This window comes from Dermacentor albipictus, chromosome 6 (assembly GCF_038994185.2).
Source record: "Dermacentor albipictus isolate Rhodes 1998 colony chromosome 6, USDA_Dalb.pri_finalv2, whole genome shotgun sequence".
NCBI classification, from domain to species: domain Eukaryota; kingdom Metazoa; phylum Arthropoda; class Arachnida; order Ixodida; family Ixodidae; genus Dermacentor; species Dermacentor albipictus.
This window is the reverse complement of record NC_091826.1, coordinates 101,302,420-101,374,508: the sequence shown is the minus strand read 5'-3', so window position 1 is coordinate 101,374,508 and position 72,089 is coordinate 101,302,420. Positions and strand designations below refer to the sequence as shown.

At 46.8% G+C, this 72,089-nt stretch overlaps 1 protein-coding gene across 1 annotated transcript; it reads left to right on the top strand.

Moving 5' to 3' along the window:
* Window positions 1-28,652: 28,652 nt before the first annotated feature.
* Window positions 28,653-68,784, top strand: LOC135913680 (2-Hydroxyacid oxidase 1-like). The gene is made up of 6 exons (XM_065446271.1): window positions 28,653-28,885; window positions 32,428-32,591; window positions 39,871-39,962; window positions 54,732-54,890; window positions 61,980-62,049; window positions 68,109-68,784. Exons 1-6 carry the CDS (start codon window positions 28,653-28,655, stop codon window positions 68,189-68,191), a joined length of 801 nt encoding a protein of 266 aa, XP_065302343.1. The 3' UTR covers window positions 68,192-68,784.
* Window positions 68,785-72,089: the final 3,305 nt, after the last annotated feature.

The following is a 72,089-nucleotide window of genomic DNA, read 5'->3' as shown; positions in this document are numbered from 1 at the left end:
ACTGGTAAGACACAGCTATAATACATGTTTCCCTTCTGAGAATGCCTGCCAAATGCACCCCTGCGCATTCTTATTCTTCTGATTATTTCCGTCTCATGATCTGGATCCGCCGTCACTACCTACCCTAAGTAGATGTATTCCCTTACCACTTCCAGTGCCTCGCTACCTATTGTAAATTGCTGTTCTCTTCCGAGACTGTTCAACATTACTTTAGTTTTCTGCAGATTAATGTTTAGACCCACTCTCCTGCTTTGCCTCTCCAGGTCAGTGAGCATGCATTGCAATTGGTCCCCTGAGTTACTAAGCAAGGCAATATCATCAGCGAATCACCAGTTACTAAGGTATTCTCCATTAACTTTTATCCCCAATTCTTCCCAATCCAGGTCTCTGAATACCTCCTGTACACACGCTGTGAATAGCATTGCAGAGATCGTATCTCCCTGCCTGACGCCTTTCTTTATCGGGATTGATTGTTGTGTCCATATAGGAGGTTGCGGCCAAGGACTGCACTAGGGAGGCCAATCCTGCTCTGGTGAGGGAGTGCATTACCGGTTCTGGATGAGGCCTCACTCCAGGCCTGTTTGCGCAATTGCATCAACACGCGGATTTCTTTTTTTCTTTTTTTATCCGGTGGAAAATTTCGCGGCACCGGGATTCGAATCACGGACCTCTTGCACGTGAGGCGGGTGGTCTACCTCTACGCCACCGCCGCACCCCTATGACATATGTTATAACAAGGTAGATCATAGCACACCAGGTTAACCATCGCTGCCAGGTAAGTCGGCAGTAAATAGAAGAGAGGAGAAGACAGGAAAGATTGAAAGGGAGAGAGAAAGACGCAGATTGGAAAGGGGAACAGGAAGAGGCAACTACCGATTTCCCCCCGATGGGTCAGTTCGCGGATGCCGTCTATGTGAAGCAGAGGCCAAAGAGGTGTGTTGCCTCCGCTAGGGGGCCTTAAAGGTGCAAACACCCAGCACCGGCTCAACCTCCAGGATCGCCCTTTCCGCAGACACGGCTAAGCCGCGCACGGCTACACGCCGGAGGGTCCAACCCCCATGCGCTCGGGTACGTGGTGTCGCAACGCACCAAACGCCTGCTGCGGGGATCTTGTATGTGTTTTGCTTGTGTAAAGTTATTGCCATCATGCCATTCATTGCCCACTATTCGCCGTTATACTGGTGTCACACGAGCACACTCGATCGCGGTCAAGACCGATCCGGATGTAACTTCTTGACAGCGATTTACTCCCTCGCCCAGCTCACGCAAAAGAAACAATCGCGGCCGAGAAGCTCAAATCGGATCGGGCTTCATCGCGTATTAAACTGCGCCATGTCACTCCCGTATTACTTGCATTTCGCAGTTTCTTCCCGTTTTCATGTATCTGCCTCTTGGAATCATGGATCAATAAATTGTTGTGTGCTATTTTCGCGTGTGACTGTGCAGCAAGTTGATTTATATTTAAGGAACATGGCACACTTATTTACGATACTCCTTTTGGCGTGAGTTACTACACGTTTAATATCACAAGCGTTAAAGTTCTACTTCAACAGTTGGCATGATTGTTTCGCTAAGTTACAGCTTGAAACAGCAAATATAAATTTAAATAAAACTAACATAAGCTGGAACACCTTTGCGCGCTCGTCGTCGAAACACATGAACAGCGGCACAAGCGCCTGCATGAAACCACTCGATTAAAGCAAAGGTATGAGTCACAAAAAAAGAAATAAAATAAGAGAAACTAAACTGAAGTCATGGCTTCCGAGATTCGGCGGCGCGCGGCGACCATCTTGGAGGCTGATGCGTTTCGCCGAATCCGCTAAGTGCGCTGAGTGCCAAAGTCGGCCGCAGGCGCCTGTGGGAGTGTCCACTCTTTACATTTACTATATTACTCCATGGTCTGAATTGCCACTTCCCCATAGGCCATGTGTGCTCGCATGGTGACGCTAGCTCTCCCGAACGCGGCAGCGCGAAAGCGTCCAGGTAGCGTATACTCCAAGGTCAATGCAAATAGGTTGCGAAGCTTCGGGCAAAAAGGGTTTCATAACATACTGTCACCGACGACAGCAAGGGTGGTTATGGCAGCAGCGATTGAAGCTCCACGATGTCTGGAGGGAACAAACAATGAGACAGAAAAATTCATTTTTTTTTCTAAATAAGAGACACGCAGTTAGGTTGATTCAACAAAACTAACATTCCTAAATAATTATGTATATACGTGACGGGTAAAAAAAGAGAAGTCCATTTTATTTTATTATCATCAATAAATGCTTTTTTCAGGGCACATCGTAAGAGTTGGCGTGGACGCTGCTATCACCATAGAGTAATACAGTAAACGTAAAGAATGGAAACTCAGCGCACCTAGCGGAATCGGCGAAACGAATCAGCTTCCAAGATGGTCGCGACTCGGTGCCGAACCTCGGAGGCCATGACTTCAGTTTCGTTTCTTTTATCTTCTTTTGTGTGTGTGTGACCCATACCATTGTTTTAATCGAGTGATTTCATGCAGGTGCCACTGTTTGTGTGTTTAGACGACGAGCGCGCAAAGGTGTTCCAGTTTATGTTAGTTTTATTTAAATTTATATTTGCTGTTTCGAGTTGTAACTTAGCGCAACAATCATGCCAACTGTTCAAGTAGAACTTTATCGCTTATGATATAGAACGTCTAGTAACTCAGGTCAAAAGGAGTATCGTAAATGAATGTGCCATGTTCCTTAAATATAAATCAACTTGCTGCACAGCCACACACGTAACTGGCAGACAACAATTTATTGCAGCAAGTTTGTAAGAGGCAGGTACGTGAAAACGGGAAGAAACTGCGAAATGCAAGTAATACGGGTGTCACACGGCACAGTTTTATACGCGATCAAGACCGATCCGATTTGAATTTCTCGGTCGCAATTCGTTCTTTTGCGCAAGCTGGGCGAGGGAGCCAATCGCAGTTGAGAATTTACATCCGGATCGGGCTTGATCGCGATCGAGTGTGCTCGTGTGACACTACTATGTCATACCACTCCTTCATTTGTACAGGTGAATAATAGGACTGTGTTTTAAATTGCACAGGTGTAACTGCTTGTGCTCTGTTTAGTCTCCCTCTCTACCACGTAGTAACGTTTTCTCCTTTCATTGTATGTCATTAGCGTCGGATCCCTCCTTGTCCCCTTGTTTTTTATCCTGGCGCCGGAAATGTAACCACATATGTCTGTAAAAACCAGCTGCTACTCGAACCGACCTGCATTTCATCTCGCAGTGAAAATAACTTCAAATTCGTGTTGCAACGTGTCGCTCTAGAAAGTACCTTGATTTGTTGGTACTCCGCACCAGCAGCCAATGGAAGCGTATTCCCCTTTCACTTGCTGCCATGAGTGGTGCTGCGGACTTCGAATCTTGCTCTTTGTGCAAGTTTGTGCAATGTGCAATCAGAGTCCTTTAATGTTGAGCGGCTATGGTATAACTTGCGCGAAAGCATTAAGGTAATGATGATGAAAATGATGATGATGGCTCCCTTCAAAGAATGGCACATGTCTTGTACACGGAATAGGCCAAGGTAATCGGGTGGCATTACAAGAACATTTATTGCAGGTGCACTTTGCATGCAAGATGATAAGATGAAAAATGATATTTCGAAATAATGAATTATCCCAATTCATAAACAGAAAATATTAGAAACAAATGTTTTGAATGCGCCAGCGTGAGTGATGGCAGCGATTGAAGTGGGAAAGCGGTCACGTCTGCTGTTGGTGCCGGTTTTCAAATTATCAAGGTAGCCGTTAGTGCAACGCGTATCAGCACTGACATTGAAATGATGTTCACTGCGAGACCAAATGTCGGACAGTTCACGTATAAGTTCATGTTTAACTGACATACTAGGGGAATGTTGACAGCGCGATGGCGAAACCATCAACATGAGCTTTTCTTGAAGCTATGCTGGCAATACGGCAACAACTAGAACTGCAGAAAAGTCGCAAGGCGATTCAACCTCCAGTTGAAGTCGATTAATGACAAAGTCATTCTCATCAAGTTGGGGATGAGAATGGGGCGGAGTCAATGCACACGACCCTCTATATATGATGTCACCCTTCGCGTGGGGCAAGTAGGAGGAGCATCGGACTGCTTAAATTTATTGGCTGCACTGCGTTCGCGATTGGCGCACAATATGACGTATGATGACGTGTTAATTCTCATTAACTGCTGGGGTTGTAAAGCCCAAAACTACATCTGATTTTGAGGCACGCTGTAAAGGGGGACAAGCGTCGGTGGCGTAATGGTTACAGTATCGGGCTTATTTTCCAATCTGGCTGTCGGACAAGTTTAGTTACTTATTTATTTATTTTCGTATATTGTGTTTCACTTATTTAACTAGACACATATGTATTCATAACATAATGGCCACCAGTGACCATTTCAGCCTATATCAGTCCAAATATTTAGACTGTACTATCACTGGTATGAGCCCGCGAAAGACGCTAGAAACGTACTCGATGCGGAAAAAGCGGGGGTAACAAAAAGCCAGCAAGTACTTTGTCATGCAAACAAACAAAAAAAACTTATTTTGGTTATGGCTTATGGCTTGGTCATTTGAGTGGGTGTAGCAGAGAGCCCACTAAGGAAAAGAAGTTAACCTGTAGAACGGCGGTTATTCCACTGGCGTTGTTCTCTGTCTGCCCATGAACAAAGCGAAACAGCTGTGCTTGAATGCAGCTGTCACCGTCGCGACAGCTCAGCTTTGCGGATGCCGAGTTTTCTTTATAGTTTACATTTAATATTGCCAGACCAGTTATCAGCGAGGACGGAAAGCTTTGACTTATCACAGAGCAACGCGACCTTGTGTGCCACAAACGCACTAAATAGATCAGAACGTGCTATTGACGCGAAACGGCACCGTTGGTAAGTGGATCGACTTGGAGCAGTGGCGTCATTCAGTTGAACAGACAGCGTTAGCAAGCGTTTACATTTTTATTTTGTTTTACAAAGTTTGATCTTTAGTTCTGCTCCTTGTTCTGGCCTTTCTTTAACTATGCCGCATGTCCATTCTGTGGACACTCTCCCAAACTCACATGGAATGATAAAATGACGTTTAGTTCTTGCTTAAAACAACATCATTTTTGGAGCAGAATCAGACGAAGCAAAGGTAACAGAGTAGGCTAACAATTTGCCTAGATAAACATCTTGCGACAAGGAGGAAACATGCCATGATTTAGGGAGCATTCCCGTGTAAATGTCCGCGGGAGGAGAGTTGCAGAGAGAGGATGTTCGGCATAGACAAATTAACACTAAATTGTCGGAGCCTAGCTTCTGCATTCATATTTGTACCGTTTCTACCTTCATTTTTTTCTGTATCATTCTCTTCAGCTGCCTTTAGTGTGATACCTATTTGTAACGACTTTAGTCGAACCGATCTTGGTGTTGCTAGTCCAGTACGATAAAGAAGAGAAGGGGAGGGGGGACATGTCCAGCTTGGCTACAGCGGGAGACATCAGGCTCCTTTCTGAGACAGCTCTTGTTAAACCAGTTATTGTTTAGAAACTTGGTAACACTAAGTGCGCTTACGTAGATTATAAACACGCCGTTTCAAATAAACGAAGGCCGACGCTTTGGCGTATGGTTGTATTGTACCCTGCAATTCAGGTGTGCACGGTACTTAATTCGCCAACAGTGCCTGTCTGCGGAAATTTCGCCGATTTCAAAAGACTAAAGATTGGTCCGAAATACTCGGGCGTTAGCGTAGCAACTTCAGCCAGATCACGAAGCATCGCCACATGCTGTGCGTGTCCTCGTGCGCAGATTGCCTGTTTCGTGCACGAGTATTTGAGTGCTGATTGGTGTTATAGGAATTTTAGAAGGCCTCGACGTCCTCAAGATTTTTGTGCTTATTTTTTTCGCCTGTAATCAATAGTTTTCAGCCTTATTTTTCTAATAATTTACTAACTCTGCACTCATTCTCCAATTTAACTGAACTCCTGTCTAGCAACAGAAGTGAAACGTGTACCGTGAGACTGACTTAATCGTGTGACACCTAAGACGGCCGCAGGCTTGGGCAACATTGCAGTGGTAAACTGCTCTCAATATCAGCAAGACAATGTATCAAGAAATTTCGACGGCAGGTGCAATGGGAGTGACCACAGTAGCAGATATCCAGCGCCTGGCCGTGGCCAAAATGGAGGAAGGCGCGAGGACCTACGTCGCTATCGGGGCAGGTGATGGACAGACCCTCAGGGAGAACATCGAAGCCTTCAAGAGGTAGGTGATTCTCACCTTGTTATGAGGACAGGTGTACAGATGCTTGTTTGCGCATATGCATGAAAGAGTGATAGAGAGAGGGGAAAAGATCCCTGCCCCATCGTACGGGGTCGAGAAAGGATCAGCTCCTCCAGATTCCTTAGGAGCTATTGGCGTATGTGGCGAATGTGTGCCGTGAAGGTAGATGAGATCTCCAGGATGGCATGACACAGCTCTCTTCCCATGTAAACGGAATCAATTTCATTTAAAAAAAAGATGAATATTTATCCACAATTCTCCCAGGCTCCTGGGTTATTAGTAAAGCTGTTATGCAGTGTATATCTACATTGGAAGGGTTACAACGTTTGAAAGTAATGAAGCCTGCACGTCAATAAGAGAGAGAGAGAGAGAGATAAAAGAGAAAGGCTGGGAGGTTAACCAGACGATAGATATCCAGTTTGCTATCCTGCACTGGGAAATAGTAATGGGAGACAGAAAGATCATTAAAAAAATGCACAAACCCGGAAAGAGTGGGGGAGGGGAAAGAAATTAGAAACACACACACACAAAGGAACGCAGGAGTGTCACAGTCGTTCAAGCGGGTCATTTGACCAGATAAACCTCAGTAACGCCTTCACCGCTATCTGGTGTGAAGGTCGCATCAGCCGGCTTTCCAAGATTGTCTGCTCAGAAAGCGGCCAGTGATCGAGGCGTGCCAACGCTGTCGCGAGCGACAGTCTCTAGGATGTGCAGCGAGGACCATGACAGAGAATATGTTCGATTGTTTCCTCGCTGCCACGAGTATCACAGGCAGCACTGTCAGTCATTCCGGTGCGGCAAGGAAATGCAATTGTGAAAGACACTCCTAGCCACATTCCGCAGAGCACATTTGTCTCGAATAGGGATAGTACAGATGGAATGCATAGTCGGAAGGATTGGTGCAGGTGGTGCAGTCGAGTATTTCGGAACCCGCCGTGGTTGCTGAGTGGCTATGGTGTTGGGCTGCTGAGCACGAGGTCGCGGGATCGAATCCCGGCCACGGCGGCCGCGTTTCGATGGGGGCAAAATGTGAAAACAACAGTGTACTTAGATTCAGGTGCATGTTGAAGAACCCCAGGTGGTCGAAATTTCTGGAGTCCTCCACTACGGTGAGTCTCATAACCAGAAAGTGGTTTTGGCACGTAAAACCCCATTATTTACTTTTTTAAGTATATCGGAAAGCTGGCGTGTGCCACATGGATCGTGCGGGATTAGGTGCCAGTATGGGAAGCTTTGCGGCTGCGTCAGTTCTTGATAGGAGGATGGGTTCCTTCACAGCCTGTTAGTATGATTGTTAAGATATATACATAGGGGGGCGTTTTTCTGAGCTGCACCAAATTTTAAAAATTGCCTGCGGAAGATAGCATAATTCTAAGCATTGATCTAATTACTTAATGAGGCGGACATTGCTTCAACTGGAAATCAAAATACTTAATTAAGTAATAAACATGATGCCACTAGTCAACTTTTTCATCAATTACTTTATTGGAGATATTTCACGCTACAAATAGCAGCTTGTGAGTAAGCAAGGCATGTAGAACTTAGAAGGAATTCTGAGGATTGCACTGGTTTCGAGATATACTCCGTAAAGCCTGCTGTTGTTCACTGTTGTTGCACTTCGTTATACAAACGACTGAAACCTTTCAAGAGGGACCCCTGAACACAGCAAAACTATATACCACAGCTTGTTGCTGTACCTATTCAGGAGTGAAACAATTCGCTGAATCGGGGCACCTGACCGGAAAGACCACTGGGGTTGACTTTTAAATCATTTTTTTATTTAAGGGTCCCTAAAACGGATTGTACGAATTTTGCACACGCGTAGGCCACAGCTGCAGTAAATAATAAGCACGACAGTTTGTAAAGCGCGTCTCATATTATGAGAGCTACGGATGATTACGGGTTGGCCTCCTCCATAGCCATGCATTTTCTCCTCAACTCGTTCTTCGAGCGATCGAGGTTAAGGTCCGTCTTCACTGGCTCTGCGTCTCGATGAGACGTCGTGTCGTCTGCTTCCGGTTGTCTTGAAGCCAACACTCAAAGCCTATCCAACCTCTCCGCCAGCTCTTGGCAGTCTATCCCAAGCAAGAGCCATCGAATCAGCGGGCGTTGCGAGGATTCTGACGAAGCGCCGAATGTGCCCGGTATTCTGGTAACCACAGGCGAGCTGGACGTTTCGACGGATGGATGGAGGCTGAAACTAGAACCCCTCCATACTACTATTACAGTGATGAAGGAGCTTTAGCGCAGGGGCCTCATCGGTCGGCGCGGTCCAGCCACCTGGTGGCACAGAGCGTAACGAGTCAAAGAAAAAATATTGCTCTGATCAAGTGTAAAACATGTTAAACATTTGAAAAAACAACGTGTGCACGATTAAACTCATGCAAAACATTTGCGCCAGCAGCGAATGAGAATGCACTTCGTTACTACTATATTTGTTCTGTATTTGGTTGAGCTCTGGGCCACCATGTCACTGCACCGTGTAGACAGTTCACATCTGCGCCTCCGTTCATCCCGCGAAACGTCCAAGCCCAGTCCGATTGCGCTAGCTTTTACTCGAATACCGGACACGCAAAACGCTATTGTGGTAGTAATCCTCCGGCGCCAAGTGACGGCCGCAAACGCGTTAATCCTGGCGCCGATCGGACACCGACAGTCCGATGCGCTGCAGCCACTCCGCTCATCTGCTGCCTTGCAGAGGGATACGATGTCTTAGCTTGACATATTGCCAGGCCCTACGTTTGCAGCCCACAACGTAACAAGGGCGAACCATGGGGCTTGTGGAAAGGAACATCGAGAACAACATAGACCACGGATCTCTCGTCAAAAAAGGGTACGTTGTAACACAAGCAGACGGCACTTGTTTCCCCGAAGTCCTGAATGCAGTGATAAATTCTCCTTGATCATTTTCTCTCTGTTAACTTGACAGCAAATAATATTACAGAACATTCCATCTATTACGAACATTTGTTGACATAAAATTTGAAAGATTATAGACCACGTGCCCTGAGCAGCCAATCGGGTACCTCGCCCTGCTTGCGCCATGTGGTTACCTCGCGTCACCTGGTGAGGAGCGGCTGAAAATTCCGCCGAGTGGCGTGCTGATCTCGGTAATGATGCACATATTTAAAGCTTTATAATAAATAACACGCTTTACTCGAAGCACTTAGATGTGCCAAATAATGATCAGAAGGACCTCCCCTAACGACTGTGTAGTTTGAATAAAATCGTCAAACTCGTTTTACGGTTCCTTTAAAAACGTCTTTCATTCTCTAGCTCAACTTCACTATTTTGGTAAACGCTGTTTAATGCATCGAAACACTAAAATAAACCGAACGCCCAATGCATTTCATCATACACTTTGAAAATGAATATCTCGAAACTGGCTTAATCTTGAGAATTCTGTAAGTCTGTAGAATTTATAAGTCTCTGCAAATCTGTTGCATTGTCCACTAGTAGCACTATGCCCTCCGCATACATTGGTCCAGGGACCTCCTGTTACAGGTTTAGCATTTGCTGATGTAAGATGGTTTAAAACCCAATTCACTGCTTTGCAGTCGTCTACCTATGACCTTAACAAAATGCTTGAATAAAAATGGATATAGAGGACGCCCTTGCTTCAGTCGTTAGAGAACTTCCTTAACTTCATCAAATTTCCGGCCTTCTAATAAAATTTGTACTCGGTTGTCCCTATATATCTCCTTGAACATCTCCACAAAATCGTCGTCTATGCCGTTGTGCTTAAGAGTAACCCACAAAAATTCACTGTCTACGTTGTCGGGCGCTACTTAATATCTTTAAATGAATGGTATCCATAAAGCTGGGCAAATCTTTGTGCACAGCGTTAGTGAATTCCCATTCTGTAGTTACCACATGATATTGTTTTACTCCACCCGCTTTGACAGCTCTAATTCTATGGCTTCTCTGCCGCTGGACATTCATATATATATATATATATATATATATATATATATATATATATATATATATGCGTTTATGTGTGTGTGTGTGTGTGTGTGTCTTCCATCCATGGGTTTCATCTTGTACGGCTGTCTTGTGCCCGTTGTATAAATCTTGTAAATTTATTTTCAAGCGTCTTATTTCCCGGTAACATTTTGATGGGAGGTGCGGGTTTCTCAAGTTACAAGACGCATTTACGCAGCTGACAGTCCTTGGCGGCATCTATAATGCCAGCGAAAGGTGGGGACGACAATGCTTCGAGCAGGTCACCAATCGTGCCTCAGCCATCCGCCGCCAACCGCCCCGTCGTGTTCACACAGCTATGTGGCCCAGGTACCTTTTCAGGCTCTGACAACACCAACATCGAATATTGGGATGAACTGTACGAACTGGTGAGCACTAGCAACAACTAAGATCCTACTTTGATGCTAACGAATGTCATATTTTACCTGGTGGGCACGGCACACGTATGGTTTCTGAACCACGAACAGGAACTTACGAGCGGGGAGGTATGTATAAGCAGAAGCTCATTGATCTGTTCTCGTAGGTAATCAGCTGTCCATTAATTCGGACAACGTACGGTTTCGTTGCCTTGCGCATGAAAGCGACCACAGGGCACTTCTCGGAGGACACCTCCAGACCTCGTGCTCGAAGATAACCTCATGTTAGTGTGGCCGCTTTTTAAAGTGTGGCGCGCACCTGGGGACGCGTCGCTCCTGAAGATCAAATGCATATATCGTCTGCTTAGATTGACACATGGACGGATTGCGCAAGCGTATGAACCAAGTACAACATGGTTGGCTTCCGCGCCGGACTCTCAACGCAGGATGCCATGAAACTAATCAAGCATCAGATTGTGGATGGCTGTTCCAGAGACGTCCAGGCTCTGCTCGGTCTGGACCTCGAGAAGGCCTTCGACAACGTGATCCATACCTTCATTGTCAAGACCATTTAAGACCTGGGTCTCAGTTCCAGATTCCACAGCTACGTCATATCTTTTCTAACTGACAGGAAGGCCAAGCTTCGCATTGGAGACTTCCGCTCCAAAGATGAGCCGCTCGGAGGGCGGGGCACTCCTCAGGGCGCTGTCATCTCCCCAACACTGTTTAGCATTTGTATGATTGGTCGTTCCGAGAGGTCGGCGCGCGTCGAGGACGTCAAGCACACCATCTACGCCGATGAGATCACCATATGGTGCTGCGGCGGCTGCGAGGGCAGAGTCGAAGAAGCCATGCAGGAGGTGACCGACGTGATCGAGGAGTATCTCCGCCCCACCGGACTTCGATGCTTCCTCGCCAAGTCGAAGCTGCTACTTTACAGAAAAGAGAAGAGAGGCAGATCCAAAGAATGGAAGCCAGTCTCCGAAAGCAGCATCAGACTTTGCACTTGTGACGGGGGGGAGGGTTGATACCCAGGGTCGACGTTATTCGGGTCCTGGGAATGTTTGTCGAATTCAACAGCGGGAACGGAACTGCTCTCCGCAAGATCATCGCAAAGACGGACAACGCTTTCCGCCTCGTTCGCCGAATCGCAAACCGGCATCGAGGCATGAAGGAAAACAATCTTCTCAGGCTGATCAATGCCTTCGTACTCTGCCACCTCACGTACACGATTTCTATGCACAACTGGCTCAGAGCGGAGCGAGACAAGCTCGACGTTCGTATCCGCAAAGTAGTCAAGAGCGCTCTTGGGCTACCCATCAGGACCTATACCGAGGATCTCTTGAAGCTGGGTGTACGTAACACCGGCAAGGAGATTGCCGAAGCCCAAGAACGCGCACTACTCAGTCCCCTCACCACCACAGCGGCTGGTAAACGCATTCTCGAAGAGATGGATTACCCCCCTGCGGAATTCCCGATGGTCAGTGCCCCGATTCCCAGCTGCATTCGAGACAAGTTCGTAGTGGACCCTGTGCCCCGAAGCGTCCATCCCGTCCACAACGAGGGCAGACGCAAGGCCAGAGCAGCAGCCATCCTAAAACAGATCAAGCAACACGACATCAGAGCAAGCTTCGTCGACGCCGCGGAGTACAGTGACAGGAAGACCTTTGCCGTCGTTGTAGTCGACTAGAGCGGAAAGATTTCCCATAGCGCCTCAATTCGCACTTCAGACCCCGGGGTCGCCGAGCAAGTCGTCATCGCCCTCGCCCTGCTAGACGATCGTTGGTACGAAATCTATAGTGATTCCAAAACGGCAGTTAGGGCTTTTCAGAAGGGTTGCATCGCCAAGGAAGCTATTCGTCTTCTTAGCGGCTCGAGTCCACATGCTCTCACAGACCATTCAATTCACTGGTTTCCCGCTCACGTAGGATCGGTCGAGGGTGCTCCCCCGAACGTCAATGAGTCTGCTCAAGGGGCTGCGCGTGACCTCACCGAGCGCGCTTCCTCTATAAAGAGCACTGACTCCCCTCTTCTCTACGGTCACAGGGACGCCCACGTTACTCACAATGAGATTATTAAATATTTCTACATATGCAGAAGGGTCTTCCACCCCCTCACCCTAAGTTGAATAGGGCGCAAGCCGTTTCGCTTAGGCTTCTGCAGACCAGCACATATCCATGTCTGTCCGCTCTCCACGAGGCTTACCCCGACGTGTATCACGACGACGCCTGCCCGTCCTGCGGTCAGACCTCCACTCTACCTCACATGCTCTGGGAGTGCGGGTCGACATATCCCAAGTTCATCAAGGAGGAGTGGGACTCGCTTCTGCGTAGCCCCACTCTAGAAAAGCAAATCCTGGCCGTCCGGCCTGCCCGCGACCGGGCCGGTGGGCCAGACCTGTCGGTCCTGACGTGGGACTAGCTGGGTGCGCGACGAGTTCGCGTCCTCGCCGGACCTGCAATAACGTTTATTCACTCACTCACTCACTCACTCATGATCACGAGGTTAAATAGAGTGGGGCACTGCTCAGACGCACCGCTTTCTAGGAGGGATATTAGATCGGGACCTTTCCTGGAGTCCTCATATCTCCTACCTAAAAAGGAAATTAGTCATGGTAACCCACGTGCTCAGATTTCTTGCGGGACATTCATGGGGTACGTCTGTGAGTGCGATGCTCCAACTCTATAACGCACTCTTCCTCGGTCTCCTGCACTATAGCTTACCTGCAGTGGGTGGGACCGGTAAGGCCAACCTCCGTTCCCTCCAGTCTGTAGAAGCTCTGCGAATTTGCCTTGGTCCTCCCAGATATGCATCCACGGCAGCAACAATAGTCATCGCGCATGACCACCTTATCAATACGTATCTTCAAGTCGACGCTTTAAGGATGCATGCCAGGCACCTCGCCCGACTTCCATCGCATCATATCGCTTCCCTTCCTGCCGCTCGACCTCGTTCAGCGTTTAGCAGGATTATTGCCGCCAACCGTGGAACTTTACCGTCAAGCTTCATGCTTGCAGCACAACCATCTCTACCGCTGTCTCTTCATCCATCCATCTCCATCCACTCCAGTCTCTTCTCATTATTCCCGGTATCAAAAAGAAAACTGAGACGTCATCTTTCACCCTCAAACAAACCGTGCTTTCACTCCTACATGACAAGCAAAAGAACGCATCCACGTTTACGCGGACGGTTCTGTCTCTCCTAAACGTTCAGAGTCTGTCACCCTCAAATTCAAGACGTCTCACATTACATCATCGATGGCTGCAGAACTCGCAACTATCGGTGCTGCTCTGGAGTTTATTTGTCACAAATCATCACATTCATGGTCCATCTTATGTGACTCGAAGGCAGCTCTCTAGTGTCTGATGTCCCCTTTGAACCACGGACCTAATGTGCAACTAGTCACAGACACCCGATTACTCCGCCATCACGCAATCGACAAGGGGCACAACGTAATCTACCAGTGGATAACGGGTCACTGCTGAATTTGGAAAATCACAGGGCGGATGACGCTGCCCGATCGGCCCACCATGGTGCCCATGTTATACCAATACTACTGTCACGAACAGATGCAGCCACAAGTATTCACTCTCTCTGCCGCGAGCTTACGCAGAATCTGTGGAACACGAGTGAATTCACGAACGCATGTCTCTCCATATTGGATCAACGTCTGCAACTCCGTCTACCACAAGTGTTACCACAAGCAGTAGCAACGCTTCTGTACCACCTGTGGCTCGGCGTGGCATTCACTAACTCCTATTCATTCCGCATTGGAATGGCCGATAGTCCTACTTGCGACACTTGCGGTGGCGAGGTGACGACTGAGCACCTCCTTTGTGACTATCCCCGTTACAAAGCGCCAAGAAATGTGCTCGGGACCGTGCTCGAAAAGCTGGACAATCGCCCCTTTACAGAGTGAAAAATTTAGGGCACTGGTCCAGACGGGCTTCGGCACTCAAGGCCTTAAGGGCTTTGCTGAAGCTTTTAAGGACATGCGAATTGTGCGACCGTGCTTGAGTGTTGTAGCGCGTAGTATCGTGTTAGTGTGTGAATGTTCCGGTTTCCTTTTTTTTCCTCCTCCTTTTTTTCCTTTCATTCCCTTCACCCCTTTCCCCAGCACAGGGTAGCCAGCCGGTACTTACACTGGCTAACCTCCCTGTCTTTCCTCCCCTTTTGTCTCTCCTCTCATCGATCTGTTCAGCAAGTCCATTGGACGCCGTCGTGCTGCGCAGAAAGAACTTGCATGCCTAGCTCAGACTTGTACTGATTCCTATGTGGCGTACATCCAGGACGTGCTCGCGCTTTTTCGCAAAGCCGATCACACGATGCCGGAAACGGAAAAGGTTGCTCATATCTTCAAAGCTATCGTGGATGATGCGTTTACACTTATGGTGTTCATGAACTCGTCCGCAGTGCAAGACGTCATCAATGAATGCCAGTGCTTTGAAGAAGCAAAAAAAATAGCTGTGGCTTAGCTAAGGTTAAGCCCAGGATGCGAAGCATACTAGCCTTTATTTTAGTTGTTGAACCACTGTTTAGCCTGGTGAACTGCTGTTGCTTGGCTATATTTGGTTAGGCTAGACGAAGAAACAATTCATGCGTTACTCTGCTTCGCATTCAAGAGTGGAAAGCGACAGCGTTCCCGTCGACCCGCCAAGGGGTGTAAGATAATGGGCTACGGCGCAGCGACTACGCGCCCCGCATTGGACGCGATGAGCGTCGAGCAGCGCAGCGTTCGGCGCGGCAACGAAATGTGCGCCTGAGCAAGCGACGGACGTCTGAGCCTTAGAAACAGCTCGTTTCTAAGTCAACACCGCATTCACTAGAGGCGCTTTTGTACCGCTTTGAAGCATCGTACTCGTGGCTCAGTGGTAGCGTCTCCGTTTCACACTCCGGAGACCCTGGTTCGATTCCCAGCCAGCCCATCTTGCAAGAGTTGAGCCAAAGCCACCTAGAAAATCAGTCTCTGTAGCACGCCGCAACCTTCGCTTCTCATTCCAACGAGCAGCTCTGTCTCCAGGAGGCATCTCACCTCGTGAGTTTCTAGCAAGAGGCAAGCGCAGCTTCTTATATACCGCCGCGACGCCGCGAGGGACGGCGCGAGTTGGAGCCCCGATTCTCCTCTGTCGTGACGTCACGGTGTCACGTGGTATTGAAGGCGACACCGCCGCGCCTGAGGAGCTGGGTTGAGCTCTCGTAATATGCTTCGCATAAAAGTCGCATGTTACTCCAAACTTCACACGTCTTCTGAACGCGGCTGTGACGTCTACCTGTGAGGACCTCCGTCTCACACCCGCTCCACCCGCTCCAGGTGCATCCGACAATACTATGCGCATCATCCGCCGCGAGATTGAAGCTGCCTTCGCAATTCCCCTTCAGTTGCGTAACCCCGACGAGTTCCATACAACCATTTTCCTTATCCAAACCGTTGTGCGTCAAGAACTCGCAAACGCAAGATTACAGATGCTTTGCTCAGTCAACGGACATGACTACCACCCACCCGCCACATCTCAGTTATACCAAAGCCCATCAGTTTGTACTCGGTATCACAAATCCGCAGAATGGCGCACTTACGATGACAGGCCCATCTGCTGCTGTTCTGAACGCGGTGGGCACATTTCCTGCCATTGTCACAGCGCTTGGAACTCGCAGCTTTGGCTGAGCTATCGAAGCATCCAACGTCCAGGTTCCCGAATGCCGGCACACAATGGCGACGACAGCGCTCCGCCAGCGTGGTCAGCACGATCAAACCGCTCCACTTCGCCATCCCGATGCCTGCCCCGCTCACCTCCGCGCCTTCGCTCTCCTTCTCCCTCATACTCCCGCCGCTCATTGGAAAACTGACGGGTGCAGCTCTGAAAAGTGAACCTTCCACGCCGACCGGACCCAAAATTCCTCTACTCACACTACCTGGACATCGCAACCTCGCCAATGTAGACGTGAATGGTATGCCTATAACCGCACTCATTGACACCGGTGCCCACATATCGGCATGAACTCACATCTCCGTATTCGTCTGAAGAAAGTTCTTACCCCTGCTCCAATCGCTGTAGTCCGAGTAGCCGATGGTGCGACTCCGGCGGTTGCTGGGTTGTGTACCGCCCGTGTCACTGTTGCCAGGACGCCAGACTTCAGTTTTGCTTCACGTCTTGGATCAGTGCCCACATGCAATCATCTTACGGCTTGACTTTCTCTCGACACATTCGGCTCTTATTAACTGCTCTGCAGGGGTTATTCAGCTTGCCTTACCTCATGCCGTTGAGCCTTCTGATCCTGCGCCGAGGCGGTGGTGTTCCGCCGATTACATTCGTCTACCACATCAATACTTGACGCACATCGACGTCTATCCTTATGCCCCTGTGGACGACAGCGAATACAATGTGTCGCCCAACGCTACCGTTCTCTGTTCGTAGGATGTCATGTACCCGCACTCGGTCACCAGCATAAAGAACGATGCCGCATGTATCTCTGTGGTGAATTTGGGACTATGTCCTCAAGTGATACCTCAGGGTATCTCTCTTGCAATTCTAGCTACGGCCTTTGACTATGATGTTTCCTTTTTAACAGAGCCTGCTGTACCTGCTCCTGCTACTATTGATTCGAACCCCACGATGTTAGATAACGAAGATGATCGCCACTGAGCTTCCGGCAGAACACGTACACGCGCTTCGGGGCCTGCTCATGTCGTACTAGGACATTTTTGATCTCAATAACTGACCACTTGGACAAACAACAGTTAAGCATTGGATTCACACCGACGATATTAAAGCCATACACCGACGTCCCTATTGCGTCTCTTTCGCTGAGCGCCAAGTTATAAAAAAGGAAGTTGACAAAATGCTTGTCCGTGATATCATCGAACTTTCTTCAAGCCCATGGGCATCTCCTGTCATGCTCGTTAGAAAGGAGGACAACAGCTGGAGCTTCTGTATTGACTGCAGGGATCTTTACCAAGTAACAAAAAAGGACGTGTACCCCTTACTTCAGATTGGTGACGCTCTTGACATGCACAGTGAAAAAACAGGGTTTATTGCATATGATGGGCTTTATCAGTTGAAAGTGATGCCATTCGGGTTATGCAAGGCTCCTGCCACATTAGAACGAAACATGGACACCTTCCTTCACGGCTTAAAGTGGTAAATCTGCTTGTGTTACCTCGATGACTTCATTGTCTTTTCGCCGACTTGTGACACACAACTCTAGCGTCCCTCGACAGTTCTATCGATGTTTCGCAAAGCGAGACTTCAGCTCAATTAGAGGAAATGTCACTTCGGCTGCCGCCAACTTACTGTGCTCGGAAACCTCGTCTACTCATCCAGTGCTTGTCCCGATCAGGATATTGTTCGCGCTGTCAATGATTTTTCTGCGCCCGCCTGCGCAACCGACGTTCGAAGCTTTGTAGGCATCTGCTCCTACTTCCACAGACTCATGAGAGAATTTGCTGAAATCGCACGCCCTCTAACGGACCTTGTTAAGAAAGACGCGACTATTGTCTAGGGTGCCGACCAAGCTAGTGCATTCGGTGATCTGACGACGTGACTCACGTCGCCCCCGATTCCCCGCCAGCTTGACGTGTCTGCCTTAACGGAGGTTCGCACCGATGCCAGCGGCCATGGTTTCGGAGCTGTTTGAGCACAACGACAGCACGGTTGCGATCATGTCATTGAATACGCTAGCCGTCTCCTGTCCCCAGCAGAGCGCAGTAACTCGGTCACCAAACGTGAATGCCTCGCCCTCGTTTGGGCCACAGGTAAATTTCTCCCCTACCTCTATGGACGACTTTTCACTGTTATCACCGATGACCACGAACTGTGCTGGCATTCGTCTCTAAAAGATCCAGCTGGACGTCTCGATCGGTGGGCTCTATAGCTCCAAGAGTACTCTTAGACAGTAGCGCATAAGACAGGTCGACTCCACCAGGACACTGATTGCTTGTCACGTCATCCAGTAGACCCACCAGGCCAGCCTCAGACCAACGAGTCAACTAGCGGCCCTGCGCTTACCGCGTTTTGTGACATCGCCAATGAGCAACGACGCGGCCCTTACCTGAGAGACATCATTCTCAGCCTCACGGACCTGAAAAGTTCCCCAGTTCGCGTGTGTGTGTGCTGGAAGAGGGCATATTGTGCCGTTATAACATGCACACTGATAGCCCTGAACTGCTACTGGTCGTTCCCAAGTATATGCGTGAGACTGTGCTGGCACAGTTGCATGATGTCCCAACCGCTGGTCATCTGGCAGTCTCAAAGACATATGACCATGTTCGGCGTCGTTTCTTTTGGCCCGGCATTTACCGTTCCATTTGCCATTACGTCGCCTATTGTAAATCTTGTCAGCGCCGCAAAAAACCAGCAGCCCTACAAGCTACTCCTCTTCGGCCCATTGAAATACCATCTGCACCATTCTTTCGGGTTCGTCTTGATCTCCTTGGCCCTATTCCTCGTTCGTTTAGTGTCAAAGACATATGACCATATTCGGCGTCGTTTCTTTTGGCCCGGCATTTACCGTTCCATTTGCCATTACGTCGCCTATTGTAAATCTTGTCAGCGCCGCAAAAAACCAGCAGCCCTACCAGCTACACCTCTTCGCCCCATTGAAATACCATCTGCACCATTCTTTCGGGTTCGTCTTGATCTCCTTGGCCCTATTCCTCGATCGTTTAGTCATGTGGGAGTCTGGCGCTGGTCATGTGAGAGTCTCAAAGACATATGACCATGTTCGGCATCGTTTCTTTTGGCCCGGCATTTACCGTTCCATTTGCCATTACGTCGCCAATTGTAAATCTTGTCAGCGCCGCAAAAAACCAGCAGCCCTACCAGCTACTCCTCTTCAGCCCATTGAAATACCATCTGACCATTCTTTCGGGTTGGTCTTTATCTCCTTGGCCCTATTGCTCGATCGTTTAGTGGTCCCTGTTCCCGCTCCGCCTGTGAAGAGTAGCAGGCTAGAGCGCGTTAGCTCAGGCTGACCTCGCTACCCTCATTAGAATAAATTATCTTTCTCTCTCTCTAGTGGGAACAAGTGGATAACAGTCGGTACGGAATACATCACCCGGTACGCGGTCGCGCGGGCTCTTCCTACCAGTTGTGCAATGGACGTCGCTGACTTCCTTCTCGACGCAGTAATACTTCACCACGGCGTTGCCCGACAACGCTTTACCAACAGGGGCAGTTAGTTTCTTGCACAGGTTGTCCAGGACATCTTGAACACCTGCGTTAAGTAGCACAAGTTTACAATGGCGGATCACCCTCAGACCAACGGCCTCACAGAAGGGCTCAATAGAACTATCACAGAAATGCTCGCTATGCTCGCTACCGACCACCGTGACTGGGATGCCGCCCTGCCGTTCGACACCTTCGCCTAAATACGTCCCGTCAGGTTTCTACTGGTTTCTCTCCATTATTTTTCTTGTATGGACAAGGCCCTATTCTATCATGATTGTATGCGCTTAGTGTCACACTGACGAACATAAGGGACAACACGCGGACGTACGTAGCGCTACCTCCACCAACTAGCCCCATCATTGCTTTACTAAACCCTACCGTTTGAAACGATCCTCCCAGCCGTTCTCGATACAACGTCTGAATATGCCCGAGATGCGATATCTAGATTTATCGAGTCGCGTGAGATTACTCGCCTCCATCTGACTACTTCCCAAGAAAAGCAACGACGCATATATGAGGCTCGTCACCGCAATGCCCAATTTAACCCTGGTGACATCGTTCTTCTTTGGAAACCAGCACGTCGAGTTGGACTTTGTGAGAAGCTGATTTCACTGTACTCAGGCCCATACCGTGTCTTGCGTCAAGGGACAGACATGACCTAGTAGTTACAAGCTCTCGATACACCCACACCGCGATCCTGCTCTGATATCGTTGACGTCGCTTGATTGAAGCGATATCACTCTAATCTACCAAGCGCCGGGACAGCGCCTTCGCTGCCGGAGGTCATGCTTCGAGGCGCTGCAGTAGCGAACCATGCTGAGAGGACTGAAGAAAACAACGATCTCCGATAGTCGTGCGCATGGGCTCCATCCAGTATGCTTGTCTGCTGGGCGTTATAGATATCCTGTAAATATATAGTCAAGCGTCTTTCCTCCCCGTAACAATATATATATATATATATATATATATATATATATATATATACATATATATATATATATATATATATATATATATATATTGCATGCACCACCTGGTTCGCGCAACAGAGACGTGCCAAAGAACGTCACTTCACCAACGACGAAGAGGATGAAAGCAATAGCCTGGGCGCTCACGAGATATTAATCAAATTACTTAAAACTCTCAGTCGAATGCATCGTTAATTCCTGTTGTTTTCTGCCACTTGTGGTCGCGGGTTTGAGCGCCTTAACTTAACCCAAATCAACACCACAGGTCGAGGGCTCGAGTGGCTCATTTAACTCTATGTAGTTAATGGGGCCTAATTAGCTTTGCCTTATCAACACCAAAATTCTTGGGTGCGACTCCCCTCCAAGGTAGATGGTTCGAGTGGCTTAATTAACTACATCTTAATTCACTGTGCCTTAATTACCGTCGCATTAACACCAAATATCGAAGGTAAGACTCCCACCAAACGTCATGGGTACTAGCGCCCTATTTGCCTTAACCTTAATAAACTATACCTTAATTACCTTCACCCTAATTAACAAGAAAGGTCGCGGCTTCGACTGCCATCAGTGGTCGTGGGTCCGAGCGGCTCAATAACTGTATTCTAATTAACTCCGATTTATTTAACACGAAAGGTCGTGGGTCCGACTCTCGATCTTGGCGATTTCAATTGCAATCAAACTTGGAGATATGGCCGGTTCGCCCTGATCTTCATGTGTTCGACTCCCACCAGAAGTCTTGGGTTCGAGTGTCTTAGTAAATTTTATCTTAATTATCGGTTTCTTAATTCACTTCGTCCTCAAATCAAGGGTAGTGTGTTTTGATATCGACGTTCACGATGTCACTTGAATCCAACTTGGGGAGGCCGGTTTGTCTATATCTCCGCGATGGGTCGTGGGTTCGAGTGCCTTAATTAAATTCGTCTTAGCGCCAAGGACCGTGTGTTCGACTCTCGACCCCCACAATGCCAGTTGGGATGTAACTTTTAAATATAGCCCGCAATCCACATATCCAAGCTGGCTTGACTGCCACGAAAGCTCGTGGGTTCGACTCTCGGTGTTCGCGATGGCCGTTGGAATCAAATTTGGAGGTGTGGCCGGTTCGCCATATCTCTCAGGCCGACTCAAACCAAAAAATCATGCGTTTAACTCCCTATGAATTTTGGTGCCATGAATTTCGGTGCCATAACGCCGGATGGCGTGACGACGGACATAGGAGTTTTCGTCCCATGAGAAGTCTAAGGCTTTCACCTTAACAATAATACAATTTAAAAATACGAGAGAGAAAACCCGTGTTCCCACCGTCACATGTCAAGAAGATCAGGAGTCGCAAGAAAGTCAGAGATTTTATTGCCTCACTTGTTAGTGCAGTGGACTATTGGCTTACACTCCCATCTTGAATGCGGTAATTATAAAATTCTGTAATAATCCCAAGGTTGAAGTGTTTTTGATTGCAGCAAAGGAAACTGGCATGACAATGACAAGAAGGTCATTCGCGTTAATAAATACCAAGCGGACTGAAATGCGAAATGCGGATTGAAGCGAGGCGGAATGAAATGCGAACCGTCCATGTGGCCCCGATCCCGCAAACTTGGAACGTTTCACTGGAACAACGGCCAGGTTCCAGAGGGAATTGCTGTATCGCGGGATGTCGGTAAACGCGTGATCGCCTTGGCTGCGGTGAAGCAGCGTGTGCTGTCAGAGTGCTGTGAGGTGCGTTTCTGTTCTACGTTCTGGGATTCGTCAGTAAAAGGTGTCCTGCCACGTTGTGCATCATACATGCGTCTGTATACCCCCAGTGCCTCATCATCTTCCGTGGCTCAACATCGTGAAGGAGCGACTAGTCACGCCTCGTTTTTCATTGATGTGCATACGGCGTTTGGCTCATGCCAATGAACAGTTCGCCATTAAAAAGCCCACTGGTCATCCACCTCCACAGAGTAGAATAGCACTGCTATATTTCTTCCCTTTTCATTCTGATCTAAACAGAATTTGACCATCGCAGCCAGAAATTCTAATTGGAGACTTTGTGTTCAGCAGTGCGGCACCCTAGCATAGCGCAGGTGATATCTCTTTCTGAGTATCCAACTAGGAGCGTGCTATACACAGAAAGCTTTATCAGGACTGAATCTACATCCTGTTACGTTTGCTGGCTAAAATTGTATGAATTGCTTAGCGAAAAAGCACGTGAGCTATTCCCCTTCGCAGGAAAGCGTTTCGCAACGTTAGGCTTGCAGTCAGATTGGCCTGCTGTGCGGTCCCTCTGATCTCCAGTAAGTGCCCTGGACTGCAATGTTTCCTGGAGTGCAGTCATATAGTATCTTGATGGGCACGTCAGTATAACAAAATCCTGCAAAGGTTTTACACTTTAGCGCGTTATTGAAACAATTAATGTTGCAATTCTTGGCGATTTGATCACCTTCCCATGGCTTGTCGAAGAGCACTCGATGCCGAGCTAAAGGGCAAACTGTAATTAGCCAATATGGCGGGTTAGATGGGCCCCTTACAACCCATATTGTTTAAATGATTTTTTTTCCATTTTGTTGTAGAAAAAGAATAGACATTTTCGAACGCCGTGCTACATATGGCATAGATTGACTCGCAGCGCGCCGTGCATGGTGGCATATGCAGCTAATGCGAACAGTTGTGCCTGCTATATCGATAGCTATTCTGGAGCTTGTGTCGTGGTCCGAGCAATGGTGCTGCCTTGTGCTGAAGCTGGTCTTTGTGAAATTTTATGATCTCTTTTGGGGAAACTGGTCGGAGTCGTCTTTTCTATGGAATGGGCCGGCGTCCCCCTTTAAGCTCGGGAAAGATCTTCAGGCTCAGTCACAGTGTTATCTGGAACATGTGCGCAGGCTGCGTTTCCGACCGAGGATTCTCGAGGACGTGGAAAAAGTGAACACCGCGACCACCGTCCTGGGCCGTGCGGTATCCTTTCCAGTGGGGCTGTCTCCATCAGCAGCTCACAAGTTGGTAAACCCTGCAGGAGAGATCGCCTCTGCTCAAGGCAAGGCCTTCCATCGTGTCTTCTACGCCTCTAGAGTTGTCAGTTTTTTCTATGAAGTCTTCTGCTTTCCCATGCTGCAATCTTTCGGCTCGTGGTGTTTAGGACAAAGGGGGTCATGTTGAAGGCAGCTCTACGTGCAGTGTTGATACATTTTTCTCTGGGAGGTAGGGACAGATTTCGCCCGAATTGGATGTCGCTTTTTATCGTGTGCTTCTCTCGAGAATGGAACGTTGGTTTTTCGCTTTAAGCAAACGATGAGTATCTCAAAAGCGATTAAGGTCGTTCACAGGCATTCTGAACAAATGTTTTTATCGCTGACTTCTTGATTTACTACATGGCCGTTAAATATTCATTGCGCATGGCCTAATTAATAAGCTTGCATAACTGGCATAAGCTTGCATTAACTTTAGTGTCCCAGAAACACCTCGGCGCATTACAGTAAGATTTGCATTTCAGTTACCAAAACCTAACTAGCTAACTAATAACCTTGTCACCAATTTTCCGCAATGCGTGTGCACAGTTACTTTAGTCGTCAAAAGCCAGGTGTCCACGGTCCACAGGTTGCATTGCGAATCAATAAACGTTCTTTCTCCGCCAGAACTTTGTTCCGTATAGTTGGTCAGATGGTAAGTGGGTTCATTGCCCAATACGCTTTACTTGAAGCTTATCTTGAAGCACGCTTCCCCAAGGGCTAGGTACATAAAAAGTATGGTATTATTTACTACTAACACGCAGAAATAACGTAGTTGGAATCTTTGAATGAGGATGCCCATCGACTCCTTTGACCAACCAGTCGTACAAAGCTGTGTCATTACTTTAAATATACAGCGGGCACAGCCAACACCTCCTAGAAAAAGAAGGCCTGAGTGCTCGGCGAGTGACGTCACGGAGAAGAGGCCGGTGGCGCGCTTGGGGCTGAATGAAGGGATCTCGGCTTGGTTCAACTAGCAGTAGTATGCTTTCACTGACCACTCCACACTTTTTCTTCAGTCGAAACTGCGGAATGAGCAGCAGACACCTTCCAAAGCATTTATTTAGAGGCGCAGATACAGAACAGCTTTGTAAAGCAAGGGCAAGTATTGATTCCAGCAGCTTTTCGTAGCGTTGCGTTTTGTCGTCCTTGTAATGTACGTTTTTTTGTGAATTATTATATTATACCCCTACTTCATACCTATTAATTCAAATAAATTGAATCCATAAAAGCTTTTCCTTCTGTATTTTTGTACTTATGGTTTTTATGGCACGGCAATGATGAATGTAACGCACTCGATTAGCTTCACAATTGCGTATGAACAATTTTATTGAGGACACATGAACTTACTCCAATATAGATTAGGCTTAAACAAATAATTTCGCTTGCGACGCACTAATTACTGCAGTCCACTAGCTTACAACAACTCAAATCCGTTTATAAATGGGATATAAAGCATCCATGCAGCTATTTACAAGGAAACTGTTGTTTTATTGCGCAGAGTTTCAGCCTTTCTCTTCCTTGCTTTAGCACTGGCATCCAATATCTTGTCATTGATCTTGAAGCAGTAGTTCTTCAATAAAATATTCATGCTGCACCACAAAAGGTAAATTAATACAAATTCACATTTGTGTCTCTCCTCGCAGGCATCGAACTCTGAAGAATCATCACTTTGTGTAAAGGCACTTTCTGTAATTCAGCAATTAAACTTTCCATATTTTTCAAAAGTAACTATTTAAAGAAGTTCTGAACATATTACCCTGGAGAGCGGTAATACAATGAAGTCTGCACGTGGTAGCGCCCTTATCCAGGGACTCTGGGCTTCTTCATCTTGCGGAAACATGAAGCCATGATTTTTGTGCCCCGATTTGTACACGTCATTGCTCCGGCAGTTGGACACGCAGCACTTATTAGGCATACCTTGGCATGACACTCCACATTCCGGGGCAATGAAGACTCGCGGTACACACAATCGCAAGCACAGCACAAGTATTAGAGAGTTTTAGTATTGGGGACGCAAGGCGTTGGGGCCCCAAGCGCTTGGGTGCGTTTGCGTTTGCGTACGCAAGCAGAAACGTGTTATAGGTTAGCGGCCCCAAACGCAAACCGCAATGAGGTCGCATGCGCTCGCAGCACCACCAACGTCTGATCGTTGCTGCGTTATCATGTTATACAATATGAAATGAAGCATATGAAGTAAAGTACATTAAACTCTTTTTATTAGAAGCAGTTAATAGAGAGGTTTACAGCGTCCGGTAATCGGGTAAACGCAGGCTGGGGCGTTGGGGCGGAGCCATGAACTAGAGCGGCCTGCATGGTGCTGACACCTGGTGGCGCAAAGCTAAAACAAGACAAAAACAGCTAATATTGCAGTTACCAAGTGTATTTTACTTTGCTGCGGGTATAAATTTTTGGCAGCAACACAATTAAGCCAGTGCCGATAATTTACACCAACAGCGAAGTATTATAGACTTGGTTACAGCAATATTAGCTGCTTTTGTCGATTTGAGCTTTGCGCCGCCAGGTGGATGCACCAAACAGGACGCTCCCGTTTATGGCTCCGCCCCAGCACCCCAACTGCGTTTATCCGAATACCAGACACGTTAAACCTCTCTAATGCACATAAAAACGACGTCTGTCGACACTTGGCGAAAGATTTATTAGATTATCTACCCGCTAGCTACTCGTAAGTTCTCCTACACCGCAAGAGTCACGTGGGTAACGTGACCTCTTAGGGGCAGCGATGTTTTCGGCCGCTCCAACAACCCAAGGACGCAAGTAGACGTAGCGGTCTGCGCATGCGCAGTAACGTCGCCCCTAGTTCTTGCGTACGCAAGCCGCTTGCGTCCCCAACACTAAAACTCCCTATAGACCGTTTTTTCCATATTGTGAACGCAGTGGCGCCGCCTATGAGCAGCGCCATACTGGCTTGGGTGAAAGCGGCCTTTTGCATGGCAGGTATACGCTCGGCGGTAGGTTCCGGCGTTTGTTTTCGCGGTCGTGCTGTCTGCTTAGTATGGCGTGCGTCTTCTACGTGGTAAACGGTTCTGTGAGACGTGCTGAAGTGGTTTAAGGCGTCATGGCCGGAATTTCTGCTGGCGTTGAGGTGGAGGGAACACGCAGCGCGATGTGCGCGCGCATATTTGAGCCTACAATCAACTTCGGAGATCAATTGTGTATTTATTAATTTTTCAATCATTATTGTGACCTTATTGCAGTATTATCCTCTATTTCTAAGCTGCGGTTTAGGAGCCATGAAACATACGCGACGATCGTAACAGCGTGGGTACCGTTCTGCTACGATAGGAGCTGTGATGTTATACTTTGACAAGCGCTCAAACTGTTGGCTGCAGGTTACATTGCGTGACTACTTGATTCGATGCATGAGGTTTCCACCTATGAATAAAATAGTTTTGGCTAGTAATAGCAGCATGCCTTACAGTCTGAATTAAGCTTGTCCAGCAAAGCGACCATTCATGAACTGCGCGAGCGTCCTAATTAAGCAGTAGTATGTGCTGTATTACAGATATTTTTGTTCTTTATAGCGCATGGTCCAAGCATATGGCATCAGCGGTTATATATTTATAAACGCTGTGCGGCGTTAGCCCATTTTCTCTTGCCTTTTAGAGGAAGAGGATGATAACCGAATTTTTTTTTGGTTGTGTTCGTTCAGTTCTCTACGACGCACTCACACGTATTACGGAAATTTTGCGCTCAAAAATAGCAATCGCATTCTTTTTATGCGAACCCTCTCATATATTATGGCTGTATACAGGTCAAAAAGGCAATGCCGAAGCACACAGCTTATATATATATATGTATCGTGCTGGCTCACCAACCGCAGTGATCGCTGTGTTGAGCAGCGCCATGGGCCTCATGCAGCAAGGCTAGCGTAGACATATGGTAATTTCAAGCATAGACTTCTTGAAATGCATGAGAACGATGCCGATGTATCACAAATATTTGATAGTGCCTGCCGCTCAGATGTTTCGTGGTTTCCTTAGGTCGGCCGTGCACGAGCATGCGCTCTTATGTTTTACTCCCTACGCCAATCGATCAGACAGTGAGCTGATTTACCATTTAATGCTGGTAATACAGAGATGCCGGTTTTATTTGTTGAATTAAAATCGATATAAGCAATATAGTAAACAACACATACACGCACCGCGACTGATAATGCCCGTGCACCGCGGTTGATTATGCGCGTCACATTTTTGCGCCCCCAAGACATATTTCTGCCTGCAGTAGTTACCGATGCGCCGAAAGGCTTCCTTGACGACCTTATATGAACGAACATGGCGTGAATTTCACAAAGTACGATCTAAATCATCTCGAAATCGTTCCGCAGCAACGCGACAGCAGTACTTTCAAGCAGCGCCGCGCCGGATCGCCCAAGCCAGAGAGGAGGAAAGGCTCTCCGCGCGCCCTATCCTCCTCGCCCGATGAAACGGTCTATTGAGACTACATGCACTGGCCACGTCTATAAGAAATGTGCGCTCGGAAGCATGCAACAACAAGGCCGAGCATGCCCAGACTTGTTTAACCCCGAAGCTATTCAAGGAGCAGCAGGGGTCCTGGAACTAATCGAATTATTGTCCCGCCGTCGTCCCCTCGGTCTTCTCCGAATAGCCGGGTTTAACCATTGTACATCTGCCGCGGTTCCTTTTCAACACAGGTGCGCCACTCGTAGCTTCGTGGCACGCTGCACGGAACTTCTATCTAGGCCTCGTTTGCGTGACGTAGCTCAAGGGGAGAGGGTCAGCCAGAAGGCCTGAAGTTCTTTAGAGGGTGTTGGCACAGCGGGCACTTTGGTTCTTGATTTAATGAGCTTTCTTGATTAATAATTTCACAGATGTTCAGCACACAGCTCCTTTTACAAAAGCGAATCTGTTTTCTATAGTTGATTTTGAAATGCAAACAGCGGCGCAGGGCGCAGGTACGGTGATGATATTGAGCAGTCTGAGCACCGTGACGCTCGAAGACGTGAGGGCCGCGGTACCGGGCTGCCTTCTCTGGCAGCAGACGTACATTTTTCGCAACCGGTCCCTCACCGAGTCGCTGGTCAAGAGGGCAGCTGCCAGCGGATTCGCGGCCATTGTGGTCACCGCGGACTCTCCCGTGCCTGGAGATGGCGTTTTGCACCATGCGTACCTTTCACAACTGCCGCATGGCCTCAGGTATCGTTGCGTTTCTTCAAACGCACTTGCACATTTAAGAAAAGCCTGCATCATTTGTGGCTTGATGATTTTGTCCCTAAGCAATATCGGTCATATGTAGTTTGTGCTTTTTGCGCGACAGGTGGTGTCAACCCGTCGACGCCACGCACGTGTCAGTGGGCATAACGTTCTGGACGGGAAAATACAGTGAAATCTAAGTGTTAAATGTATGTATGTATGTGTGCTTTGCTTCCACAAACACTAAATACAGCTTTGCGGGGGATAAGGGGGGGAAAAAGCTGCTCGTAGCAGCTTGACCAGCCCCAAATGCCCTTAATACAAAAAAAAAGAAGGGAGCAACAGAGCGGAAATACATTTTTCCCAAGTACTTACATATTGAAGCACTACAACATATCATGCATACGCATCGCAAACCAGGCGAGGAAGAAAATACAACAAAAGCAAGATGTGAGCAAGCAAGCAAAAACACAAAATCTCACTGCACTTCAAAAGCATATAGGCATTGTACAACTGACATATGAGAGAAAAAAATCAAGGATATCAGGAGAAACAGTTGCAATATCAATTTTATTAACAATAAGATCGTTTAATAACCGAGGTAGCCTGGAGCACAGCATTTGTGATCCATAATTTGTGCGTGATTTTGTACGTGCTAGTACTCTGGCTTTCTTGTGCTGTATGGAGTTTCGTGTAGCTTTAGGTTATCTATAAAAGTAATGTAGTTTTTGTTCTTTTTCTGTTCATTCTTATACGCAAGCACTAAACGATACTTTAAAAGGGCCTGTACTTTCGGTGTGTTAAGGTATGAAATAAATAAGCTGAAGGGAAATCGTATGGTTTATTGAAAATAGCGCGAAGAGCCTTCTTTTGCAGTATGTACAGCCTGTTGATATTTGTGTCAGAAGTGGTAGCCCAGACAGAACAACAATAATTTAAATGGCTGAGAAAAAGTGAAATATATAACAAGCACTTAATAGAGCGAGGAAGATAGTTCAAGGAATAAAATATCCAGTGATTTGTGAAAGCTTACTAGCAAGAAAATCTATATGGCTCTGCCACGTCATAGTATGATAAAAAAAATACACCTAGCGATTTTACCGAGTGTACAAGTTCAATTTTAGAATTGTTCATTAGCAAATCTTCCTCTAGACACCACCTTAGTTTTTTGCGAATTAATAGTCAAACCGTTATCAAATGACCATGTGTATAGTTTATTCAAAACTGCATTAGCGCTTATAATCAATTCGGCAGGGTGGTTAGATGAAAAGAATACCGTAGTGTCATCAGCATAGATTATGTAACGCGTATTAACATCAATGTTTACTAAATCGTTAATAAAGATATTAAAGAGCAGGGGTCCTAAAATACTGCCCTGGGGTACACCTACATTGACCGACCGAACTTCAGATTTAAAGCTATTTACTTGTACAAACTGTTTCTATGACCAAGATACGACCTAATCAGGTCAAGTGCATTGAAGTCAAGAATCGAAGACTTTTGAAAAATCTACAAAACTCGCAATGTTAGCAAACGTTCCTCAAAATTATTTAGAATTAGTTCTTTCTGTTCAAGCAAAGCTAGCTGTGTTGACATATTTTTCCGGAAAGTGTACTGATGCTTAGTTATCAAGTTGTGCTTGTCCAGAAAGTCTGATATTCTGCAAAAAATTATTTTATCCAAGCACTTCGAAAATATAGGGAGAATAGACACAGGTCTATAATTAGGGCCTTAATTAATTAGGGCCTATAATTAATTAGGCCGCTGAATTGGGCACTCTATTCAGCAAAGATTTAAGCCAATGCCATATCTTATTGCTGTCATGGCTGCAAGATGCGAAGGATTGCTTATAAAATGTAGTTTTCGCACCAGGTAATTCCTTAGTCAAGCCATCTCGAAATGATTTAAACACTCTTAAATCATGAGGATCTCGCGATGTGATGAATCTATTGAATAATCTAGCCTTTTCTTTTATCTTTATAAATAATCGAATAGTTATCCAGGGTTTACGTATCCTTGATGGAGCGGATACTTTAGGAACGGAAGGTAAATGTTTAACATAATAAGAGATGAATGTTTCCAGAAAAGCACCGTGAGCGCGACCAGCCCTTGTAGCAGCAACAACACTGTCCCACAGTATGTGACGTAAGTCATCGCGAAAACACTCTAGCCGTTTTTCAGTTATAATTTGCGAGAAGCAAGCTTGTTCTGGTGATCTTTTATTTTGCCGTTTGACAGTGATGAATACCGGCATGTGATCACTCGAGCTGTATGAAATAGTGCCAAATTGAACACTGTTTGATCCGTATTTAGTAATAAACAAGTCAAGGCATGTGGACGTATCACAGGTAATTGTGGTAGGAGTATTAATAACATTGGAACACCCATACGTAGGAAACCGATGCAAGACAGATGATAATGATAATTGGAGGTCATTAAACTTAAGATGAGTAAATCTTTGTTAGGACATAAGGCTTCATATTGTGGTATTTTAGGCGTGACGCTATTTATATTTTACTCATTTTATCTGTGTTGTGTAAGCAGTTGAGGAAGACTCTAGGCTTCACAAACGCTCGTGCAACTGCGTTGTTGTTTTATTGTTTTGTTATGGGCGTTGCGTTATTATCTGACAAGAAAGAACGGGGTAGGGTAGGTCTGTGGCTTCGTAACTGCGTCGCCTTTCAGTGAACGCCTGAATGGTCCAGCAGCTCAGGAAACGTAAATTAGGAGGAAAGGCAAGATAGATTGAGGACAGCAAAAGCCCATGAGAGCTATCAGCCGAGTATCTGACTATGTAGTGCCCAGCAAGAGCTGTCTGTCCCTCATGACTTCTCTCAATTGCAGTAGTTTCAACCAGAGTGCAGGGCATCTCCTCCTAAATATAACCTACTGGAAATAGCTGGCAAACGGTTGACGCTGTGGCATATCTATTATGCTACGGAGAATAAATTCAAATCACAAATACAGGGTGTTACATTGAAGTGCAACGTCTTCAATCGACATACTCTCGAGGAGAGAACAGAGAGGGAACAAATTATGAAGCGCCACTACGTGTACAACCGCAAAACATTACGCTGTAATGTCTGCCTTCAAGTTCACATGCTCACTACCGTACCCACTCAAATGAGCCATCCTTACGGCGTTGTTATTGAGCATTATTTCCACCAGCATAAGCAAAAATGGATATGCTCTTGGGTACAAAAGATATACACAAAAGCGATAGTCTCGCAGAATTAAATTTCACTTCACTGTATTCGAAGTCACAGTATCATTACAGGCAATACAGAGGCAGATGGCTTAGCACACGCTGCCCAAAATCACCTTGCCTCATCATGAAAGTGAAGCGGCGAATTGAAATTCGGAGAAAGACAAAACGCTGGAAACAACGTTAAAGTTAATACGGATATCTCTATAAAGTGGTGACACTCATGGATCAGCTGGTCTTACGGTTTCTTATCTTCCCACGAATAGTGCAATTACTTTATTTACGAATTTCATTAAGGATTACAATTATTGCCTCCCGTATCCGTCTGTCATTGTCGCAGTTTCGCCAATTTGGTGGCAACATATACGGATCAGGTCATTGGATGCAAGCTTCAAGACACGTATTCGAGCGACATGGATTCCCTGGCATCGGCCACGTTCAGCGACATCGAATGGCTATGCGGGCTCTCGAAGCTGCCCGTAGTCGTCAAGGGCGTCCTTACTGGTAAGCGTATAGTTTCTAAACGGCGCTGCGGAGTCTGTGCGGTGCACGGCCGTAAAATGGTGGGCACGTATGCTTCAAACCATGCAGCCTGTCAGACGATGAAGGATGGCCGCTCGGGCTAAATTCGATGGACGTCTGACACGGACGTAGGACTGATCAGATAGTTCCTACGCGCAAGTGGGAAACACGTGTGCCTCACAAACATCCAATCTGTCGAAGATGCGTCGCAGTAACTGTCTTGCTCAAAGGGTTGCTATTGCCTATCCAGGCGCGGGCCTGGCCTGTGCCCGAAAGTGCCATGTGTTGGCGACCCTAAGGCCCGTCTGGTTGTTTCAAACCTGGCTCGTGCTTAACCCGGACCCTAAATATTCCCGCCTTGGCCCGACCCGGCCTGGTTCGGTTCAAATCGTGGGTCAGTGAGCGTATATACGAAACTCGATTTATTGATTATTGTTAGATACTGTTGCGTTAGTGATCATCATATCACGTTTTTCCTTGACTGTCCTCTCTCGCTTTCTCCCTTTCCGTGTTTGTTTGCATAAAGAAGCCTGCAGCAATAGGGAGCAAATATACATTAAGCGCATACCAAGCAATTACAGAGCCATAAGTGACATCCATTGGTGCCGAGGTCATGAAAATAAATTGGAGCAATATAGCTGAACGAGAGGATAGAAATTTAGCTTATAGTATTGTTACGGGGAGAAAAGACACCCGACGATATATTTAGAAGATATATACAATGGGCAGAAGACAGGCTAGCATGATGGAGCCCGTGTGCACGACTATCGGCAATCGTCGCCTTCGTCAGACCTTGTCAGATACGGGGCCGTTTCCTGAGCCTACTTCGAGTTCCCCAGACCACATCGAATCGCACCACAGCTAATTAGGGAGCGCAGAAACACGGATGCTACATTCCTGAGGCACGACACGTGCAAACAAGTTGGCGGACCCCACATTGTGTGCAGCCGGTGGAGCTATTCACTGCTTGGCTCTTCCCGAAAGTGAGGGGAAGAAACTCTTCCGTCCTTGCACTGTTGCGGGTAAAGTGGGTCCCGAGGCAAGACGGCTGTGTTGTACCGGGAAGGCCTGGCAGCATCGGCCCCTGCCCTCTTTGAAGATGCCATTTGCAAGCCAGCGAGGCAATACCGCAGGGAAAAGAAAGCCCTCGGACAATTGGTGCCCAAGCGTCGTCCCCGTCCACCCATTGTGACGACGCATTGCAAGTCAGCAAGGTAAGACCGGAGGGAGAAGGAAACCCTCGGACAAACACCCGAGCAGCGACTCTCTTCGCCGGATGTGACTCCATCGCACGGGCGCGTATACGATTGACCGCAAATTACGTCACCCGAGCGGGCTCGCCGATTGGCCGAAAATGGCGTCACCTGGGCGGGCTCTCCCATTGGCCGAACGTGACATGTTTTCGAGACACCGAAGGGCTTAAAAGACGCAGACCAGGAGCAGCAGAAGAGCACTCCGGAGCATTGCTAGAGCATTCCCAGAGCATTCCTGGATTCATCTCTCTCGAGCTTCTGGCGAAGGCCCGCAGCGTCCGAGTTGCTGCCGGCCCGTAATGACTCTAGGACTGTTAATGGACGTCTCACTGTAAATAATGTAAAATAAACCTCCCAAGTGTTTCATCCCGAAGTCCTCCTCAACTCCTACAACCTGTCATCATGGTTCGCTTCTGCAGCGCCTCATAGCATGAACCCCGGCTGCGAAAGCGCGGTCCCTGCGCTTGGTAGGTTTGAGTGATATCGTGTCAGTCGAGCAACGTGAACGATATCAGAGGAAGATCGTGGTGAGGAGGCATTCAGAGGTTGTAACTCGTAGGTCACGTCTGTCACTTCACGCAAGACACGCTAAGGGCCTGAGTAGAGTGAAATCAACTTCTCACAAAGGCCAACTGACCGTGCTGGTTTCCAAAGAAGCTTGATGTCACCAGAGTTAAAGTGGACAACGCGGTGACGAGTGTCATATATGTGTCGTTGCTTTTCTTGTGAAGTGGTGAGACGCAGGCGTGCAATCTCATGTGACTCTATCGCTCTAGATATGGCATCTCGGGCACATTCTGACGTTGTGTCGAGAACGGCTTGGATGATCCTGTCAAATGGTAGCATAGTGTCTCGTCCATGCCAGAGAAAAAATGGAGAGAAACCAGTAGAATCATGACTGGACGTATTCTAGATGAGTGTGAAAAACGGCAGAGCGGCATCCCAGTCACGGTGGTCGGTACGTACATAGCGAGCATTTTGGTGATAATTCTATTGACCCGCTTTGTGAGGCCATTGGTCTGAGGGTGAGACGCCGTTGTAAACTTGTGCTTCATGGCGCAGGTGTGCAAGATGCCCTGTACAACTTGTGACAAAAATTAGCGGTCCCGGTTGGCGAGGAGTTGTCAAGGAGCGTCGTGGTGAAGTATGACTGCGTCGAGAAAGAAGTCAGCGACGTCGGTTGCACAACTGGCAAGAAGGGCCCGTGTGATCGCGCACCGGGTGACGTAGTCCATAGCAACTGCTATCCGTTTCTACCCACTAAACGATAGAGAAAATGGCCAAGGAGATCACGACAAACTCGAAAGAATGGCGAAGATGATATGTGAATGGGATGAATAGAGCCGGCTGGTAGGACTGCTGGCTTTTTTGCGGCGCTGAAAACATTGACTGGAGCCGACGTAACGGCAAACAGAACGGTAACTACCGGGCCAGAAGAAATGACGGTTGTATGTCTTTGAGACTCCCAGATGGCCAGCGGTTGGGACATCATGCAACTGTGCCTGCACAGTCTCACGCATATGCTTGGGAACGACCAGTAGCAGTTCAGGGCCATCATTGTGCATGTTGTAATGGTACAATATGCTATTTTGGAGCACTAACATATGCGAAGAGGGTAAAGTGGGCAGGTCCGTCAGGCGGTATAATGTCTCTCAGGTAAAGGTCGTGTCGTTGCTCATCGGCGATGTCACCAAACACGGTAAGCGTGAGGGCGCAAGTTGAATCGCCGGCCTTAGGCCTCGTAGCAATATGTTTATTGATACCATTAAAGAAATATATCCTAACTGTTTTCATCTCATGACACACACGAAAAGTCGCGAAATCCGCTAGCTCTGGATAACGCCAAAGCTATGCAGAGAAATGCAAACGCAACCAAAGTTATACAGAAAATTTCTTGTACTCGACATGTTGAGGACCTAGCGATCTTTGAGATATACAGAAATAAATTGTCCAAAAAATAAACTGTATGCGCGCGAAATTCCCATTACGCACTATTTCTAGACGTAAAGAGTACTTGACAACGTGCATTTTGAGCAATATTATATGAACTCTTAAAGCGCAATGGTGCACACGCTGTATTAACCAACTTAAATATTGATAGAAGGATGTTTCTGGCGTAGAATTGGCTAATGTATTTAATATATGTTTAACAAACGTGACCACTCGTGCTGCTTAATCTGATGGTTGCAAATAGATGCATCTTAAAAATTACGAATTAAATTTTCTGCATCCAGTTATGGAAGGCGAATCAAAGCTTTCGAGGATTGGTACATAGATTATTTAATGAATATCAATGAAGGTAAGAGTAGGCTGTCATTATTAAGCCGAAAAAGAATACTCATCCGACCGCATGAAGATATTTTAATTTCACGTCCTGTACGTAGAAATAGTGGAGCAGTTCAAATGCCTATGGGCTGTATTTTCCTTGAATATTTCAGGGAACTATCACGCTATTTACAAGTCAAACAAGATATCTGAAATAACTGCTGCTATACGTCGTTCAATATATGTGCTTCCTGCACAAACTAAGATGCTGATTTACAACTCAGTTTTCAACTCACATTTAAATTATTGGCAATTTCTTTGGGCTGCCACAACGTTCACTGTCTTTGAACGCATTCACTTAACCCAGGAAAGATATACCTGACATGTGTATAATTCGTCATACTGACATTCGAGTGTAACTTTATTTACTCGTTCAAGGGTGCTTAAAGTACATAATCTGTATAAATACCGCCTAAGTGTCATGTTTAAATCGTAAATGAGAAATAATATATCCAACCTCAGGAAACTAGCAGAACTAAGGGAAGAAGCACTAGTCTATCCAGTAATACGTGGCTTGGAATGGATGGTACCGACACCTCGGCTTAATCTTGAAAAAAAAAGCCTTCACTATACTGTTCCATCTCTTTTTAGTAGCTATGCTCTTATAAATATCAGTTTGCTTTCCTGTTCGCCTGAAGAACTTCATACTAAGCACTTAAATAGCTTAGCTTAAGCTTACTTACTGATGTGTACATATTCCAGTTTCATGTATTCTTTGGTGATCCCTTGGTGTACTTATCTATGTTTTTAAGAATATACAAGTTCCAGTACTGCTTCCCTTCCTGAACATTAGGTTCGTAGACTCTTCAAGCTTCCGTGGCGCAGCTGTTTTCCACAACCATTCCGCCTGTACTGCAAGATGGGAAAATAAAATTGAATTCAATCCATGATTGCATTAATTTGTGCCGGACGACCTTAATGTGGCATCATGGAGTGATTTACCCTGCGTCTGCTTTTCCTGGCTGCTCGGTAACTGTGATAGAAATAAACATTCCATTTTCTTTCATTTGACTACATTGTTAGCCGAACACGTAGAGATAATTACTCGATTAGCCGACACAAACACACAAGTATAGAGCTGACGGAGAAGAAAATATGGAGGGATAACGCTTGTAAATGCCACCGAAAGTGGCACAACGCCTGCCTGCTCTTTGGGACGGATGATATTGATAAAGAAGTAAAATAATAATAGCAAGTGGCAGATTTGACTGCGGCAGGTTTTCCGCTAAAAATTCTGCTCAGAAGTAAAAAAAAGTACATCGTTTGATCACGATGCTCGTGATTTACAGTTTGAACAATTTGAAAATTGTTTAATATTGCTGGAGACCTCTTTAAATAGCCGCATGCAAACGTTCTTTTTTTTATGAGTCTCTAATATTAGAAATGTTGTAGTCCATCATTTATATAGATCACATGTATTGCTTTGAGGAGTTAAGCAACCGAACAGCTTCGCCGTTGCAGTACTGCCAATTCTTCTCTATCTGTTTTATTACCATTCCCCAAACTAAGATGCTGTAGCTAAGATCTCAGTGCACATACGAAAAGTGCAGTTGTCTGAGGAGCCTGACAGGCACAAAGCGTCGGATCCGTTGTAGCAAGCCAACACATCGCGCAACCTCATTGCATGCCTTATATATGTGCTTTGTCCTGCTTAAGTTTTTATGAAATGTAGCACCCAGAAATGAAGGGCTTGGGACCTGTTCCAGTTGCGATCCACAATAAAAAAGTTTTAGGTAGTAATATATTTCCTTATTAATTGAATAGTAACTTTAGTTTTCTTGTGTTCAGGTCAAGTTTATTTAGATATAGCCGCTTGCTAAGTTACCGCAACTCATTGGATACGGGAACTTAGCAATCGGCTATATCTAAATAAACTTGACCTGAACACAAAAGAACTAAGCGTGATGGTCTACTCCGGAAGAAAAGACATTAGTGTCATGAGCGTGCAATATGATTTGATCTGTCAGTAGAACGTTTGTTATGTCATTTATGTAAATAATAAATAATAACGACCCTAAAATAGAACCTCCTGGTACCCTATATTTAATTAACTTATTTTCAGAACTGCTCCCTTCCAAGGAAGTATAGTGAAATCGAGATTCAAGGTAGCTATAAAAGTTCTAATGCTATGCCTCGAACGTCGTATACATAGAGTTTCTCTAGTAATATGTTATGTTTTATGCTACCAAAGGCCTTGCGAAAGTCTGGGAATATACGAATGGTAAAATTCTTTTTCGATATTATTTATATTATTATCTGATATTTATTAATACCATTTCGGTTGACTTAATCTTCTAAAAACCATATTGCTCACCCGAGATAACGCCTTTATCCAGAAAAAAAATATCTAGGCGATCATATGTAATACGTTCCACCACTTTGGAAAATACCGGCACTACCGTAATTGGTCAATAATTATTGAAGTCATTGTGTTTCCCATCCTTAAAATTAAAGCGACACGAGCTATCTTAATTGTTTCATGAAAAATATCACTTGATGATGTACTGTTACATATGTGCTCCAGCGGGCCACAGATTGTGGGAGCAACTGCTTTAAGAGGCTGGGTTTTAATGTCATCCTCGCCTGCAGCTGTTTTCTTACTCAAAGGAACTAAGAACGGATAAAATCTCGCTTTCAGACGTAGGCGTAAGAAAAATAGCTTCGCTGACACAATGATTTGTATAACTTCGTATATTACGTTCAGGGCTAAAAGCAGATGTAGAAGTTGAAGCACCGGCATTAGAAAAGTGATTATTATATAGATTAGCCGCATCGTTACCACAGTACTTATCCCCAGTTAAAACCGTTTCATGTAGCACACTCGGTGCAGATGACCCTGTTAGCTCGCGGTACATGTTGTACGTTCTGTGACCATCACTCATAGAGGCTTCAAATCGATGCGCGTAATATTGCAAGTTTACTTTCAAGAGATCACTGTAGCTTGTTTCTAACTCGTTTAAACTCTTGAAACATTTTTAAGGTTGCCAGTCTTTATGAAGTTATTAAATAATTCCTCTTTTTCTTGAATGCGCTTGTATAGTAGTTCATGTACCCGTTCCTTACTAGCTTTTTCATGTTTGACCACAGGGACAGAAGGAAATGCTACATTGTGTATGTGTTTCACTTTGGACCTAAATGCATTGTATGATTCCATAGGATTTCCTTCAGCATAAACAGCAGACAAGTTAGCGCTGGAAAGCTTGAAATACCCGAATGGTGTGGTTACTTACGACCCGCTTGAAGTTATGTTTGCTATGTGTGCGCAGACGAAATGGCAAAGCGGCAAAGAACGGCCGATGATTACTTATGCCCGAACTGAGCACTCCAGAAGAGGTCTCATGTTTTGTGATAGAAGTAAAACATAAATCAATCATTGTTTTTGATTTCAAAGACATCCGCTTAGGAAGCTCAATAAGGTTTCCACGGCCATTTGCTAGAATAACTTCAAAGAGTTGGTTCCCGTCATTATTCAATCAGCGCCTAAGCACAGAGCGCAGCTGTAGCATGTGTCTGCATGTATAATGCAAACCATGGGGATCGAGTAATGCGGGCAATAGTGACCGCATGTATAGCCGATACGGGACGCACAGTCTCGTCTTTATGGCAACCGTTGTTTTTTTATCGTCACGAACTAACAAATCACACAAACTTATGCAATTATACACTGGATTTCCGTGTTGCAGTCGAAGCGGCGCTGCAAGCACACCGTCACGGCGCAGCGGCCGTCATCGTGTCCAACCACGGAGGCCGCCAGCTGGATGGAACCCCGGCCACGGTGCGTGGACCATGCTTGAAATACTTCACCAATGATTGCTGACCAAAGCAGACATAAAAAAATTAAAATTCAGGGTTTTGAACCTTCATCTAATACTAGAATAAATTCCACCTAACCTCAAATAAAATAAAGGAAAAAGAAAACTGAATAAAGCTTCGAGAATATCTGTATCTACAAAGGAGCTTAGTATTAGTAGACTAATTTATTTGCAGAAAAGCAGAGAGGTCGGACCGAGCTTCACCGCTCGAACCTAGTACCGTGCATTGGGGAACGAAAGAAGGAAGATGGTGGCCGTGTTCATAGATATTTTATTTTTCCCATTTGCCCTCGCGTCCCACGCATGCAGGAGTTGCGAACGAGACATCTGGCCACTTTCACTTCTCGGAATCTGCCTTTCCTTTGGTAGCACTGTTCTACGGAAGAGGACGCAGCGCTTTGTTCCGTTTGTCCCTAGCCGAGCTGCAATATGCGGCAGTGGTTAAATACTTCAGAATAAGCTTACTCTCCTCCCGGCTATCGTGGCGCAGCGCCAACGCATTCGGTCAACACCTCCTGGACTAGAAGGCCGGAGTGCTCGGCGAGTGACGTCACGGGCAAAAGGCCATCGGCACGCTCGGGAATACGGGTTCAGTGAAGGAATCGCGGCTTGGTTCACCTAGCAGCCATATGCTTTTATTGACCACTCCACACGTTTTCTTCAGTCGAAACTGCGGAATGAGCAGCAGGCACCTTACAAAGCATTTATTTAGAGGCACAGATACAAAACAGCTTTGTAAAGCTTGTGCATGTATTGATGCCAGAAGCTTTTATAGCGTTGCGCTTTGTCGTCTTTGTAATGTACGTTTTTTGTGAATTATTATTATTATTTATTATACCCCATACATCATACCTATTACTTCAAGTAAATTGAATCCATAAAAACCTCTCCTTCCGTATTTTGTACTTGTGGTTTTTACGGCACGGCAATGACGAATGTAATGCACTCGATTAGCTTCACAATTGCGTATGAACAATTTTATTGGGGACACATGTATTTATTACAATCTAGGTTAAGGTCAAACGAATAATTTCGCTTTCGACGCACTAATTACCGCAGTCCACCAATTTACAACAACTCAAATGAGTTTAGAAATGGGATATAAAACATTTGTGCAGCTATTTACACGAAAACAGCTGCCTTAGTGCACAGTTTCAGCTTTTCTCTTCCTTGGCTTAGCATTGGCATCCAATATTTTGTCATTCATCTTGCAGCAGTAGTTCTTCAATAAAATATTCGTGCTACACCACGAAAGGTGCCTTAACACAAATTCAGATTTATGTCTATCCTCGCAGGCGTCGAACTCTGAGGAATCATCACTTTTTGTAAATGCACTTGCTGTAATTGAGCAATTAACCTTTCCGTATTTTTCAAAAGTAATTATTTAAAGAAGTTCTGAACATCTTACCCTGGAGTGCGCTAAGACAATGAAGTCTGCACGTGTTAGCGCCCTAATCCAGGCACTCTGGGCTTCTTCATCTTGCGGAAACTTGACGACATTATTTTTCTGCCTTGATTTGTACATGTAATTGCTCCGGCTATTGGGCACGCAGCACTTATTAGGCATATCTTGGCATGGCACTCCACATTCCGGGGCAATGAAGACTCGCGGTACGCACAATCGCAAGGACAGCACAAGTGTTCAGACGACATGCACTGGTCACGTCTAGAAAAAAAATCTGCGTTCGGAAGCATGCAATAGCATGGCCGAGCATGCCGGGACTTGTTTAACCCCGAAGCTATTCAAGGAGCGGCAGGGCTCCTGGAACTAATTGAATTGTTGTCGCCGCTTTCGTCCCCTCGGTCTTCTCCGAATAGCCGGGGTTAACCATTGTCTATCTTCCGCGCTTCATTTTCAAAACTCGTGCGCCGCTCGTAGCTTCGTAGCACGCTGCACGGAACTTCTATGTTGGTCTCTTGTGCGTGACGTCGCTCAAGGGGAGAGGGTCAGCCAGAAGGCCTTAAGTTCTCTAGAGGGTGTTGATTCGGTTCGCGATTGGCAGGTCTTCTTTTTTCGAATCGCGTGCTTCATAATGCTGTTTAGAGTTCAGTAGACGTTTGTTCCTGTAGCGAGCGTCGGCATGCCTTTCGGCGTAACTGAGCGAACGCGCATAACGAAAGATGAAAGCGAATGCAGCGCACAGCGGGGTATGAAAAAAGTGGAGAGTGCGGTGAAGCGCGAGGAGGATAGTAAAGAGGGGGGTGTAGTGGAAATCGGAGGAGGGTATGGCGAAAGGGGGAGGAGGAAAGCGGAGCGTCGGTGGCGACCAGACATGCGACGAGCGCGGAAACAAAGCACTGGCGCGGGCTTCGGACGTATTACGCATGTGCCACTTAATCTGTGGCGCCGACGACGCTAGAGAACGCGCTCCCCGTGAGATTCCCGCTTTCACGCTTTCTTTCTGAACAATTAGTGACGCCAAGGATGAAAATGTTTCGTCTGCCGGTGCTGCTAAACGAGCTGCCCGAGCATGGGCTCAGCGCCGCCGCCGAGGGCACCCTGTCGTTCAGAGTCACATTCTTTGCCATAACGTATCCCGAATCTAAAACACGCTAAGGGAGTATCGTAATCGTCGGCAAAATTTTTTATTACTTCTTTTTCGTGTTACTGGATTATTTCATAATGTCCCAGTTTGACTTCTGTGGTAGTTGTTCTTTACCTATTCTTCAACAGCACGCATGCCAAGGGAGAAAATCGCGGGGGGAGGAAGGCGGGGTGGGTAAGTAGATGTCGTCGACCGATGGATAATGACAAGTATTTACTGCGAATTCAATTTATTGTTAAACATTCATTTGCAAGTCATAATTAAGTCTGTGCTGATGGGCAGCGATACGCCGTCCCAGTGGCACGTATTCCTCCCGTGGCCGACGACCGTGACACGGGCACAGTGCCGAAGACGCACTGCGAAGCCGCAAGCCTTATGCTACGTCTGCCACAGTGACACGGACCGCCCACTGAATAGAAACAAATGCCGCTTTGCCATTACGAACTCTGTATCGGCCGTGATGATCCCATTCGAACGGAACTTTAGGCGACGCTTACACAAGGATTCAGCAAAGCGTGCCATCCTCGGTAGTACCTAGGCAAACGAACATTAGATGAAAGAGTCCCTAGAAAAATGTCCGCAAATCTTGGGAAGGTCTGGGGAGGTACTGTGCCGGGAAGGAACTGTGCTGAGAGAGACGCTGTATCATGGGGTAGAGGAGAGCTAGAAAGGGCGTCCGCGTCGGAGTGCTTGTGGCCAGACCTGTACGCTGCTTGGATATCATATATAATCTTGTAGCCACAGGTCCCAGCAACTGAGGCGACTCGAGGGGTCTTTTAATGTCGGCAACCTGCAAAGAGCGTGCTGGTCCGTGACGACGTAAAAGGGTTGTCCATAAAGGTAAGGTCGGAACTTCCCGAGAGCCCAGACTATAGCAAGCACTCTTTCTCAGTGGTTGAATAGTTGACTTCGGCCTTTTTGAGGGTTCGGCTCACGTAGGCGACAACATACTCGTTATAGCTGGGCATGCTTTGCGCGAGCACTGCACCAATGCCCACGCCGCTTGCATCCGTGTGTACCTCCTTAGGCGCCCATGGATCGTAGTGCCGGAGCGTCGGAGGAGATGTGAGCAGCTGGCGTAGTGTCTGGGATGTGTTATCACATTCAGGAGACCAGTTAGACATGTCGGTGCCGATGGTGAGAAGGCGCGTCAAAGGAGCGGCAATGGCCGCGAAATAGCGCACAAATCGACGAAAATAAGAACAAACGTACGCCAATGAAGCTCCCCACTCCGGAGGTTCTTCAGTGATGTCGGTTCCGAGAATTCGGCGAGAGCTCAAAGTTTTGCAGGATCGGGGAGGACGCCGTCTTTGGAAACGACGTGGCCCAAGATTGTCAAGTTGCGAGCTCCAAAGCGGCTCATTTAGATATTAAACTGAAGACCAGCGTTCTTAAACATGTCAAGACCTGGTTGAGACAAGCGAGGTGTGTCGAGAAATGTCAAGGAAACACGGCGATGTCTTCAAGGTAGCACAGACAGATGTTACATTTGAGACCACGATATATATTAGCCATCATGCGCTCGAAAGTTGTGGACGCTTTGCCGCGTCTGAATGGCATGACATTGAATTCATATAGGCCACGAGGGGTGACAAACGCTGCCTTATGAAGATCACATACGGCCATGGGAACTTACCGATAACCAGATCGCAGGTCCTATGACGAGAAATGCTCGGTGCCTTGTAAGCAATCAAGTGCGTCGACAATTCGAGGTGAGAGGTAGACGTCCTTGCATGTTGCTTTGTAAGACGGCGGTAATCGACAGAGAGTCGAGTAGAACCATCCTTTTTATGCACTAGCACAACTGGAGGAGACCACGGACTCTGGGATGGTTGGATGACGCCACGCTCAAGCATGTAATTCACTTCGTCGTTGATTACACGACGTTTCGCCGCCGAGACGCGATAAGGGCGTTTTCTGAGTGGAGGCGGGGACCCGGTGTAGATGTGGTGGGAAACACTGTCCGTACGACGCAAGGCGTGTTTCGTACAGTCGAAGGAAGTGCGGAAACTATTCAGGAGAGATATAGGTTGCTCGCGGCTTTCAAGGGAAAGGTTGGCGTGAACGGACGAAGCAAAGACCTGGGTTGTCTATTGGGAGCTTTTAGGAAATGGTGGCATCGAGCAAAATACGGAACAGGAGTCCGGCTCGTCCAAACACTCAGATATGTCAATGGGTTCGACAGAGCCGAGAGATTCGTTGCGAAGGAGAGTTAGCAGGTAAGCGAACGGGTTGTGCGCTGGCATAATTGTTGTGCCAGTGGCTACGTCAAGATCCACGAATGGAAGTGCTAGAGGTTAGCGGTGAAGAAATGTAGGTGAGGGCGTGAACAGCACCCGGGCATCAGGCGCAGACGGACAAGATAAAGGGACAGGTGTTGAGGTGCTTGGCGGCAGATCAGTATCGGCGGCAACAACCATCTTTACAGGGGCAGGAGAGGTGGACGGCAGATTGTTGTTTAGAAGAGACATCAATTTCGGCACGGCCGCAGTCAATGACGGCTCTTTGGCGCAAGAGAAAATCCGATCCCAGGATGACATCATGAGAGCAGGAAAGCAGCAGAATGAACTCAATCGTGTAATGTACGTCCTGAATAAAGATCCTAGCGGTGCATGTGACTGAAGGTTCCACGGGCTCCATAGTGGCAGTACGGAGTGCAAGGCCATAAAGTGATGTGGTGACGTTCCTGATCTTACGACAAACAGCCTCATGTATGATGGAAATGGCAGCGCCCGTATCGACAAGTGCTAATGTAGCGACTCCTTCCACTTGTATTTCTATAATGGTTTGCGGCGATACCGGAGGTCTGCGGCATTTCGACAGTCGTGCAGCTCTTGCTTCCGAAGCTGCAGCACTTACTTTCTCTCGTTGGAAGACGGGCGACGATGCATCAGCGATATCGAACGGCGATTCGGTGATGGTGAACGACGGCTGCTAAAATTCCGGCGACCGGTCCAGGAGTTCGGCGACGGGTTTGAATCAGCATCCTGGTGGGCTGCAGGTATGTGTCGATCAACGATGACGTCCGGACGCGCATGGCGGTGGCGATAAAAGCGCACCAGATGTCCCGCAAGACCACAGGAGAAGCATATCGGCCGATTGTCCCGTGTTCGCCGTGGATGTTGCGGCCGGAAGTACTGAGGGGGCATTTGAGGTACAGAGAGATGTGCTGGGCGCGGTAGCGGCGTCGGGTAGGGAAGGTTCGTTGGTCTAGGACGCAACATGACTTCAGCATATGCCAGTGGTGCGGCGACCGGAGCGTGCTGGTAGGCTGGCGGAAAAGCCTCGGCAACCTTCTCGCGGATGGCCTGCTGCACGGCCGAAGTCAAAGGTTGGACAGGCTCCTGGGTGAGAGGAAGCAACGAGAGCTGTCGGGCAACCTCATCACGAAGGAAGGCTTTGATTTGAGGTAGCAGAGACCCGTCATCAGTCTACCCGGGAGCATTCGCCAAATTGGAAAGGGAGGCCACATGAGAAACAGTTCGGCGGGCGAGTTCTCGTTGCTGGCGTAATTCGTCGAAGCTTTGGCAGTATGTGGCTACGGCTGCAGCGGTAGTAGGATTCTTAGCCAGGAGCATTTGAACAGCTTCGTCTTCAATACCATTGAGGATTTGTTTAATCTTCTCATCATCAGTCATCGTGCGGCTTACTCGGTTGCAGAGATCGATGACATCCTCGATATAACTAGTGTAATTCTCATCCGGCTGTTGCGCTAGTTGGTGGAGGCGTTCTTCGGCGCGAAGCTTTCGCATGACCAGACGGCCAAACACCTCCACGACAGCAGTTTTAAAGTCATGCCATGTCGCAATAGTGGCCTTATAGTTTTGGAACCAGAGGTTGACCACATCTGCAAGAGAAAAAATAACGTTGGTGAGCTTTGTCAGATCGTCCCACTTGTTGTGGTTGCTCGCCCGTGCCCGTGTTGTTTCGCCCGGGTGACGAAAGCCAGTCGTCGACGTCGGTATCAGTGGTGCCACTGAATACAGCTGTGTCTCATTGACGAACGGCACCCCGCGTGACTGGTGCAGTTAAAGTGGGTCGCTCACCGGCGTCGTCGGGCATGGGCTTGGCGGTAAAGTTGGGCAGAGTGCGCTTCCGGAGTTATGGGGTGATGCGTTAGAGCGCCCAGCACTTTCACCAAATGCTACAAGGTTTATGACGCTTAACGGGTCCAGTGCAGAGAGCAGCTGGGCAGCCTCAGCCAGGCTACAGCGCGAGCCACAGCGCGAGCCAAAGCAGCGACACCGCCCATTGGGTCTTTATCTTCCTCACTTTAGGGTCCGTGAGGCCGCAGTAACGTTTGCACAATCTTCGTCATTACAATATATACGAGGTCTGTTAGAAAAGAATCTGACCTGTATTTTTTTTGCGGTCACCTGATGGATATGAAACAAGCGCGCTTGCATCAGCCGACCTTGAACTTTCGTGCGCATATGCTAATTTTTTCCCGCCTGCCGATAGCGTCAGTCGCTTGGACGCAGCGTTTGAGTGAGCTGTGCGCAGTGTTCTCGGGAGTTTTTTATTAGAAGGAAAGTGGCGGAGCTACTGCATCAAATTTTGCCCGAAACTGGGCGACAGCCAAGTGGAAACCATTTGGAAGATTCAGACGGCTTTTGGTGACGGTGCTATGAGCAGCACACAGATTAAGGAGTTGTACAACCGGTTTAAAGACGGCCGCGCATCGGTGGAGAGCGAGGAACGATCCGGTCAATCATCACCATGCCGAAATGACCAGGTCATTGCTGATGTGAACGCTGTGGCGATGCGGGACGGTCCTGTGACTATCCAAGAAGTAGCGGAAGAGGTGGGCATCAACAATATTTCTGCACATTCCATTATGATCGAAGAGTTGTGTTGAAATTCATGCCGAAGCTGCTCCCGGTGGAGCAAAAACAACTTCGCGTTGAAGCCTCACAGGACGTGCTGGATTCCACAAACAGTGACCCCGACTTCATGTGCACCATTAAAAATTAAATCACGGGGTTTTACGTGCCAAAACCACTTCCTGATTATGAGGCACGCCGTAGTGGAGGACTCCGGAAATTTCGACCACCTGGGGTTTTTTAACGTGCACCTAAATCTAAGTACACGGGTGTTTTCGCATTTCGCCCCCATCGAAATGCGGCCGCCGTGGCCGGGATTCGATCCCGCGACCTCGTGCTCAGCAGCTTAACACCATAGCCACTAATCCACCACGGCGGGTATGAACACCATAATCACTGGTGACGAGTCTTGGGTGTACGGGTACGACCCGGAAACCAAATCCCAGTCGTCACAGTAGAAGCATCCCACGTCATAAACACCAACGAAGGCCCCCCAATTGCGCAGAAGCGTCAAAGTGATGCTGGCTTTCACTCCCGTGGTGTGGTACACCACGAGTACACACCACAGGGTCAAACAATCGCCAAATTATACTACAGGGATATTCTCCGTCGCCTACGTGATGCTGTGCGGCGCAGGTGTGGTCAACAGGAGATTGGCGCATCCATCACGACAATGCTCCTGCACATTTGTCGCACTTGATTCAGAATTTTCTTTTGGCGAAAAACCAGGCTGCTGCAGTTCAACAGGCTCCTTACTCTCCTGATATGAATCCCTGTGACTTCCGGATGTTTCCCAAAATTAAGAGGCCATTGAAAGGAGCGCGATTTCAGACACGAGAGCAAATTGTGGCTGCAACGACAGCTGAGCCAAACTCCATTCCGAAAGAGGCCTTCTCGAAATGCTTCCAACAGTGGCAGCACCGCTGGGAGAAGTGCGTGGAGTCCCAAGGAGACTACTTTGAGGGTGATTAGGCTTTCAACGCTCCAGTTATGCCAGTTCTTTTTCTTCGGCCAAAGGTCGGATGCTTTTCTAACAGACCTCGTATATATAGCGCATTACGCACTGCGCTATAAACCTTCGGTCACCGCAAAGAAAACCTAGAAGAACACGGCCTCCAAACCTCAGCTGGTTTTGTCTCGCCGAAACTGTAGAATTGGGGTTCAGCCAATATGGTACGTTGTACCGAGAAATCCAACACATTCTTTTAAATAAAATAAAGGAATAAATGCCTCCTTCTCAAAAAACAATAAAAAGTTCCGATACTATATTTCCGCTGTGGTTAATGCGTTTTAAATAAACTTCAAGAAAAATGTACTTGTGTTACTGAAGCAAATTAGGACAAAACCGAAAAGATTTTGGGCCAAGAAACAACACACACAAGAAGAAAGACGACGACACCACGGGTGCTACTTCAACTGTTTAATGAGGGTGAAAGCACTCGGGAAATCCTACATTGGACAGACGAGGCGTTGTGTCAACGACCGACTTAGGGAACATGCAAAAGGTATAAAGAATAATGATGGTGAGCGACTTGTGGATCACTGCAGGGCTTGCACCGATTGTTTTCCACGGTTCCGTGATGCGAGGATTTTGGGCAGAGGCAGGCATCAGGCATCGCGTGAAACATCGGAAGCCTTCTAGATCAAGAAAGCGGGTGGAAATTGTGTTAGTGATACGTCGGTTTCTCTTTCCGATGCTGAGCTGAAGTTTCTATCGCGCCTACTCTGATAAAACCTTGTACTCCATGTTGCCTTGTACGCATGCGCGGTGTTTTGGAGGGCTATATATGTCGAGTGCTTTCACCCTCATTAAACAGTTGAAGTAGCGCCCGTGGTGTTGTCGTCTTTCTTCTTGTGTGTGTTGTTTTTTGGCGCAAAATCTTTTCAGTATGCAAGATCACCAACTAGCCCAGCAGTTAACTCTTCTATAGGACAAAACCCATCCTCGATGATTATCTTAGTCAGTGCGAAGCATTTCTCCTCTGCATGTGGCGCAATGCCTGGACGAACTAACATTCTCCTGATAAAATGCTGGCTCGAGGACCACCACGTGCCAAGGTCACCAGAACATTACGGAGTACGATCGGAACCAGATGCGGTTACAGAGGAAACACGCCGCACCAAATTCGCCATCGACAAAGTGCTTTAAAAAGTGCAGATCTGCGTTCGGCAATTGTCCTGTTCAGCTGCCGTTTGCTTGGCGTGTCGCTGTCCTGCAGCCCCTTGTCGCTTGTCTTCTTCTTCGCACACCACGACCGGACTTATCTCGTCGGCCCGTCGCTTCGCCTCCTGCCTCGCCGATTCGGTACCCATCAAATTCCTCGGTAGCTTCTGCAGAGCTTGATCAATGTGGCGGATTGGGCGTGTTGGTACATATTTGAAAAGGCGGCAGCGCTAAAAAGAAAGGCACGGATGGAAGCCAGATGACAAGGGCGACAAGCTCGACCATGTTTTTCTGCATACGTCCGTGTATTTCTATTTAGTGCTGTCACCTCTTTTGTGCAGAGCCTTTGCGCTGTTATGCTCTTCTTCTTTCAGATACTTCGAGGATCCAATGTTGTACCTGCAAGTAGAGGCCTGCGCGCGACATAGCGCATCTAGTGCAACCGAGCCACGTGTACTTGCGGAGCACACACCCGCACCGACCAGTGGTGAAAGCAAACGCCAAGACTGTATAGTGGCTTGCAAGCGGGAGCGTGGAGGTGCGCGCGCATCGCCGCCAAAATTTGTGACCTTGGATGGCCCAGCGTTCGACCTTGGCTCTGACAAGGCCCAAAGAAATACTTCGCATTTTAAATTTTTTTGAGCGCTCATAAACGGGTGTGATAAAGGTAGGTTTGGTAAACTAAAAAGGTGCTGGGAATGTCTAAGAAACACTGCTCAAGCTGATGAGCAAGAACAACTGGAAAAGCGTGCGCACGATGAGATTTGCTTTGGTCCTGTCATGTGCGGTCTGCTAAAGACTAGTCACGTTAAAATATAGGTTCACCGCGCTTATGACGACAAAAAAAGAAGACTGCGGCGCCGACAAATATAGTCGAATTTGGACACAACACCACCTTGTCCTGCCCATTCCTTATTGTCCCACTTTCCTTGTTTTTCACGCATGAAACAACAATGCAACATGCCTAAATTTAGGCATTTTGTGATATAAAGAGATTTATGAAACTTAGATTTTTGCTTTTAGTGAATATCTTGTAAAAATTGTCTTGAAAGCACTTTCACCTGTTTCAGTCGAGTTACATGAAGGAGCGGACACTTTCCACAGAAAATCGCATTCGCAATAGAAAACATTTATTAAGTTTTTAATTCATCGTCATGAGCATGTCAAAATTTATAAGTTAAGCAATTCTGAAGTCACGCATGCTTATTGGAAATCCTAAAACTAGCCCTACTGGTGTCATCTGTGTCTCCGAAAGTAGCGGAATACCTCGGGGTTACTGTTAACAGCTTCACAAGAGCTCCAAGTATAATTTAGCACATTGTGAGGACGGATGTCCCAATCTTTATGCTTTGCAAATGGGACTCCACTGCGTCTCGTTTCCTATTTCGCAATTTTAAGAAGTAAAGAAACTATAAATTTGATTAGTATGTCATTATAATTAACTAACCCATCATTTCATTTTGCATACAAGGAATGTCGGACTCTACACGTAATCCACTTGAACCGACCGAAGCACGTGAACCTTCACAAGCGGTCTTGCAAACATTGGTTCCAACTAAAGAAAAAAGAAGCGAGAGACACAGACGGTGCTGCTCGTAGCAAAGTGGAAATATAACCCGATAACGTACACGCGCTTCACACGTCGAGAATTCGTGTGATTGGTGCATTGAGAAGACTTTGTAAGGCTGCTGTTTTATAGAGTTCAAGACGGATACATATGTCTTCTTACCTCGTGTAGAAAAAAAAACGGCTCGGTGGGATAGAACGCGAGGACGCATGTGTCCAATGGCTAGACTTGCATTTCGTCATGATTACGTCGTTAGTTTAGTTAGTTTGCCCAGGACCAGTCATATTGCAGTCACCAACTTCCCTTACTTTGCAGGCATTTAAATAACTGTCTAGGAGGGCGCTGTCACAGTGCTTCGTTTGAGCACCGACAGCCAAACTGAGTAACGCGCCCTGTTATCCCTCTTGCACCCTCACACCGCGAACATGGCGCCATCGTAGGTCATCGCCCGAATACTCTCGTGTTGCGGAAGAATCGCAGCATGGCCCGCATTAGTATCGTAGAATATATCTGGTGGGGCCAAGCATGCTAAATGAGCATCCCACCTTGTGGGCGAAGCAGTGCAATGAACAGGACAAAGCGGAGAGCACACGTGGAGGCACGACACTCACTGCTTCTGTTCTCTTCACCTAGCCCCGTTGAGCGCGCGGTATGATCATTAGCCACCAACCTACCCTGCTTTCCGCGTTACTGTAACCGAGAATAAAGCCTTCCGAGGGGGGCCTAGTGCAGACGTTTGCAAGAAGCTAGAAATTCCCGGAGTTATCCATAGCAAGGAACAAAGGCCATTCAAGTTAGAAACTCTTTGCTGAGCTAGAATCTCTGTGGCACATTCAGTCTATCGGTAAGAACTAAGAAGGGATATCAAGCGCGAAGTAAGAAATAGTATTGAAACCATTTCTGACCCACAGAAACTACATATTCAAGAGAGAGATATTTAATTGCAGAAAGGTGGAGAGGTTGGTCTGAGTGAAGTGCCTCTAGCCTGCTACTCCACGCTGGGGAAGGGGTTTGGGGAATAAGAGAGATAAGATGTGAAGAGGAAGGAAGGTGGTGGCATGGTGAATATGATGAGGGCTACACCAGCATACTCTTTCTGTACAATGCGTACGTGTACACTTCATAGTATAGTCATCTTCGCAGGCAGAGGTAGAAGTTACTGGAGTGTAGCTAGGAGACTGTCCATAGCATTCATAATTTTTGCCGTTGTCAGTGCCACTGGCGTATTTAAACCGGACAACAGAAGCCGCAGGGCTTCGATGCTTTATCGCAGCATGGCTTTGACGACAGAGTCCGATGGTGATATCGAGTGCAGTATCCTTGCTCGCGCTGACAGCCTAAGGCCCGTGTGCAATGCGGCAAGCGTGGTCATACATTACATTCCGAGCTCGCGTGCGAGTATGCGCACGTTTTTCAATTTTTCTAGGGCGGCCAGCGTCGCTACTTCTACAGTGAAAGCGTTTTACTTGGTGTTCAAACGCACTTCGTTAATTCCTTTCAAAGCCAGATTACCAAGGTAGGTGTTATGAATCTGTCTGTGCACAGAATTTAAATTCTTAGAGACGTTGAGAGGCACAAAAGCAATCCTGAGTGTCGGAGTAGGCGTACCATTGGGGCCCTGCTCACTCACGTCTTCGGTTGTCTTGCGGTATTTTCTCTTCAGTCGCTTGCCCTCCACGACGGTGCAGTCTCGCAGAGGCGTGCTCGACGCAAGTGATGGCGTGCCGTCTGTCATCGTATCGGACGGCTTCTCGTCCAAGAAGCACAATTAAGCCTCCAATATGACAAAACTGTCGCCGCAAGGCAAGAAGCTACGCTTGCTGAGATCACTTCATCTTCGTCTCTGAATATTCAAACTTTTAATTAACTGCAGTGGAGAAACAGTCACATGTTGTGCCAATGTGTCCACTCTTTTCTACCCCGTGTTCAAGATCAGTACGGATGCATTCCATCGGGCTCTTAATTAGCCCCCAATCAATGTCCTTGTAAATTTCATTTATAAAGAAATCTACTATGTTGTCGAATGCAACTGAAATCAGACAGTAAATTTTGTAGTTAGCCGCCTGGGCGTTGCGCGTTGTAGCGCAAGTGAAGCGTGTCCACTTCTTCAGGTAACCCAACAGGAAAGGCGAAAAAGTTTACCCTCACAGGTGTTCTTAAAAACAAACAGTTCTAACTAAAAGAAAGGTACCAGGGGATCTGTCACGCGGCAGCGATATGCCCGATAATGATGATGATGATGATGATGAAAAACGTTTATTTGCTCTATTTTGCAGTGATTTTTGCGGCATCAGGTGGAGTCTTGCATCTTCTCTCCAGGGTCGGTTCCCCTAGACCAGGGCTCTGCTGAGGGTAGCTGCCCTGCGTGCACGCCTTACTAGTCCTTGTTGGACTTTCAGGATGTCGCTGGATAGCATCCTCTCCCACTGTTCCGCACTCGGGGTTTTTATTATGGCTAGCCCTTGTGTTTTCTGGCATGCCCATGTGGTGTGGCATAGGGTTGGTTTGTCTCCACACCATGGGCACTTGCTCTCGTACTGCGTGGGGTAGATCTTGCTCAGCATGTTTAGGCACGGGGGAGCTCCAAGAAGCGCAGATAATCGCGCAAATGCAAAGACTAAGGCTATCGGCAACGGGCAGAAGACTCCTGAGCAGATACGGCGGTGAAGCTACCATAAAGGAGACACAAAGCACGGAGACGATACCGGACGAATACAGAAACACCATCAAAGTAGCACCGATACCCAGCAATATGGACCCGAACCTACACATGGCCCGAAGACAAGCAAGAGCAGAGTATGTACAAAGAACACTGGCAACTAGATATGACACAGTGTATGTAGACGCCACTACCTACACTCGGGACAAAAACCACAAGAAAAGCAAAGTCGCAACGGTGATCAACTCTGACCTAAAAGAAATCACCAGCGCATCAATTCGGAACTGTACGGTAGTTGAGGCCGAAGAGGCAGCCGTGGCGCTAGCGGCAGCGGAGGGCTACCGATCCAACAGGTCCTTAACCATACTCACAGATTCACAAGCAGCATGCCGCAACTATCTCAACGGCAGAATCAGCCAGAGCGCGCTCCGCATCCTCCGCTCAAGTGGCAAAACCGTCAACAACCAGGCCAAACAAACGATAGTTTGGGTGCCGGGACATACCGACATTACGGGAAATCAGGAGGCCGATAGGATAGCTCGAGGGCACGCAACAAACCGAGCATCCAACATTCCCGACCCCGCTGAGGAACCCGAACCGGTAGGCCAAAGCTATTCAGAGATACTAAACTACTACAGAGGCATCAGACGAAAATACCCGCCCCCTCACAAACAACTAAAGAGAGAAGACGCCGTAGCATGGCCCGATAATGAAAGCGCAAATCGACAGTGGCCCCGCGTCCGTTGTTATACATTTCGCCTGTGGTCATTTTCATCCAGCTATCATGTCATCGTGTGCTGTGTCCAAAGTGTCTGAAAGACTGTTTCACCCATTGTCCTTTGCATGCATTGACCCAGCATGCCCTTTTGTGGTAGTGGACAAGTGTCCTGGCATTTCTCTGCCACACCGGAAACTGTGCATACCCACCTGCAATGCTTCTATGCTTTTTAGAATTCTCATACCCCTGTTTCAGATTGACGTCCTGCCTGAGATCGTCGCCGCTGTTGGTGATAAGATGGAAGTGTACTTGGACGGCGGAGTGCGGACAGGTGCGGACGTGGTCAAGGCACTCGCGCTTGGAGCTAAGGCAGTGTTCGTGGGACGACCTGTACTCTGGGGACTCGCATACGACGTAAGCCCATTTTCTTCCTTTTTCGATACCTTACGGGAGCGCGTTGGACCGAGCCTTCAGGGTACATTCAAGGGTGGCTATCAACAAGCGGCGCTTCTTCTGCTTACACAGTTGTGCACATCCCTTCAATCAGCTCGTCCAGAAAGAAGTGCTTCTCAGAGCACGTGTTTGCAGTCGCAAACGTCATGGTCCCGTTTGCGTATTTGGAATATCCAGAAAGTACAACGCATGGCAACCGCAGCACCACCCTATTGGCTTACGAGCCTGCGAGACGCCATGATGTCACTCCTAGCAACGGCGCCAAGCGATAACTCTCGTTCCCGGTGCTCTCCGTATAAAAATCCCTCACGTGGCCTGATCATAGGTGCCTAGGGACAGGATCGTTTAGGGATTTTTGAGAAGGCATGATGGTGGCGCCGAGCGACGCCGTGGCGTGTTCGTTCTCGGCGTGATCGTTCTCCGGCTCGCGCGGATGGTGCGTTGTTCAACGTTGCTTATGTGATCGTGCTTGCGTTGCTTGTGTGTTGGTGTTAGGTTCTGTGTTACTTGGCGGAAAGCCGCGAGTAGTGGTGGTGCGGCAGTGCGACTTTCGCCTCGGTGAGCTCTGGCAGCACAGAATCTGCGTTGTGTGACCCGTGCTTCCTTGACAATTGAAATGTCGAACTGGCCTAGCGCCTTGGCAGCGAAGTTCTACGAACCGCGATGTGGCGTCGCCGTGTCCGACTTTGCTTAACGGACATCGAGGGATGTGCTGCTCGCTACAAGTAATGTAAATGCGACTGCGTCGACCGCCCATGCACTGTTCAGCGCTGAATGTGTGTTAGGTGTGCTGTGCTTGAAACGAGTGGTGCAGCCGTGCAGCGGGGGGTGGTGGAAGAGCAGAGTGGCTTAGGGGTCTCCATTTGCACGTTCACAGATATGTGCTCCCGTTTTGGTCTCATTAGCGGCTGTCGTGGGATTGTGGTGTGCTCCTTGCCTAGTATGAAGTTTACGATGCTAACACACCGCATGTTCATGTTTTTTCCGTGCTATATGTCATTTGCATGACGACCGAGTTGAAAACAAGGCATATGTCTGTGTTGTTTGCATTTGTGTGCTGTAAATTACTTCCTATTGTGGAAGTTCTGGCAGTCTTATTACGCAAGGAGTGCGAACGTAAACATATAAACATATTTCTGTGTGTCTGAAGTTTTGAATTTCCCATAATAGCCTTTACGACTGATAAGCGGGCTACACAGCCTGTGTGAATCAGCTACCTTTTGTTGCGACCCTCTTTCATGTGGTAGACTGATGCATGGTGCGCGTTTATTTCTGTACTGTTGTAAAAACCAGTTGTTTATTCACCCAATACAAATGTACTGCTTCTTCGCCGCAGTACATTTACGTTACGCGCTGAAGGATACTAAATGTGGGAGGGGACCGCTATCACCCAGCATAGTATGTCCACTCAAGCGACCTGAGAGGCGGTGGTTGCACGAGTGTATAATTAAAGAACTCTTTTTCTGTCCAGTGACAGTGGCCCCTTTCCACTTTTAGCATGCTTCACCGCAATACATAAGTGTATTGCGAAAAAAGGTAATTTTAAAAAGCTCAGTTATGCAACGTTTCTTTCATAGCTTGCTACACTGCAATACAGGGGTGTAGCATCGTGCAGTAAAGCATACTAAGAGTGGAAAGGGCACATAGGTTTACTCATTATTTTCAGTTGTGATATAATTTGCAAGTGCATCTGTGCTCTTGGTAAGCTTTATTGACAATTCTTTCTACATTACAAATTCATATTGCCGGGAAGCTTACTAAGGCACATTCGCCATATTGTAATGCATTATTCACCTTCAATGCAGGAGCACAATGCGGATTCATCCCTATGCTACTGGCTGGACTGCACGTGCTCTTTGAGAATTGATTCGTTGTTCATAAGTGCACTGGTACTTACTCTAAACTGGAGGGCTGAAGTTGATACGGAAGCACAATTTTTATTTAGGGGACAAGATGTTGCCAAGGTGGTTGTAGCACAGTTTTTTTTCCAGGTACCTTTTCTACTAGAAGCTTCCATTGCAGTGTTTCGAGCCTCTTTGAGCCAGCACATAGTGTATATAAAGATCGGACACCTATTGGGAACATCACCTATGCTCTCTGCAGTAAGCTGCGCACAGGATAAGCTCATGCCTATCTATAGAAAATTATGCAGCATGACCAGACAAAATAAAAGGGGGTGGGCTGCAACAATACTAAGTGTTAAATGGTGCCTTAGCCTTTCTGTTGAGTTTTCTGTTTTGTGCTTTTTATTATGGATCCTCCACAGTAACCATTAGATTGCCGAACGTGAGCTTGTTGGTCTCAGATCTCATGGTTGTTACTAACAAAACAGTGTGATAAATAAACAAGAACTTCGAGGCATCCTGTCACCATGCTTATCTCATGGTGTTGCTTCATGAGCACCGTGAGCCTCCAGACCAACTAGGAAGGGAAATTTGTTGCAATCACTTCAGAACTCTATTGCAACCAAACGAACAGTGCTCTCAATGACAACTTTTGGACAGTAGAATGCTTGCATCCAGCAAAGTCTAAGAAGAAAGCGTTCAGGATATGCAAGTGGGCCTTTTGAAGCTGGCATCATTGCTGAAGGGGCTTTGCCTGCTGCCCTCTTTGTGGATACACAAAGATGATTTCCTCTTTGAGAGGGATTGTTCAGATGTCGTTACATGGCAACAATGCTGGGTGTATAGTAGCAGAGAAGCTTGTCTTTGCCCACTGTGAATAATATGTTCCTTTTCCAGTGCCCCTGTGGAAGTGCCTACTTTTTGAACACAAAGTGCTCTCCATGCATGCATTTTTAGCTTGTAAAGATGTCTATTATCCTTTGCCTCAAGCTGGTCCTTGATGTCACCCAAGAAGGCATTGCGGAGTATGGCGATGCGCACTTACATATCAGTGTTAATGCCAGTGAAACCAGATTAATAGAGCTGCCGTTTATTTCTGTCCACTCCATCTTCATCCAGTTACAATGAACAGTTCTTTCTCCAAACAGAAGGCATATGTAGTTGGTCTTGCATAGCCTGCGCACTAAGACTTGTTGGCGTGCCTGAGAACCTTAGCGGTGTCTATATGCAAAACCATTCTGATGTGTTGATGACTTTCTTCTCTTTATCACACTTTGCCTGATGAAGCCAGCAACTTGGTCAATTAGATGTTCAACAGGCTTCCCATTAGTTTTCCCAGTGCCTCCTTTACCAGAGTGCTGCTCATAGATATCTGTTTTCTTGACCTTGCACTGCACTTAAACCATGGCCACACCTGCTGAACCTATAGTATGCGGACAGAAAAATGCTATACATCACGTTGCTCCAAATTCATGACATGTGCTACAAGGCCTTGAGGAACACCCTCATTAATTTCCACCCTCATCATACTGTATGAAGCTTCGCATGACAAGTGCGACAATTAACATCTTCTGGTTTTTCAGTGCTATTCCTGTCCAGCTTGCTGAAAGCTATCCCGAGTGTTTCAAAAGCAGGACTGCTGCCGGACAAGAAGTGCATAAAGCAAGGGCAGCTATAACCATATATGTCACACAAAATGAAGAAGGCCATTGAGCGTACAGGCGGTTTAATTCTTATCTAACAAGCTTGGTTCTCCCTTTGCAAGTGAGTAAACCCAACTTGCCCCAAAGACATGGCCTGTGACAAACTATGTGCCAGATGCTGTGTCCCCTGCAAAGCCGAAGATGTGTACAACATCCTGACACCCGCAGTGGCTTCTACACTGGGCAAACAGGCTACTATAAGAACGACCGCCTCTACTAATATGCTAATAACATGAAAACGTGCAGAAATTTGGCTATTCATTGGGCCCAACTGCAGGTACAAGCCACTCTTCCACCATATGTGTGTTGTTCACAGGAATTGGAACTATACAAATGCAGACAAAAACAATGATGTTTGAAAGTAGTTGAGTTGAACTATATTCTGCACAAACAGTGCTACATGCAGCCCTGGTACCTTGTAGCTACAATTCATGGCTGTCCCACCATGCAAAGGCACTATTCTTGAATTTTTAACTTCTATTCATATCTATGGTGGCTATATATTGCAAGTACATATCCACATTGTGTGCAATATGGTTAAATGATGTCAACTATGATAGCCATTCCTAATCTGAGATGCAACAAAAGAACTAATATAGGCAACAAATTGTAATTCAAAAAGAGAACCTGTGCACAGGATAAGTGACAGACATCCTTTTATTGAACAAAAGTCACATGTGTCACACGTCACCAGCAGTGGGTAGCGAACTTGCAAGCTTGGGTGACAGAGGCAAAACTTAGCAAAATGCTAAACTTATACTCAAATGTAAAACGGCCTATGACACAATAAACGACATTATATTTTACTGAATGAAAGGGCAAGACTCCATCCAAAAGCACATTATGGCACCCGATAATTGACATGGTGTAAAAGATGTTAACACGCCCTCCCCATAAAAAAGAAACACTGAAAACATGCCTTAAAAGGCAATGTGCAGCGCCTGAAAGCAAGAAAAAACAACCGAAAAAAGGTTTAGCTAAGTCTTTCAATGATTAAAATATTCAAACTGTCTTGTCACTTCTAATGAATCTGCATTGTGTACTAGGGTGTTCTGATAAGGCAGTTTCAGCCAGTGTACTGGAAAGCAGTGTTCCCAGTCTGTGTCCAATATTTCGAATCCAAAGAGGGTCAGGCTGCCTTTCAAAGATGTAAATTTTAGTTTATAAAACAGAAAAAGGCAAGCGAAATTGCTGTGCTTTAGAAATTCACTTAAAGCAATGCTCTTAAATTAAAGTATTAGCTTGCACAGTGCCATTATAACAGCTTTCCACCTCTAACATTATTTATCCCAGTTGTAAAAAGATGGGAATTTCTTTTTGAACAGAACTTTTTAAACTATATTTAACAGGCGAACCAAATACATCATAACAGTGGCATTTCGCATCTGCAACAACTTCATTGTACTTGAAATTCAGCATATTGGGACATGGAGGAAGCCATAAGAATGCAATAACGGCCCGAGAGAGTTCTCTGCAATTAGGTAAAGAAATTGGCACATACCTGCAACATTTATTGATATCTAGAGTGAACTTTAACTTCCAACACAATATAGGCTCTTTCGGGACTGTTTATAACGTTTTGTGCAAGCGCACGTACGTTAAAAAACTATTCAGTGCTTTCACGCCGTGTCGATGTATGCCGAATTGCATTAACAGGACGTGAGCAGCACAGTAATCGCAAGGGCGTTTTGTTTCCACTTGAGGGCATCGCGCTGCGTATCATTAGTAGTATTGGTGGAATACGACTCCATCTCACAGGTTCCAATCTTGTCGGCATGGGTTTCGCCCAGCGATCCTCGCAGCGTAAACTGTCGCACCGGCGTAGGTCCCGATTCCTATCAATCGGCAGGGCGGAGAGGGCGCTTCGATGGATGGGACGGAAAGTCGCGTCACCCTCGGCTCGCAACCGCGCCAGCACAAAGTTACGTCACTTTCACGTAGCCGCGTCTGCGTGCCAGCCACGACAAAACGTTGGCCACGGCGTTGGCCACGACCCACAACAAGCTACGCGAAACCGCTGGTGATGAGAGTACGTTGTTAGGCATGACGCCACGGCGCGTCCCCGCAGGCGGCAGCCAATAGCGTGGCGCTGCGGTTGCCATGCGTTGTCCCTTCTGGATTTTCCAAATACGCGTCCCGTTTTGCTGCTTTCACACCACAGCGTATGACGACGCAGACCTGGCTTCGCATTTACGAGGAATTCTGCATTCGCATCCCGAATCATCACCGAGTGGCGGGTACTAGTTTAGAAGAACGCGGTGGATATTTAGCCAAGTAACGAGATGCGGATCAGCATTGATATGCATCATAAAGATGGCTTGAAATGCGAGTGTTCACTTGCGTGGCCAAGCCGGGTAGCGTGTTTACGCTGCGACGAAACAGCCGTGGAAATGGAGCGCACGCATCATTCTTACAAATGCAGTCAAATACTTCGAGAAACACTTCATGTAGGACGAGTAGAGGCCTGTGTGTAGTGATATGCTCTGGTTACGATTGGGCTTGTCCGTGGTGTCGGACTGCCAGAAGCCTGCGCTGGGCGAAGCGTTTCCCGTCAAAAGCTTGTCGAACACAAGAAAGACGTTTTTTTCGCGAACGAGTGTGTCGCAACAGAGCGCAAACAAAAAGGAGAAGCGAAAAATAAAAACCGATATTGCTGTGAAACCAAAGTATTTTTGAAGTATTTGACCGACTTCAGGCAACGTCATAATTAACGCGTATCTCAAGGGTCCACGTATATACATATCACATACGGGGAAGTGCGAGTGACGGCCGGCCGAGCGCTCCAACAATCTAATCCTATCGCTCGGTGCGTTAGCAGATCGGCATTGTAGGAAAATACAGGGCTCGCTACCTGATGAGCTTATTGTTTATTGTTCTACAGGAACAATGCTTTGTCACTGAAGTGTTATCGTTTGTTTGTGTTCAGGTTCGTTTTATCGAAGCACCAATCTCGCCTTTCGGCGTGTAAACTCGACGGCGTGCTGATGCGGAAATCGTGCTCAATGCCTTGACTCAAGGCACTGAGCATGATCCGAGGATTAATTATTCCCTTTTTCAGAAATATAAATCCTATGTTTTTATTGTTACTTCGAAAATGTTCGCATGGAAAGCAGAACCGTTATGAACCGTCCCGGTTTTTTTTTTGTATTGGAGCAGAACTGGAAGGGAACGTTGTTTAGTGGAACGAAGCTAGAACCAGAACGAAAAACTTTTCGATTTAACACCCTGTCGCAAATACCATATGTTGCGTCTATTAAAGGCATTCTCATGGCGCGTGGTATTCGCCTAATATTTAGGCATTGTATTTATGCTTTTCTTCTCCAAATGAATATGGCATTCTTCACATGAAATGAAAACGCGCAATAGTCGCTAAATATGAAAGCGCATTGAGTGACAACTGTACTTGAACGTTTATCATGTGCGAGCTCAGCTTGCACTTCGACAAGTGCTTGGGAAGTACGCGTTTTATTCTTCTCTCTCCAACGCAATTTCTTGCTTCGCAGGGCAGGCCAGGTGTCGACAAGGTGTTGCACATGTTGAGAGAGGAACTTCAACACACTATGCGTCTCCTCGGTGAGCTATTTGCACTTGTTTTCTTGGTGTAGTGAGTGTGCACTCCGTATGTATTCCGTTTTTGAAGTAAAATGAGCCTACACAAGCCCCCCCCCCCCTCACCTCTCTTTTAGAAAAAAGTAAAGATGGGTCGCTTACAGTGCTGCTGGCCAGGCTACAAGTGCACATTTCCATTTGCAGAATTGTAGTATTTCTTGTTGCTTACAATAACTTATGCAGAGGAACCTCTAGGTCACTCGCCCCCGACCGTTTGCGTAGACCCGCATCTAGCAGCACCACCCTGTGACACTAGCACTTGCATCGCCGTTGAAGACTTTGTCTTTAAGGAAAGAAAATAATGTTGCAGGTCAATCCACTTGCAGCTAAGCTTTGCAAAACTAGTGCTAATACTAAGTCGTACAAACTCACTTATTTTAGACAATACACACAGAAGAGACACAGTAAACACACTCAAAGCGCTATTATCTACTAACTAATAACCCAAAAGGGCAATAAAATATTCACCGAAAATTACGATGGTCGGAATGTGAAATTTGATCGCAGCTCGATACGTGTTTTCACTTTGCGATACATTCGCTGGGGTGGACAATTTGTTTTCGGCAGCGTGTTGCAAATGGAGTCAAGCGTACCGCGACTGCCTCACAAATTGGGAGATCGCGAGAGGCAACGTGAGGGTGACGTGTGGGCGCGATTCACAGCAGCCGCCGCTGGCAAACCTCCGCTCGTGCGGCGCTTTGTTTCCATATATACTACCGGTGGCATCATCGGTGAAGAGGCGTCGCACAGTACTCTGGCGCCACCTCGTAGCCATCGTCACCCCAGAGCCCGTCTTGCGTAGCATTACGCTTTTCTTCTCACGCTTTTTGCACACCTTCCATCTCCGCTTTCATCCTCGCACTCTATGTCGAAAAAATATACAATATGCCGAACAAAAGAGAATTATTTTTTCTGAATAGCCGCAGGCTGCCGCGTTCCGATAGGAGCAAAATATGGCTGCCGCCGATCGCTCAGGCACTTGGTACTCGAACCTGCCCGAGAGCATTGGTTTATTTGCGTACAATAAATTTTTTTACGTGGCCGTGTAACGCTTCCAAGCACTTTCGGCACATTTACGACCTTGCTCTGGCAACTCTTCTGTGCTGAGGTTCTGTCTTAGCTGCAATCTTACCTTTGCGTTGCATGCCGCTGCGATTTTTGACCAGCCACCTCAATCCAAGTAAAGGAAAGCGGACAAATCGCAGACGCCGGCACTACTCTCTTCATCCGGTTATCAATTTTTAGAGCACTGGCTCGGCCCCATCGAATCCCTCTCCACTTGAGCGCGCCCCTCGCCTCTTGTGAGCCAATTAGATAAGATAAGCAGCTCACGGTAAGCACTGCTATTCCTTTTTAAAGCAAACAAAAGTGACGTCCTATAAACAAGAAGAGCACTTGATTGGTCCTTTCAGACAACCCTGCGGGTCACCGCCCGATGCTTGCGTCGGCGGTCATGCAAATTTGACGTTAGCTGATTGGAATAAAAACATATTGGAATAGTTTTACGCTATAGGGCCCCTGTTAAGAAGCAAAAATGCCTTAAAGTGAAATCGAAGCCTGACAAAGCAGCCGAGTGAAACTGGTCCTGTGGCGTCACAAGTGTTCCCTTCAGGGAAGGCGCGCAGGGCATGCCGGTCTCGCCCGCTGGAAGAGAAGGCCAGACGATCGGCTGAATCGTGACCGCGGTGGAATTTCGGGTGGCAATGTCAGCTGCACCAGCTCTTCGGATCTGTAAAATATTGAGAGATATGATTCTTAGGAACTCGATAGCCACGAATCGCCGTTCGCATTCGACCCGCCACCCCAAGAACCAGCGCCATGCGCTACATATCGTGGTGCAACATGAAGACCAAGGGCAGCCCTAACCATTGATTTTATACGCACTGCCTGCTATTCCAGGAGTTCTAGCCCTTCTCTGGGAAGCGCTTCGCATGCTCAATGTAAGATGTGGAACATGACTTTACGCATTTGTATCCCGCAAAAACGCCGCTGACAGTATAATGCACCGAACGGTGCATTTGTTTACACCAGCAGGTAGAGCGACCACACGTCGTTCGCTTAAGATAGAATGCTAGCCGCTCACTGGCGACATCAAATAATGTCAGAACATAATAAAGCAGGCAGATTTTGTGCATATAAGCACCGATGCATCACTCTGAATCACGCTGATATGAGCAACGACACCTTCGAAACCAGCGAGTGCGAGACCGTAGTACGAAAGCGTTAGGTTACCTACTTATCGTTCTTCATATTCTCTTCATGCACACACGTTCCGCAAAGTGGACGTAGATGAGGAGTTTGTGCATGTGACCGTTAACCTAGAGAACGCGTAGTTTTCTCGCGGAAACGCCGATGCCAGTATAGACACCATTGGCAGCTGAAGAAGGCGGTTGTTTACGCTGCCGTATCGAAGGGGCCTATGTATGCTGCCCATTGGGGATACGAGGCAAGCAGCGCACATGTGAAGCTAAATAATGAGTGTGCATGACAATACCTAAAACTACACTCGTGTTCGTAGTCGAGTTTAATTTAGGGAGCTACCAGCCAGTGCGGCGGGCAGCTTTCCGTCGAGAACGGCAACGTACCGATGTCGATACTGCCACCTGTCGTCGCTTCTCGCTTTTTGTGTGTGCACTGTACAAAATGACAATGTTTTATATCAAATGAGTATGGGAAAAACTGAAAACAGAAGGAGTTTGTTGTGCCCGAATGGCTTACTTAGCTTCAAGTCAGTCAGTCAGGTCCACCTGCAGCCGACGCATAAACTACGCGACTGTGAAATAGGTTTAACCTCGGCTGAACGTGATAAGCATCTGCTCAAACTGTATGTACGGATGCCGAGGACTTAAGTTCGTGCAGCCAACAACGCAACAGCACTTCTCCCCCATCTCTTGCACGTCTACAGGGAACGGAACTTCTTGCAACAGCAACGTTGCACTCTATGCACTAGCTCACGATCGTCGACTCCTCGACGCACTCGACGCTGTTGTCTGCATGATCCCGGCATGCTCTGCATGGAACACTCGTGGCATCATACACGATATGGCCTTTAACTAAGGAGGAGGCAAGGCAGGGTGTTCGAGGCAATTAATTAAATTTATTTGTAACAAATCTGCGCAACTCTCGTACCTCTTTTCTTGAGGACATGACGGAAGTGTTCACAGGAACGTAGCCAGCGAATTTCTTCGACATCCGTTGAAATCGAAAACATCCGTTGAAATCGAAAATCGTTCGCTGATAAATGAACGCTCTTCCCATAAAATATTAGTGAAACTATTGTATGCGAAAAACATACACCTCGTCAAATATCAAAGTGCGCTCACTAAACATAGCAGTGCTGACAGCAACGCTAGCCACCCTGTGCTAAGCTGTGCTTTCCTTTGCGGCGTGGCGAGATGGCTTTGGGTTCTGCTACCCGAACTGCTGCAAACTATACTAAAACGCAACCTTTCGTGCACGGTGACCTCCTAAGCTTTTCGTTTATTTTGTCTACTGTGCCGGTGTCAGTCGTGAGTGACCACTCCGATCACTGCACGACTAGAACAAAAAAGGCCACGTTTACACGAGCTCGACTCGAAAAGTCGGAATTCGGGCTGACTGAGCCCGACGTTCCCGCGTTTACATGAACTCGCTTCTGACGAGTTGGGACAACGACGACAGACAGCGTCGAGCCGAGACCTCAGCGCGTTCGAACCGGGCTTCCGGTTCCCGCTGCTGCATGCAACAGCTCTATTTCGTGGGTCTTATCTCTACGATGAGGTTGCACTGCACAGTGCCTTGTTGACGTCATAAATTGCGGCCCCCCGGCGTTCCCACGCAAGTCTCGGTGCTGCCGGGCTGGACCCATCTGCAATTACATTTACGCTGCAAACGGGTAGGGCTAACTCAGCCCGGCTCGACGCTTGTTCAGTCCGACCGCCTAGCGTTTACATTAACTCGACAGACATATTCCAACCCGACAAGGCGCCTCAACCCGATTCTGTCAGGTTTGTTTAAACGCCCTGAAAGACGAAGAAAACATGGTGCCAAGCGGCCTAGATCAAGAGTACTGTGCACCAGAAAGCATAACTGTTGCTGAATTGTGATTAGACGTTATTTAATGCAATATAAACATTTTAAACACACGCTACACTACTTTTAATGCAAACAATAATTGAATTACCACTTTTACAACAAAAGTATGGGCACAACAGTACTTCCTTCAGCCGCCAAGGGGGATCGCCGATCTCCCGTGAACAAAAGCTCCTTTCAACTCCCTTAGCGTAAGGGCGCTCGTGTGACAGCGAGCGCAGCTCCCTCGAGAGAAAGACGACGGAGCTAAAAGGAGTTTGCGGGTGCCCGTGTGACACCGGTATTAGTGTTTTTGGAGGCTGATGGACCTACCTGCGTGAACGCCTTTGGCTCATTGCTACCATGGCTAATTCACTGCCCTTTCTTTCCTCTCGCCCACCTTTCTATTGTCCCTTTCCCGTCCCCCAGCGTAGAATAGCCCACCAGACGCTTTTGTGCTCAACAACCCTGCCTTCTCCATTTCTCTCCGCCGCCTCCCAGACCTAGACAGCATGCTAATGTATAAGAATAAACTTCAGAGATGCCTCAGTCCGTGGTTAGTTCAACCCTGTTTTCTTAATTGAAAACCACAAAACCACAATTCCTTGAGGGTTATTTCACAGACAGATCACAGTGTGTTAGAATTGAAAACAAATAAAGTGAATATAAAGCAATAAAATCGGTCTTCCGCAAGGAAGTACTCTGGCCCCATTACTATTTAATACCTACGCCTCTGAACTGGGTTTTTTGAATTTAAGATTGAGAATCTTCCAATATGCAGAAGACACAGCATTAGCATTAGAACTCACTGATCTGGATCATGGGTGCAAAGTGTTCCAACAGGATGTGTGCAAGGTAATAGACTGGCTGGCGCAAAGTTCAATATATTTAAATCGGCAAAATACAAAGCTTATCTGTTTTAGAAACGCACACAAACGAATGCTTTTAAGGGAGTCTCTCTTTACATAACTTACATTGCGCTCCGTGCACATGTAATGCAATACCATTTGAACATGCGATCAGGTATCTCGGAATAATATTTAATGAGCATATAACATGGAATGATCATGTGCAGTATATATGTAACAGGCTTAGAGCTGCGTCTGCGATGATGTACAACCTAAGAGGTAAAACTTCTATGTACTTGAGGTGCGCCCTATACATGACGCTGGCTGAATCTGTTATAACCTACGGTATTACACTGTATGGAACTTGCTCTGATCATAAAACGGGAGCCAAAGACCACATAATTAAAATAATAGTAAGCAGTGTAACCTACGGAACTATGCTCCAACAGGCTGACAAGGAGGAACAATACAATAGGCTTGAACGTGAACTAAAATGCGTGAAATGCGTGAACTATTTTAATGCACTGTGCTCACACCTCATTACTATGCAAAGGGTTTCAAAATACCTGTCAAGAAGAATGTTTCCCTAAGAAAGATCGAAATATACATTAAGCCACGATGCTTTACGCATTACGGAAAAAAATAAGGCGATATTACGTGCCACAGATACTTAATGAACTTGGAGAAGCGCTTGGAAATTTCGAAACTGAACGAATAATGACAAGATCAATAAACAAATGGTGCCCATTTGCGCAGATAAATCACTGATGGCCTCTTGCATGCAGAAAGTTGCTTTCCTGGGTTTGCTCCTTAGATGTTCTGTGATTGTGATATGGCTCATTGTCAAGCTGTTATGATGTCCTATATTTATTTATTTCCTTAGTTTTAATTTTGCTCGAGTAGTACTCTTTATGTCTCTATAATTTTGTATAATATGCTTAGTATGTACTAGCATGCCTTACTTCATTGTTTTGTGGTACACAATCGATGATTCACTGTGCCGCCTGAACAACCAACAAGCACGCTGTGCTTAGGTTGGACAGGAAATGAAAACCTATGTACCAAATGAAGATTAATGCAATTTCGATTTGGAAAAAAATGTGCTTTTTTTTACTTGCTTTCTAGGTTGTTCGGACATTAAAGACCTGTGCGAAGAATTTCTCATCACAAGGAATCCCTGCTCGATTCCACTTCGATCTACACTGTAGGCGAAGAAGACATGGTTGCCGGGCCTGCTTAGTGGGGTAGTGATGTATACGCTGTAAATTTGAGAGCCATTGGAACGAGATGACCCGGATGTGCTGCTTTCTTCATTAGGGGATGTTAATAGTTGCCGCGACGAACGACTGTCATTTTCCTGTCACATTGTTTCTGTCCCTGACTCGTTATGCACAAGTGTTGAGGAACTTACAGAAAAACATAAACTTGCAGAGATTTCGTACTTTCCAACATTTGTAATCGACCATACCTGAACCTCTTTTCAAGAGAACGTTTACACGAGTTTGTTGGTCAAGGAACGCTCGTATTAAATCCTCGTTTGTTTTAGTACGAGTGTAAACGGAATAACGACATCGTACGAAAGCTGAGTTTCTTGAACAATGGACGCTTGACGTAGAGTAGCATGGTTCGGTGGCCGAAACGTCTTTACTGCAGCGACCAGTTCGAAGCTCACTGAACGGAAATATTCTTGATGTGTATATTCCTGGGATAATAATTTATGTGAACTCGAGAAGAGAGCGATGTTTTCCTGTAGAAAAATGGAAATCACAGTAAGGATATACATATAAATTTGTATTTGTGGAACTTGCTTTTGTTGCTTTTCATCTAACAGTTCTCTAGACTGCTTTCATTCATAGCAATTGACATGACAGACAGCGTAGACGATTATAATGGTGCAGTGCCTATGAGCCCGAGCAAAATCACATTCAACGCTGTGACACCGCCCAATATGATCAACCGTCGTAAACTGTGGTACTGATTGTATACTTAACATCAGGAACCTTTACTACTCTTCTAAAAAGTTATCAAAGGACTCTGATAACACACGTCGCAAGTAAGTACTCGATTAACACGCCATACCGATACAAAGGATGATACTCCTGCCTTATAAAATTTTTCCGGAAACTGTAAGTTGCATAGTATGGAATAATGGCTACTCACAATAAAGCGGCGCGAACATCAGCGTCACCAAAGGTAAGTAATCGCGTGAGATTGCTTTGTGATTTAGAATGTTACCTTGTTCAGGCCAAAACGTTCCAACCATTTTGCAGCATGTGAAGGGACTGGATAATCGAAGCTAGAAACTGCACCTGTACCGGGAGGGCGAGCCCCGAATAGTTTCTTTTTATAGGGAAGCTGTATACATCTAATTGCTAAATGCTAAATAAAGATTGATTGATCTACACCGTCCAAGAAATTTCTCGTGTCGTTACCGTGGTAAGCAAAAAGCTCTCCATACGTGGGCCATTCCCTCAGATAGGGCAATGTCGGTCCGACCCATGGCGAAAAAAAGCAAGCGTTAAGCCCTGCCCATACGTGGGCCGATCTCGAATATAGTTCAATGCCGGAGTGACCCACGGCGTAGGTGCAGTTTGCCATTAAAGGGCCCACATACAGAGCTTCGGCGGTCATCCTTCTTCACAGTTTCTTTAGTGGCGTTAGCGGCACGTGAAGGGTTACTTTACCGAATGCTGCTCTCGATAAGGTGTGCTACATAAATTCAGCATTCCTCTCGCTTTTAACAAGAAGCAATATCTTAATCACTCATGTGGCGCATATCGATGGGCACAACAGCAAACACGCTAAGCACATCGACATCGCTGGAGTGTTCTCGGCTCTGTTTCATGTGTGCGCGACCGTTTCCAGAAGGCGAACCACACACTCCTGAGCCTGAGCTGCGTTATACGCGTGGTCAGGCAAATTAAAGAGGTTGTCGTGCAGCCTGAATGTACATGGTAAGGAAACCTTGATGATGTTGTGCTCAGTAGGCGATGCCAAAGTGCGACTACATGTATAACGAGCTTAGGATTGTATGTACTATATGCTCATGACTGGTGGACAAGAAGTCGGAAACTGTTGAGGAAAATAAACGCGACACAAGCTGTTGAACAGGTGCAACGACTTGTTTCTGCGAAACATTTCTATCTCCACAAAAATTTCAAGCGTATCCCATCTAATATAGGTTTCATTACTCATGGGACAGTGCTAATGAAGCGATTCTCCGTGGAATGCTTTACTGTTCTAATTAACATTTTTTTTTGGGGGGGGGGGTGGCTGAGTGCTGGTACAAGGGCACAACAACATAAAAAACGCACGAAGGAGACTTTTGTATTTATTTTATGTTCTTGTGTTTCTGTCCATCCTGTACTAGCCCACCAAATGGTGGCACATTTTTTAATATCCTGGGAAATTTTACCTTGGCGTGAAACTATGTTAAGTGGTACAGCGATGGTGTTTCGCCGCAAATTTCTAGCTCGTATATTTCGAAACTGCTACAACTGTGTTTGTAACAACTAGACGCGCTTTAGGTACGTTGATGATGATTTCAGAGCTTATAGAAATGCCTCCTAGAGTCACTCACTAAATACAATTCTTAATATCTGTTCGTTAGTCATACTTCCCATTACTGCAAAACCTCTTATATGCTCCAGTGCACATGCATGGCCAGCAAAAATCGCTTTTTCACAAAAACACACGCCCACACAGAAACGCCGCCTATGTATTTGTTGTTTATTAATTGTAACACTATAACAAGTGCGGCTATCGGGGACGCCAATATTCTGCAAGTGTATTGTTGGATTAATATGAAGGCGATCATTATTTGAGAAGTGTAAAAAAAAAAAATTGGAGCGAACAATCGCTATAAGATGAAGGGAAAAAGAATGCTTCCCCTTACCATGCAAGCCTTCAATCAATTGCAATACAACGGACGCGCCACTTCGGATCACCAGCTTAGCTGGGACATCATTCTTGTTTGATTTCTTCCTTGCAATCGAAGCAAGCGCGCATGGAGGGCACAGATAAAATGTCACCATAATTATTGCTGGTAATCTCCGCATAAGCCCCTATGCAATAGCTGAAAACGTCACAGGTTAATTCACTGCCATTACGGTGTTTGGGTACGCGCAATGGAAGGTGCTATTGACGAATCTGCGGGATCCCAGAAATAAAAAAAATTGCCTTCAAATAATAGCATTGTTAGATTCAATTATTTCTGTCTATAATAAGTTTCTATCGTTTAAGCATTGTAACAAATTAAATATTTGGCTGCATGTTTCATTCCTGTAACATGTGAAAGCGAAATTTAATTGACACACTCGGTAATGCATTAGGTTATGCAATCGGAGGACTCGGGCTTTTTGCAAAACCTAAGGAGCAGCAGTGTGAAGTAAACGTTTTGCAAGAGAGAGAGAGAGAGACCAAAGGGGAGGAAAGACCGGGAAATTAGCCAGTGTAAGTACCAGCTGGCTACCCTGTGCCGGGGAAAGGAGTAAAGGAATGAGAGGAGACAGAAGAAGAAGAGAGAAACTGAGAAAAATATGCACAGTAACGTGATGCTGCACGCTACAACATTCAGAGCCGGTCGCACAGTTCTCAAGCTCTTAAGCACTTCAGCAAACGCTTCGAGGCCTTGAGGAAAGAAACCCGTCTGGACCAGTGTCCTAGAACTTTTTCTTCTGTGAAGGGGCGATTGTCCAGTGTTCTGAGCGCAGTCACGAGCACTTGTCACATTGTAACGGGGACGGCCACGGAGGAGGTGCTCGTTCGTTTTCTCGCAGCCGCTGGTGTCGTAAGTATAGGGCTGTCGGCCATTTCAATGCGTAAGGAATAGGAGTTCGTGAATGCCACACTGAGCCACAGGTGGCACAAAAGTGTTGCTTCCGCTCGTGGTAAGCTTGGTGGAAGATGGAGTTGCAGACGGGAATCCAATCTGTGGAGATGTGCGTTCATGAATTCAGTGGTGTTCCACAGAATGTGCGTAAACTCGCGTTCGAGGGAGCGAACACTTGTGGCCACATCTGTTCTTGACTGAATTATTCGTATAATATGGGCACCATAGTGGGCCGATGGGGCGGCGTCATCGGCACTGTGAATTCCCGAAATTCC

Bases quoted from the DNA above. Each gene is read 5' to 3' on its own strand.
- LOC135913680 (XM_065446271.1), top strand. From the start codon at position 28,653: ATGATATTGAGCAGTCTGAGCACCGTGACGCTCGAAGACGTGAGGGCC. The intron at 28,886-32,427 runs GTATCGTTGCGT...TCATTGTCGCAG, and splicing joins CAACTGCCGCATGGCCTCAG to TTTCGCCAATTTGGTGGCAA. The intron at 32,592-39,870 runs GTAAGCGTATAG...TCCGTGTTGCAG, and splicing joins CGTCAAGGGCGTCCTTACTG to TCGAAGCGGCGCTGCAAGCA.